This window comes from Canis lupus, chromosome 29, assembly GCF_011100685.1.
Source record: "Canis lupus familiaris isolate Mischka breed German Shepherd chromosome 29, alternate assembly UU_Cfam_GSD_1.0, whole genome shotgun sequence".
Taxonomy (NCBI): Eukaryota; Metazoa; Chordata; class Mammalia; order Carnivora; family Canidae; genus Canis; species Canis lupus.
The window spans coordinates 35,584,692-35,656,780 of NC_049250.1; the positions used below are offsets into that span (position 1 = coordinate 35,584,692).

At 35.3% G+C, this 72,089-nt stretch overlaps 2 long non-coding RNA genes and 1 pseudogene across 5 annotated transcripts; 2 read left to right on the forward strand and 1 right to left on the reverse strand.

Annotated features, from left to right (window-relative positions):
• Window positions 1–345: 345 nt before the first annotated feature.
• LOC102155741 lies at window positions 346–31,985 on the reverse strand. Of its 4 annotated transcripts, none has more exons than XR_005380913.1 (8): window positions 31,702–31,985; window positions 31,150–31,209; window positions 15,434–15,529; window positions 13,109–13,202; window positions 5,370–5,509; window positions 3,968–4,022; window positions 915–1,000; window positions 346–388 (listed from the first exon to the last, which is right to left on the reverse strand). It is a non-coding gene; the product is annotated as an uncharacterized LOC102155741 (long non-coding RNA). The 4 variants fall into 4 exon arrangements; XR_005380912.1 differs by lacking the exon at window positions 346–388 and adding an exon at window positions 2,517–2,550; XR_005380911.1 differs by lacking the exon at window positions 5,370–5,509.
• LOC100682786 lies at window positions 19,228–19,515 on the forward strand (annotated as a pseudogene).
• A 2,711-nt stretch (window positions 31,986–34,696) lies between the features above and the next one.
• On the forward strand, window positions 34,697–36,341 carry LOC119866740. Its single transcript, XR_005381206.1, has 2 exons — window positions 34,697–34,849; window positions 35,546–36,341. It is a non-coding gene; the product is annotated as an uncharacterized LOC119866740 (long non-coding RNA).
• The last annotated feature ends 35,748 nt before the right edge of the window (window positions 36,342–72,089 follow it).

The following is a 72,089-nucleotide window of genomic DNA, read 5'->3' on the forward strand; positions in this document are numbered from 1 at the left end:
AATAAATAATAAAATTCATAAATGTCTAGAGGTTTTAATGTATGGTTTTCGAATATGATGTGATTTCCATAGTTTCTCTATATCAACTATGTAGATCAATATTTACCAGAGGGCATACCCGTTTGTCCCCTTATTTGTTATATCTAAGGAGAAATAATTATATTATCTAATTACCTTCACCCATCTGTGATCTTCCCATGCCATTACCTAACGTAATTTTTGCTTATCCCCTTTGCCTTACTCTGTAATTCTTAAAATATATACAAGGTGTTGACTAGGTTTTATATAATTTTCACTTTACTCCTTACCTTTGCTGGTCATATTAATTTGCATTTTCTTCACTTAGTCCTGGAATATTTCTATTTCTTCTCTGTTCCTGAATTGAATACTATATGGATTAAGCAGAAAATAATATATTTGTCTACGGAACATCTACTGAAAAGTTTTCATGCTACTCATCCTTACAAAAGCCTGTCAAATTAATTATGAAAACATTTGGAAATTATGTTTCTATACTAGAGCTACATAACTCTAGCAAGGCAGGGCCTTGTTCAACAATGAGAACAGCCCAATTTCCAAGGAACTCAAGGAGAAACATGACTATATTCTAGTAACCAATCACATAAAGCAGATATTAGTCCCAAGCAAGCCAAAAGTGTACACCATTTTCTACTTATTAAAAAATTATATTTGGGGAAATGATTTGAGTACTCATACAATCTGTATCAATTTTTTTTAAACTTTGAAAAAATAAACTTTATATAAGGGGGAAAAGAAGTCATAGAGATGACTTTCTAGTATGACAGAGATAGCCATATATATATGCAAAAGCTAGAAATCTCCAATCCTGTCTTTATTTAAAGTTTAGAGATAATATTTTATGAATGATCCAGTGGTCAATGGAAGCTGCTCACCTAGAGTCCCCTCTCTTCATTCTAATATTAATTGAAGTCCCCAATCTCCTCTTATCTGCAATTCTGATATCCAAAGTCTCAGAAAACTGAAAAAAAATTATAATCTATTTTGAGGCAATCTGAACACGTATGCAGCCTGAATTCATTTAAGCTGGCTTACACTGAAATAAAGTTATGTATCATATTTATTTGTCTTACCTCGTATGAATATTCACAAATATCCCTGCTGAAATATTTTATAAATGTGTTTGATTATTCAATGCCAAAGTCTCTGCTGTTGGTATTACATAATAGACTACATTACTTTTCTAAAATTTAAGTATATTTGAATTCAAAATACATCTGGCTAGGAGGACATATATTGATATTAGTAGTTTATACAGCAATATATAGTTTTCAAATCATTTTTATACGTATGATTCTCTATCCCCTTCAAAACATTGAAAGTCATATACATTTTCAGTGAGAAATTAGACTCAGGATAGCTTGGTGACCTCTCTAGGATTTTGAAGCCAATAATAGCCAGGCCTTGAACCTATGACTGAATTAAAGTTCCATCATTTGATTTAACTTAATGAGTGCCTACTACTGAGTACTGACCGTGTACTAGGGATTTCTTCACTCTCCCAAATCTGGCTCATTATCTGAAGTTTAGTATTTTAGGAAAAAAGCTATTCACAGAGTTTAAGGAAAAGTTTCTAACTTTGGCAAACCTTGGTGATTATTAAACATGGGTTTGATTATCATAAATGAAGTTGGTGTCCTTCGCACGTTGTCATGCAAATGTTAATTCTCATACATTGTCCACCACCTAAGCTATCTGACTACCTATTGAGATCTCCCTTCTTTATGAGTATTTCTGACATTTTTAGTTACCAAACAAACCCAATCCTAAAAAGCAATAATTTTCCTATTCTGAAATGAATATGTGATTAATTTTAGGAAAGTTCTGTGTGATCTGTCGGTAATATATTTTAAATCTTTCTTGTGCTTCTACCTAAGATAGGCATTGCATTTCAAAGTATTAAAGTTCATTTTGTTGGCACCTATAAAGTCTTTCTTTTCTTTTAATGGAAAGTACACCGCTTAGGCTAGGCATTTTGGTGTAATGGCCTCTAAGGAAAGTGTTGCAATCTAAACAGTGAGTTGATCAATTCACTAAAGCTAGCAAGACATTCCTCCAGAACAAGTGTCCAATAACATCTATGCAGTGTTCCACACACACACACACACACACACACACACACATACACACCTTGTTCCACATGCATGTGAAGTCCAGCTGACTGCTCTCACATAGCTTCTGCATCACCATCACAGAATGCCCAAGTTAGAAGTACCCTTGGAAAAACTGACCTTAATGACCTTACGAACAAAGCCTAAAGACCAGGTGAGTCTTGCAATTGGTCACATAAACAAATTAGCTAGTAGATGCATTTGAATGAGACAAAACACCCAAGCCGAGCACTTTTTGAAATAAAAGCAATTGTCTTCTAAACTCAATCTACTAACTGCAGTGGAGTGGGGAGAGACACCAAGGATGGATATTTAATAGCGTAATTTGTGGAGTCCTAGGGCTAAAGACAAGAAAAATATTCCTACCTATCTTTTTCTTTCCTTTCTTTGTAAGAGAAGCCTGTTGAAATATAAAGCAGAATGGAAAAACAGAAAAATTTAAAAATGCTATTATTCTTAAAGAGCTAGCTATATCAACTAACATATGGGTGAGAAAAAATTGGATTAAAAATGGATTGGGTTTTTTTTTTTTTTTTGGATTGGGTTTAGAAGCAACCAAGCAAAGCTGGAAACCAGAGAATTCAAACCATGAACCTCTGTAGAATTTCACCAAAAACCTCTTTTTTTTCCAACTCTCTATATATTCTACAAAATGTAATTTGAGGGATGCCTGGGTGGCTCAGCGGTTGAGTGCCTGCCTTCAGCCCAGGCCATGATCCTGGAGTCTTGGGATTGAGTCCCACATCGGGCTCCCTGCATGGAGCCTGCTTCTCCCTCTGCCTGTGTCTCTGCCTCTCTCTCTGTGTGTCTCTCATGAATAAATAAACAAAATCTTAAAAAATATAAAATAATAAAATAAAATAAAATAAAATAAAATAAAATAAAATAAAATAAAATAAATAAAATTTGAATATCTGCAGAAGCGGCAAATTTCCTCTTTCTTTAATCTCCATTAGTGTTTTTTATATTTATTTACTTATTTATTTTATCTATTTATATATACCTAAACATACATATTTGACCCCAAGGCATTTGAGTCTTGTTTCCTAAGTGTAGTTGGCATTTATAAAGAACTTGAAGGTGATGGAGAGAGTGATGAAGATAGTATTTCAAGGAGTGTTGGGATCATGGAAGATTTGTGGGTAATAGGAAAGCCCTGAAGATATGCACTTGCATAACACAGGAAATAGAGGGCACTGGAGAAGAACAGAACAGAACACATGGAAATGGAAACAGAAACCAATAAGTGAACGAACCTCCGGAATAAGGAGCTGCCTCATTTTTTTTTTCATAAGAACCTTTTTTTAATTATTATTTAGAAATTCAGTTATATACATAGAACAATTAAAATTAAATTAAATTTTGTACAAATATTAAAATACTATCTTCACACCCACTGCAATGTACAGGATACCAAATATATATATATAAAATAAAATAAAGCAAGCCCAAACTGATTGAGTGACATCCTGCACAGAGTCAATGATGCATGTGTTGTTTGAAACCATTATATACGAGTACCATTCTGCAAAGGAGTCCATAGTGGTGTGATAAGAAGCCAGGGCAGGGTGTGGTGGGCTGCCTTGCAACCCTCATCCATTTCTCCTCCTGCTTGGCAATCTGAGTGCTTGGCCTCCAACTTGCCCTCCAGTTAGCTCTGCTGCCAGACACTGACCCGGATCTCTATAATGTAACACTCTTTCGCTTTTACTCACTGCCTTGTCAGCCTTTTCAGGAACTTTCCTGGTCTTTTTCCTCTAGCTTGTCAGATGTTGGTACTCTAGGCTACTGCTAATTCCCCTTTCCCTCTCACTCACCTTATCCTGAGCTCTCCTTTGAGAAGATTTTCACCTCTTCATGAGTAAAATCATGCTGAGAAATACAAAAATACCTCGAAATAAATGATTATGAAAATGCTCCGTGTCAAAACTTGTGATTTTCTGCTTAATTGGAACTTGGAAAATTATAGTGCTTAGATTAGAATATGAAAAAGATAAAACTTATATTGTGAAGAATCCAACTTGAGAACTTTGAAAGTGGATGACATTATACTAATAAAGGCCAAAAAAAAAAGGAAAGGAGATAGTAAATATTAATGAAATATTTTTACGAGGCACACTAAATTCTCAATTTTCTCATCATTCTGATGAATTAGAATTGTTAGCAATATATAACATTTATAACTTTAGAGATATATAACCTCTCGAGAGTTGAATCCACTTACATTTATTGTGATTGTAATACATGTGAATTCTATCAACCATTCCATTTTGTACTATTTCTCCCACTGTCTTTTCTTATTGCCTTCATTCGGAATTTACATTTTTTTTCCACTTTCTTCTCATTTTCCTTTGTACTATTTTATAAGTTATTCACTCTATTTCTATTCTTTTAAAGGTTTTCCCCCACAAATTTAATATGCATCTTTCACTTAACAAAGTCTAAATTTAATCCTGTGCATTGTCTTGCTGAACAAAAGAGATTTTTGAATGCTTTCATTTCTATTACTTTCTCCCAGAATCTGCAACTTCCATCCAGTGGTTGTGCCATTTCCATAACCCTACAAATTAGAGATTCTTCTTGTGTTTTTCATACAGCCAGCACACATTTAGATTTCACCAACTGGTGTATCATCCTTGAACCAGTCCCCTTGTGTACTGCCCCCCGCTTGGTCACATGGACGCCCTGAAGCCCAGAACTTCACCTCACACAAATCACCCACATCAAAATAGGGGCAGGGATGTGTTCACCAGATAGAAAAATCACCTAGCTGCTGATAGCCGAGAAAAGGGAGAATGGATTCTGGGCAGGCAAATAGAGCAGATGTCCACTACAGATGGCCTGGCAGAAGCCCCTCTCGCTGACATTCCCTCCACTGGGCCTAGATTTAACCAGAGCTGCTCTGTGACTTCTTATATTAAGCACCCAGGGTGTTTTAATTTCAGGGAGTTTTACAAGATGGGAAAATGAGACCATTCTGAAATGACTAAGTAGAGGTAACTAGCCCAAGTGGGACCATTATAACCACAGTTCCAACAATGCCATGAATATCAAAACAAATGGCAAAGCAAAGAAATGTTCTGGAGGAGATTTAGCAGGTCAGCAATTCTTACTGGTGTGGGCTGACTTAATCAGCTCCTGCCACCAGAGAGGAAATAACAACAGGCTGTTGTTGAACAAAATCACAGAGAATTACAATTGTCTAAAAAGCCATCCCACCTGGTAGCCCCGAAGTGTCTCCTTTACTGAATGTCTCAAGTAACAGCCCAGCAGGCCATGGGAGAGCGCTGTTTACCTCCCCAGGCTGAGCCTTGTTTCCCAGCGGGTCCGCCTGTGGGGGCTTTGCTTGTGAGGTTTGCCTGAAGAAATAGGGTAATGTGATTTTGAATGTGCTGAAACACAGAGTCATTAGAGAGAAATAAAATTGTCTGAATTTTTTTAATGGGTATTTTCAGAAACTTTAAGATGTTTAGTCATTGCCCAGCACTGGCTTCTCACTGCACTGCAGAGGAGCTATTAGGGAAATGATTTAAGCACTTTTGGGTAATGAAGGTTTTTGTGTCTTTTAGTGTGCTTCTAATTGCATATTTAAAGACTGAGGTTACTTGGAGTGATGGTGCTACATACCCAATGACCAAGAAAAGAGCAATAGAGACAGCACGGTCTGTTGGATTAAAAACCCACAAGACTCTACCATCCACCCCCTGCCACCAATAGAAAGTTGCTCAGCTGTGCTGTGCAAGAACCCGTCCATCTGTAGGAAGGCATAAATTACTGGTAACATAATGACAATAGTAATGTCATACGCGGGATGTAGACATATTATATAGATATATACATATTTATTATTTATAGCACCCTTATGTGACTACATCAAATATGAAAATTGAATAGGAAAAAAATATGTGCTGCTTGGTAACGTGGGCTAAGAATGAAAGTATGAAGCATGATTATTAAAGGAAATGAAACATTCTACTGCTACGAGAGAAAGGAATTGAGAAGATAAATTATGGCCATCTTATGAACAAGCCTAGAATTAAAATGTCCCAAAATTCAAAACACCGAACTCTAGAGGGAACTTGCTGTGCAGGTTGTCTGAGTCCATGAATTTGCCACTGTAGACACATTCACTGCATAAAGTGTGAGCCCTTTGAGAACGGGGAGCTGAAAATACAATGGTCGCTGCTTCTCTGGCTCAAGCAATGGCACTCTCTCCTGTGACTCCATCTACTACTCTGATTGGCCTATCTTAATGGTCTTCTCTTCCTCTGTCTGACCCTTTGATGCTCAGGATTTTCCTGGGATTCCATTTGCAGGTCACTTTTCATACTGCTCTAAACGCTTTCTTTGAGGCAGTGCCATTACCCAGGATTTCAAATCCAGCTCTGGGTTAACAGTGCCCCAGGTGAATCCTTCAGATCCATTTTGCCAGTTGCCCACTTGATCCACAACCTGGAAAGTCTCAAAGGTACTTCATTTTTCATCTGTATTCATTGCATCTCATTATTCTCTTCCCATTTTCCCCCTCCTAATTTATCCTTCCGATAATTACTAATTTATTAAATAACAGTTCACTCAAGCCAAATACCACTTCTCCACACAGACACTCTATTCACTCACGAGGTCTATAAGTGGTATATTCTGCTCAGATCAAAACACATGCTCCCCCATCTCTATTATAAATGCCTTAGATAAGGATCTAATTGCTTCTTACTTACCTCTCCACCTATGATCTTTTCTTTCCATCCCACATCTATTTTCCTAAACTGCAAATCTATGCCACTTCCTTTTGTATCTAATATCTTTTCAATAACTATGGAAAAAGATTCAAATGCTTTGAAAAAGCATACTGTGCATCTCCATCTGGCCCCAGCCTATCTCTGTCCTCAACACATCACTTAAGTCTTTGGACAAACTTTGCTCTACCCTGAGCAGAGCATGTCTGTCCACACAGCTGTGATGTTACTCCTGGTGTACTCTGACACCTTCCCACCAACCTTCTCCTTGAAGAAAGCTTATCTACTGTTAATATCTACATTAACTAACTTCTCTTTCCCCAATACTCCACAAATGATTTCTTGTTGCCCCCTGCTAGATTCCCTGTCGTAGTCACTGTTATTAGTTATCATGTAGCATTGAAGTGTCTGCTGACTTCTCCCATTTCCTCTTCTACTCTAAGCTTCTCAACGGTAAGGATAGATCTTATTCATCTGCTATGCACAGACCCTCTCACTCGCTACTGGATAATGGGATATTAGATAAGAAACAAGGAACTTGGCCAAATACATGACTAAAATAAGTTGAAGTAAATCAGATGACGTACGTTTACGTCCAAAATCATTAACTACCTTATTGATCCTGAAAAATGACCTTTATGCTTCTCTCAGCACCAATTTCCTCATCTGTCAAAAAAGGGAGTTGGACTAAGTGTCTAACATGTTTATTCCCAGCACTTTTACCCTACACATCCATAATTCAGTGAGTCAAGATGAAGATTTATGCCTGCATTTTTTTAAGTTTTATAGAAATTTACCATATTCACTCATGAGAAGACAAGATTGGAAAGTCAGTGGTCTGCCAAATATCAAAATATTTTATAAAGTTTTAACAGTTTAATCTTGTCATAGCATCAGACGAATAGATTTCTGGAAAAGAACAGAGAACTCAAAATTGATCTATGTGTACATGGTAATGAATAACAGAATAAGATTCACTATGCAGTGATTAAAGAATAAGGTAGTTAAAATATGTTATTAGGAAAATTGATCATCCATGTGGAAAAAATAAACTTATGTGACTATAATACAACATATCCAAAAATATATTCCAGATGAATTAATGGCCTAAGATATGGGAGATAAAATTTTTTAACGATTAGAAAATAGCAGACCTTTCTGACTCTTATATGGTGCCTGCTATACCTTAGACACTCGAATGCCATACAAACATTAATTCTATCAATAACCCTATTAAGGAGGGAAATCCAATTATTATTTTATTATTATTCAATTTACAGAAAAGGTAATTATGCATCAGAGAGGTTAATAAACTTCCTGAAAGGTCACAGATAATAAGGGACTGAATCAGGATTCAAATTTCTTGTCCCAGCAACTGATCTCTTAAGCCCTGGCAGCAATGAGAGAAAGGCAGCTTTCTTTAAAAAGAACTGAAAAGCATAATAACAGGGAAAAAGGGATACAAATGTAACTAAAAACTTTTAACAGTAATTCAATTTCATGTCTTAAAACAAATCAGACTGGGAGAAAATACTTGCTTTATAGATGACCCACAAATAATTGTTCCAACCCTACATATAAATAAGGAAAAAAAAAATCACTCAACAAAAAAAGTACAAAGAGTATACGAACCCACAACTTTAAAAATTTAATTTGGATTCTAATAATAAAAAGATACTGAATCTCTCTGATAACTAAGCAAATAAAATTCTCAAAAATAAAGAGATAATGTCTTTTCCCATGGGACTGAATAAAAGTCACTTTGTTATGTCAGACGTTGACAGATACTCCCTCTAAGCATGGAAATTGATCAACCAATTAGGTAACACATAAAAAAAGTTCAAGTAACTACTATTAAAAAAAAAAAAAAAGTGACCTAACAGTTCCTACTGTATCTACTCCTAAAGAGATCACTAGCACATAAAATAAAGAAATATGTACACGGATATTCACTGCCACAGTTTGTAATAGTAAAATATTGTGAACTCTCTAAGCATCTATCAGACGAGGACTGGGTACATAAAAGGTGGCATATATATATATATATATATATATATATAATAAATAAATAAATGAGTACAAGAAATGAGCCAGTTAACATAGATAAATCCAAAAACAATTTTTTAGTAAAAACAAGAGCTGTTCAATAGTGCAAAAACAGAATCCAATTTATGTAAATGTATAAATAACATGAAATAATATTATAAATTCCCGATGCGTACATATATGTGCATTTTTAAAGGAATTATTTTATTATTTATTAATAAATATTTATTATTAATAATTATTTTAGTATTATTTATAAACTATTATTTAGTTTATTTTTAAAGGAACAAAATAGTAGTGCCTGAGTGCCACCTTTGGTTAGTTGACCAACTCTTAGCTTCTGCTCAGGTCATGATCTCAGGGTTGTGATCTCAAGGTCATGATATTGAGCCCCTTCTCAGTCTCCGCATAGAGTCTGCTTAAGATTCTCTCTGTCACTGCCCCTCCCCTCTGTTCTCTTGCTCTCTCTCTCTCTCAAATAAATAAACAAATCTTTTTAAAGAAGGAATAAAATAATATACTACAAAAGTTATGATATGGTTAATTCAAAAGAAAAGAGAAGCGGGTAGATGGAAACTGGTCAGCTTTATCTACAATGTTATAATTTTCTTTAAGCTATTGTGTTTGTACATTACATAATTTAAAAAAAAAAACACTTAAATAATCTATTTTTAATTATGTCACAGATAGTACTATGGAAACCTATAGGAAATTCAAGGACTTCCAGAATCAAATCTTAATAACCAGGTTGATGTAAATTATTTGAAGTTTGAAAAAATTAAGTAGGAAGCAGAAGGGGATGAAAAACTTAAGCAAACATTTTCCCCCATCTATCATAAGGCAGTGTTATTAAATTATATTTTAAGCTACAGAAATGCTATTACAGATATAAAAGCAATCTGTGGTAACTGGAGGAGAAATACAGATCCACTAGCACTCTGATAAACTGCTGGGGTTTCTGCTTTTTTATTTCTTATTCTTTGGAATATGCATAAAGGAACTGATAAGATGGTTTAATTAAAAGAAGTAGAAAACCAGTGTTCTTGGAGATAATCTAATAATACTGCCACTACTTCCCTGCGTACTCAGCTCTAGGTCTTATTGTCTGACTATCTGAAAGAACAGAGCATGTTATAAAGCAAAACGCTTTCCTCCTCTGTGTTACTTTTATCCCTGAAATAGACTTAAGAGAAGAAAGGTACATTTCCTTCTCCAATTTTTAAAAACCCTATTTGTAAGATTCACATATCTGTTCTAATATAGACACCATGTGTAATTAACTCAACCACTGAACAAACTATTTACAATTTTAAAGCCAAAGCCTTATGCATAATTTTATTTCAAACAATTTGTGACTCATTCATTTGTGAAAAATAGAGGCATGACATTTATTTAACAGCTGTCGCTGCCCAAGTAACCCAGAAGCTAGTGTGTTGTGGGCCATTTTTCTCCCTTGGCCAACATCCATTTTCTTGGTTTGGATCTCTCTTTTCTCTGAGTAGATCCAGCATTTTCACCTACTCTTAACAGAATTCAGAGTTTGGTCACGTGGCCTAGAAATGTCATTCTAGTTCAAGCACCATATCTTCACCCTAAAATTCTGAGTGATCAGTGTTCATGCACAGCTCAGTTTCTCTTAAGAGAAACTTAAGGCACAGTAAACACTTTATAATTTAGAAATGTCACAGTGAGGGATGCCTGGCTGGATCAGTGGTTGAGTGTGTCTGCCTTTGGCTCAGGTCGTGATCCCGGGGTCCTGGGATCAAGTCCCACATTGGGGTCCCCACAGGAAGCCTGCTTCTCCCTTGGCCTATGTCTCTGCCTCTCTCTCTGTGTCTCTCATGAATAAATAAATCTTAAAAAAAAAAAAGAAATATCACAGTGACTTGATATGACCCATCGATGATTACATCCTACAAATTGATGTAGATTACCTGATTACATAATATATACACACACACAATGCATTATAGTACAATATATTTGAACATAAATATATTCACTTATATATTGTCATTTATTTGATTATTGAGTAATCATACTTACTCTATACTCCACACTACATACAAACATATACATATACAAACACTCTTACACATTTTTGTCGTCTCAAGTGAACCATGGGTGGAATAAAGCAAGTCCTGACACATAATGAACATAGTTGATATAATTAAGAGGAAAACAAGTTAATTAGATGCATATTTGAGGCTTAAAAAAATTAAGTGATTTTCCAAATGCATAGGCTCTACATCTACAATGACCGAATCATTCTTCCCTGAATTAAATTCATACAGCAAATGTCTGACCTTCATCTTATTCTTTATTCAGAATCCTTAACATGGGATTATATTAGAAAAATAGTGGTCCTCTCTAACATTCTTCTGGCTTTAAAAAAAAAAAAATAGGGGTCAGGGGAGAAGTCTCACATCCATCCAGTATATAAAATAATAAGAAGCCAGGTGCCTGAATGGCTCAGTTGGTTAAGCACCCAACTGGATTTCCCTTGAGTCAAAATCTCAGGGTCCTGAGGTAGAGCCCCAAGTCCAGCTCAATACACAAGTGTGGAGTCTCAAGATTCTTTCCATTCCTTCTCAATCGCCCTCTGCTCCTGCTTCCTCTGCTCACATTTCTGTGTGCTCGCACGCAGGCACTCTCCCTCTCTTTCTCTTTCATAAATAAATAAATAAATAAATAAATAAATAAATAAATAAATAAATAAAATCTTTTTAAAAAAAACTTAGAAGTGCTACAGATGCATGCCAGTTTGTGCATTATTTATGTGTGGCCATGTAATCTGTCTTAGGAAAGTTTGAATTCAAACGTATTACTGTCCTTAAAATTTTCACCTCATTAAATTTTTTCATCTTTATATGCTTCTCTTTCCCAGAAAGACAAAACAAAGACAAAATACAGGTAAGAATAATGGTAAAAGCCATTTTCTTTTGGTTTTCTTTTATATTGTCTTTTGGTTTTCTTTTATATTGTCTTTTAGACCCACATTTATTAAGCACGGTTTCAACTAAAATATTATCATTTGGTATTGGGGTTGAGATTTTGTTTCTATGTAATGATAAAGCTGCCTTTCCAGACTCCGGCGAAAATTTGTAGTATGACCTCACTGTGTGGCTGAGTTGGACACCGGGCCTTAAGCAGTAATTTGGACTGAATTTTGGAAACTCATCCTGTAAAAAAGACTGGAAAAAATTCAAGTTACTTATTAAGAAATAAACAACTAAATGTTAATTGTTAAAGCTTCATTCTCTTTTTCCTTTCTTTTTGAAAGTGAGATCAAGGTTGAGTTGCTAATAAAATCATAATGATTAGCCTGTCCTAATTTAATTTATGTATTTTCTTGTGGTCTTTGACTTGGAGAAGTGACTTAACACAAGGGTAGATTTTTTTTTTTTTTTATTGAGGTATAACATACCCTTAAAGACAGAGTGTGTGTGCGTCTGTGTGTGTGTGTATTCCAAATTATAATCCTTATTTTGATATGAATGCATATAAAAACTTGTTTTTGTTGATATTTTTAGAACTATCTTTGTAGTCTGCAGCAAAAGAAAAGAGAGAACTTTTTTTTTAATGTCTACTTTTTCTGATTTCCACTAAGGCTTTTACATACTTCCAGAGAATTTTATAGGTGATTTAATGCTGATGAGAATTTTATCTTATATTTAGTTCAATACATTATTATCCCCCAAATAAACCTTTACTTTTCCTTTAATTTGCAAACAGCAGTATAATATCTTATAAATTTGCAGTGATGCCTACTGGAAAATTCCAGTAAGAGTGACTTCCCTCCTAGTATATATAAAATCTGTTGTGACAGCCTCTAAACATGTGTGTTCCATAATCTGGTTATTTGATGACCTGAACTCTTCCTCTCCATAGAAAACATTTCCCAATGGCGCATTAAATTTCCTTGTATACTGAGCAAAACCAGGCCTCAGGATATCCAGAAGCATCTTTGCAAAGATCTGGAGTTTTCATCAGTGATTTTTGCTTATGAAATTCAACTCTGATGGAATGACCATGGACTAGTGTATTATTTACTAGAATGTCCTTTACTAGAATGTACCAGAATTTTCCAATCAACCCCTTTTCCATGCCGACTCCTTGTCAATGTATTTGGAAGTACAGGTTCCACCACCAATTTCTCAGGTGGCACTATATTACCTTAGGTAGTAAATCTAAGTTAGCAAGGATCTTCTAGATGAAGGAATAACATCAGGAATAACATCAGAGCATACAATATCCTTAATTTCTTTATCTGGAAAAGAAAATAATAGCAGTCACTATGAAGTTTTCATTAGGTCAACAGACAGAACTGAGCTTTCTGGATGGCAGTGACACGTAGTTCTGAACAACCTGATGGGCATCCGCCTACCAGCCCCAAAGCAGCTGCATCTCCCATTTGTTCTTCAACCAAATTTACATGACTTTATCTGCTTAAGAAAAATCACAATTCAGAATGTTAAATACGTGAGCTCAACGATTATATTCCATTTCTCTTTTCTGCAAAATTCCTTTAGTTCATAATGAATGATTTGTTAGACATCACCTCATATTGACTGGCATGGGAGGTCCTTCATGACTGTGACTTTATATTATCTCAATCAATATTCAATAACATGATTACCTTCCTCTCTCACAAACATTATACTTTAATAATCATGGAACCAAAAAAGGGCTTGATTCCTTCCCCTTCTGCCCCCAACACCAGGAGCAACAACAAAAATAAAACAAAAAACCTTTTCTTTTATACATTAGTGACTCGAATATATATAATCTTAGATTCTTTGTTTTTCCATCTCCTAATTCTATTCATCATTAGCCTTACAAATATGTTTTGAATCTTGCTGCTTTTCTCATTGCCATTAGGCACTAAGACGTAGAGGTTCAACACTCTCCCTCGGTTGGATCAATGCAGGACCCTCACGTGGTTTCCTTCCTTCCCTCAATGGTTCCAAGAATTGTTCATGTACACGAAGGGGCATCATTCCTCTAATATATATGGTATATTTGTTTATTAATTAGAACACTTAAGTTGGATGAGCTGTCGTATTCCAACAAAATCTGAATAATACAATAATGCAAATTCTCTGACAGGTAGAGAATACAGTGAATTATATTCACTGAAAATACAGTGAATACGTGTCTTAATAGATACCTTTTTCTAATCTACAAAAAAGCATTATATGAGTTATTGGCGTCTCTATTTCCTCCCACAATCTATTCTCCACACAGCAAGCCAGAATAATCTTTTTTTAAACAGGTGTAAGATTATGTTAATCCTCTTTTTAAAACCCTGCTATGATTCTCATTAAATTCTGAATAAATTTCTAATTCCCTACTGCTGCTCCTTAGACCTTAAAGAATTTGACCCTGGCCTATTTGCACAAGCTCATCTTAAACCTGTTCCCCAAATGTTCATTCCACCTCAGTCAGCCTGGTTTCCCATCATTTCCTAGAACTTGAAACACTTTTTTCCTCTCAAGTTTTAGGCACTTGCTGCTTCTTCTGCCTAGAAAATTATTTACTCTTATCTTCACATAGCTGACTCTATTTCATTCCTTTCATCTGAGTTCAAATATTACCTCTTTGGAGAGGCTAAAAGCGTTAACTTATCTAAAGGAGTATGCTTCTCCCTTCTTGGTTACTCTGTCGTTATCACCCCACTTGTTTATTTCATAGAATTGGCTTTAAGCCACAAACATGCTTTTATTTAGTTGCCGTCTTTTAATCTTCAGCCTTTCTCCAATAAAATATTAACCAATATAATTAAGGATGTTCCACAATTATCCCCAACACAAGAAATGGTGTTTGGCATTTAGCAGGTACTCACTACATTTAACAGAATTTATTTAATTCCATTTGGTCTTTGGGTGACCTCTATGAATTGATTTATATCTCCCCAAGCTCCTGTGTTGAAGCTCTGATCCCCCAAATGTGAATCCTTAGGAGATGATTAATGTTAAGCAAGGTCATAATGACAGGACTCTAATCTGACAGGACTGATGGCATTATAAGAAAAGCGCTCTCTCTCTCTCTCTCTCTCTCTCCATCTCTTCTTCTCTCTCTTTCCCTCTCCCCACCGCCCCCCCCCCACACACACAGAGGATAGATTAATGGTTGTCCATAAGCCTGCAAAAATGGCTACCCCTAAGCCTGCAAAGGAGCCGTCAATAAAAGAGGAACCTTTTCACAACCTTGATCTTGGGCTTTCCAGCCTTGAGGACTGTTTGAAAATAAGTTGTTGTTTAAGCCACTTACTCTGTGGTAATTTATTATGGCAAGGCCTTAATACCTAACATGACAAAACAGCACTTTACCAAAGAGTAAATTCAGCACACATGACGGTGTAACCTGTATTTGGTATTTAAACAGCAGCAACAATTTCTCTCCAGAAATTTCTCCTCCCTTTGTTGTTTCCAAAGTATTTGACTCCAACAGATCTGAAGAGAGAAGCAGACCTCTATCGCTACTGGTGTATAATCTCACCTTCGGCTATAGAGGAACACTCTCTGGCATGTACTATCCCTCCAAAAATGTTTGTGGAATGGCAGTTGAATAGAACAAACCTGGATTTCTTTTCATCTGTTCAAAAAAAAAGAAAGTCAGACAGACTAAACAGGGACCAGTACTAAGCACAAGTTTGTATGCCAATCGTGTATTAAAACATATTGTTATTGCTTAATTATTTTTCCATTGTACCAGAAGTGTCTCACTAAGCCATAATAAGACATGAAAAAACAAAAGGTGGCTTTAGATCATATATTATTTTATTTTGACTTTAAAAACATCAAATTCTTGAGCAGATATTCAGTAAAATGACAGAAAAGAAAGGATGTACTGCTGGATCAGGAATACCAAAATTTCCATAACTCTTTGTTCTTCATTCTCGATTTTTGAAATGCTTTACGTTTTGAGGATCCAATTCAAGTCTCTTCACTTTCTATATTTCCAAGCACAATTAATCATCCCTCTCACATTCCCTAGGTCCATTGTGTATGCTTTTATGTGGTACTGATTCAATTCTACCTTGTTGTTAAGGTTATTAGTTAACGCCTGATTTCTCCCACTGAGTTATAATCTACTTTGCAGTCAGGGCTTTGCTGTGTTCAGAATGGTACTTGTCAAGTTATTTAAAGTGAATGAAGAAATAAACAAAATGTATGAATAATTAATTAAATAAATAGAGAATAAGAGAGAAACCCTGATAACAAAAGGCAAGGCAATTCCTCCCAATTGTTGGAAGTTATATTTTTGAAAATATCTTATTAGCATACCTGAGATTGGCAAATTTGAGATCTCAGAAAATAAATAACTAAAAACCATATATATGCATATTTTTGCATATGTATACATATACTATATGTATATAAGCATAATATGTATATGTATATATATTATATAAAATTTAAGTTACAGTGATTTCCTCACCAGTGACCCTCCAGTCTTTTTTTTTTTTTAAAGATTTTATTTATTTAATCATGAGAGACACAGAGAGAGAAAGAGAGGCAGAGACACAGGCAGAAGGAGAAGCAGGCTCCATGCAGGGAGCCCGATGTGGGACTCGATCCCAGGTCTCCAGGAGCATACCCCAGGCTGAAGGCAGCACTAAACCGCTGAGCTACTTGGGCTGCTCTCCAGTCTCCTTTTTAAGATCACTCTTAACTACACTGGGCCTACTCAGGGAATTCAGAGTATATTCCCATCTCAAGATCCTTAATCACATCACTAAAGTTCCCTTTACCACTTTAGAAAACATATTCCCATTCTGAAGATTGGGATGTGGCCATCTTCCAAGAGTATCTACCATGTAGGCTATTATCTAACAGTAGCAGAGCTTACAACCATGATTCTTTGGAATTGACTATCAAAAAATAATGAGGAAATCAATTTCCCATGTTTTAGAAAGAGTGATGGCAAAAGTGTTTTTCATGTTCTCTATAAGAGACTGAAGCAAAAGAGTACATAAAAGATCAAAATTGAAGTAAGCATGCAAATATTAAATGCTTTAAGTTAAAATAAGCATTAATTTGAGATACTTAAAAAAAGACAAATCTTGGGACCTTTAAAATCGAATAATATAGACACAACTGCAATAATATAGACAACTGTTAACATGTATTCAGTATTGTCTGTGTAAAGAATATGTGTGTGTGTATATATGTATATATTTATACACAGAATATATATATATATATATATATATATATATATATATATATATATAAAGAGAGAGAGAGAGGGAAAAATTTATTATAGAAATCTGCTACCTGCAATCTGGACAAAAGTCATTGGTATAATTCAGTCCAAGTCTAAAGGCCTGAGTAAGAAGATTCCAAAGCCCCAGAATTAGAAAGCTGATGGCATAAACCACAGTCTGAGTCTAAAGTTCCCAGAACCAGGAGCACTGATGTCTGAGGAAAAAGGAAAATAGATGTCTCAGCTTAAGCAGAGTGCAAATTTGCCTTTCTTCTACCTTTTTGTTCTATTCAAGTCTTCAGCAGATTGAATGATTCCCCATTCACAGGAATTGTGATCAGAACAATTAAAATTGAGACTGTCAAAGTGAGTAAAAAGAAATCAAGATCCAAGAATACTGTACTGCCAAGAAAACTGATTTAAATTAATGACATATAGGTAAAGGATGGCAACAAATTTAGTGATTAAACAAACACAAATCAAAAGAAATCTAGAATAGGTATACTAATGTCAGAAGTGGTAGATTTCAGATCAAAGAAAATTACTGAGAAAGAGCCAATATATGATTACAAAAGGTCCATTCATCAAGATGAAACAAAAATTACACATGTATATGCACCCAGCAACAAAGCTTCCAAATTCAGGAAACAAAAATCTAATGAAACTGAAAAGAGAAATAGATGGACCCAAAGACTTCAATACTTCTCTCTCAATCACAGATAGAACAAATGGAAGGAAAATAAGCAAAGATACATAAAATCCTATTAATCCTATTAATCACTATCCAAGAATAGATATTCTTCTTGAGAACACACAGAACATTCACAAACAGAAAACATATTCTTAGGCACTAAACAAACCTTTAGATACTTAAAAGGACAGAAATTATACAAAGTAGTCTCAGGTCACACAGGATTAAATTGAAAATCAGCAATAGAAAGATAACCAGAAAATGCTCAAATATTTATCAATTACACTACATACATGGAAATAATTCATGGATCAAAGAGGAAGATTCAAAGGAATTAAAAATATTCTTAAATGAGTGGAAATAAAAATTAAAATGTCAAAATTTGTGAATTTAAAGCAGTGCTTAGGGAAATTTGCAGCATTAAATAAAATACTTTGGAAAAAAATCCCTGTGGTAGTTTAAAATATGTTGTCAAATTCTTTGATTCTCCTCTCTTTCAAGAAGTATTGCTCCTTCTTTGAGGACAGATTGAATGCTCTTGATGATTTTATGATGCATTACAAGGCCATAGTAAATAAGACAGAATGGTATCTGTGTCGTAATAGACAATCAGATCAAAGGTCCAAAACACAGAGTCTGGAATTAGACCTACAGATGTATACGAATAACAATTGTGGCAAAGACATAAAGGCAATTAGGTAGGAAAGGGATATCCTTTTTAACAAGTAGTGTTGGCACAACTGCACTTTCATCCATCACAAAAGAGAACAATAAAACTTGACCCATAGCTCACTCCTTAAACAAAACTGGCTAAAAATAAATCATACCTAAATGTAAAATGTAGAACTATAAAACTTCTTGAAGAAAGCACTAGAGAAAATCTTTGTGACCTTAAATTAGGCAAAACAATTGTTAGATATGGCAAAAAAATGCACAATGTAGAAAAGAAAAACTGATAATTAAATTTTACTGAAATTAGAAACTTTTGTTCTCTGAAAAGAATGCAAAGAGAAGCCACATGTCTGACAAAAGACTAGTGTCCAGAATATTTAAAGTACTTTCAAACCCAACACTATGATGACAAACAATACTGTTTTAAAAATAGGCAAAAGATTTGAATAGACACTTCCCTAAAAAAAGATATAGGAATAGCAAATAAGTCTTTGAAAAGATGTTCAACATCACTATTCAGAAAATACAAAGTAAAATCACAGTGAGATATCATTAAGGGCTCATTAAAATGGCTGAAACGTAAAGAAAATAAAATGAAACTAACAAGCACTAGTGAAGATATGTAGCAACTGGAACTCTCATACACTGCTGATGGGGATGCAAATAGAACAGCAATTCTAGACTGAATGCTGGCGTCCTGGAGCCACTGGATCGGTTGGAAATGGCAGAGGTGAAGAAGACACTGAAAGGACTTCAGAGCCAGAAGGGAGCACCGGGCATCATCGTGGTGAACACAGAAGACATTCCCATCAAGAGCCATGGACAATCCCATCACTACACAGTTTGCCAACCTCATGCACAACTTCACCTTGAAGGCCGGAGCACCATGCATGAAATTGACCCCTGGAATGACCTCACCTTCCTTCAAATTCGCTCCAAGAAAAATGAAATTCTGGTTGCACCAGATAAAGACTGTTTCCTGATTGTGATTCAGAATCCAACTGAATAAGCCACTCTCTTGGCTTCCTGCATCATTCCTTAATGTAATAGCCCCTAGGAGTGATAATATTAATCATTCAACCAACTGGCAGGTGGAAATCGCCTTAGAGCCTACTTAGACTGATCCAGTGCCCAAAGTCATCAAAGTCATCCCTCTGCTGGCCAGTCACTCTTGAATTCTTGGGAGGACCTTCTTTCCTCACCTCCAGATTTTGGAGCAAGAGCTTGAGCAGCCCACACACCCTGCTTCCTTCCATCTGACCTTCAGTTCATTTTGTCACCCTTGGAAAAGTCTGTTTTTCTTTAATTAAAAATAACTAAAGTGCTATAAAAAAAAAAAAAGAACAGCAATTCTACTCTTAGGTATTCACCCAAGGTAAATTAATTTTAGTTCATACAAAAACCTATATATGACTGTTTAAAGTAGCTTCATTCATAATTTCCCAAAACTTGAAATAAGTTATATATTCTCCAGCAAATACATGAATGAACAAACTGTAGTACATCCATAAGATGGAACACTCAGTAATAGCAAGGAAAAGTGAAGCACACACAATATGGCTGAAAATGCTAAGTAAAAGAAGCCAGACCCAGAGGTTACTTAAGATATGATTCCATTTTAGAAGAACTTCTTGTTTTGTTTTGTTTTTAACAATTGTGGGAGAGGGTTTTTTTTTTAAGATTTTATTTATTTATTTCAGAGAGAGAGAGGCAGAAAGCATAGAGTGGGGAGAGAGGGGCCAGAAGAAGAAGCAGATTCCCCGCTGAGCAAGGAGCCCAACTCAGGGCTCAATCCCAGGACCCGGGGATCATGTTCTGAGCTGAAGGCAGGTGTTACCCTACTGAGCCACCCAGGTGTCTCAATTTCAGAAGACTTTCTAGAAAGGCAAGACTATCAGTACAGAGAAAAGATCAGTAATTGCTAGGGGTTGTGGTAGGAAGAGAGAGGTTGTCTACGCAGGAATACCCTAGGGGAACTTTGGGTTGGTGGCACTGTGGTAGTGGGCGTTTGACACTATTTTTCAAAATCCATAGAAAAATATGAGTATAAAATCAGCTTTGTTAGCAAGATTTTGTTTTCACAGAACAGTTACCATGGAAGATCAAACAATTCTTTAAGCAGATGCATACACACACACACACACACACACAATTGTTCCTCATTATTCATGGATTCCATATTTGCGAATTTGCCTGCTAGCTAAAATTCATGTGTCACCTCAACATCAGTGCTTGGGCTCCTTCATAGTCATTTGTGGGCACATGCATATGTAGGGTTGTGAAAAATTTGAGTCACCTGACATGTATGTTCCCAGCTGAGATGAAACTTTGCCTTCTGATTTCAACTCTCATACTATAAAAGAGTGTCCTTTGGGGGGATGTATCTGGTGCCAAGTTTTTTCACATTTTTGTGCTTTTCATTGGTGATTTCAGCATTTACAATGGAACCCCCCAAAATAGCGCTTCCGTGCTAGCTCTGTTTCTAAGCTGTGACTGATGTGCCTTAGGAAGAAAATGTGTACATGAGATAAGCTTCATCGAGGCATGAGTTATAGTGTTGTTGGCCATGAGTTCAATAAAACAAGATTATATACTGATCATTTAATAAAAATGTGATCAGAGGCTCTGAGTACTTCCCCTAGAAGAAATGGTTCAATATTCACTACCTCGGTGTTCAACAGTGACAAAAACAGAACTACTGTGGCTAGTAAGAGCCAAGTGTGCTATATAGATTTATGTATACATTTATAACATATACATAATTATATACTTGAAAGGATGTTCTATTTAATTCTAAAATTTAAAAAAAGTTTATAAGCAACCATTTTTTAAATTCCTGGGCTTGATTTCATACTTGTATAATCTTGCACAACTTGTACAATGCTGTAATCATTTTTGCAATCATATCCCTTCTGGAGCTTATTCTCAGCTCAAAGACTTTATATAATAAAGTTTGGCATCAGAAGTCCCTTTTCTGTGGTCTTCCTCGATCTTCAAGTTGTTCAGTGATTCTCAGCAGAAAGGGTACAGCTTAATTCCCTGTTAAGGTGATTGCAGTGGACATTTTGTTCAATTTACATTTTATCAGAACCCTGAATCTAATCTTTCCTTCTCTCAGCCAACAGAGAAATTGAATGATATGAGGAAAAAGTTGCCTCTTTCCTTCTATCCAGCCTCTGCTTTTAGCTTTCAATTTCAATCAACAACCAAAACCATATAATGTTTCTACCTAGATGTAAAGATCATGGCTATCATCATTTATTCTATAATTATAAAATAATTATTTATCACTCTTTTTTAAAAAAATAGAGAACTTGTCCTCATAAAGGAAAGCTCTAGAATTTAATAGTGTTCTACAGAGGTTACTTGAAATACACTCCCCCCTTCTCTTAAAAGCTGATGTTGCAGTTAGCACCAGTAAACACTCTTTAAAGAGACAAACATATCTCTGGTGGAAATTACAACATCTAAAGCTACTGAGGTTTTTTTTAAAGGATATTTAAAGTGCTCTCATAAAATCAATTATAATTAAATTAAGATAACGTTTGAGGAGGTAGCAAAGAAGAGACATCAAAACCAAAGCCCACCCACTGAGATGAAACATTCAGATTTTTCATTAGTTGATTTTTCTTTCTTTCCTTCCTTCTTTTTTCTTGTCGTTCCTCTGTTTTCTTTCTTGCCTTTCTCCCCTTCTTTCTTATTTTACTTATTGGATGTCTATTGAGCACTTTGCAAGTTTATGTTCCATCCAGTCCAGTCTTTCTGATTTCGCCATTTATAAGAATATTTGTTAGGACTAGCACTCAGCCAAAATCGAAGTTTATCTTCTCTGTCTCTCCCTTTATGATCTCTATGACAGATATCTCCTGCACTAGACTCAAAGAATCTCTTCTTCCAGCAGCCAAATAGGGCACTTAAAGCTTGCCCAAGTTTGAGGGAGAAAAATTAAGCTATACAATGCTTTTATCTTTCCTCTGTGGTGGTGATAGCACCTTTACACACCTTAAATAATAGAATATTTATTATATTTTTAAATTCACCTGTAATTTCTCTAAAGGCCTAGTGATTGGGAACATTGAGCCTTTTGGAAATATTAAAAGAACTGAGAAAGAAATCTCAGGGAAAAGATAAGGAATTGCTTTGGAAAGATCACTGGAGTGTTGTATAGTTCTATCTTATAAATCAGATAAGATTTATGAAATTCCATGGAGATAGAATTGTTTCTGGCTAAGAGCTTTATATAAGGGATTTACACATTTTCTACTTTTTTTATTGCGAGTAATGGAATACATATCCCGTGAAGAATGAACATATGGGACTGAAACACTTTTACGTGCATGTCTGGGCGGCACTGGAACTCTTTCAGAATATGAATATGAACCAGTGAAAAATGTCAAATATTTAATCTATTGTAAAAATGGATCCTTAGGCTACTTAGCATGCATTGGAGAAAATAGCAAGATTTGGCTTGGATTTAGACTGTGGAAGGAAATGGCCCTTTGTCCAATTTCACATTTCCTGTTAGGAAACACTAGGGCATGCAATTTCAGAGGCCGCACTATTACATATAGATATTGAAAGCATGTACATGAGTGTTTTAGATGAGAAAAGAAAACCAAACAGCTCCCTTCGCTCTGAATAAAGGTTTATTAATGCAACTAATTCAACAGATTTTTTTACTAAAGGACTACTGAGGGAGGCAGAGCAATAAACACCAGGAGTAAACGATAAAGAATCAATGGCCCCTGTCCCCACCAAAGAGCTCATTGTCTACCTAGGGCAAGACATATCAAGATAAATAACTAAATGAATGAATGGCAAAATCTATGCTATATTATTAAACTGATTCAAATATATATATGCACACATATGTACATACACATACACACACATATTTGGGCTCCGACTAAACATCAGAACTCAGATAATTTGGCCTACCTCCACATTCACCAATACGCTTTGCTTTTATCATCAATACATTGCAGCCTTGTATGATAGTTCATGTGATCTGAACATGCCACTTCTGGAACTTGCTATAATAATGTCACTCTTCTTTGCCTCCCAAACAATGTCGCTACTACTATGCCAAATTACATTGGGAATTGGATTTAGTAGCAAGAGGCAACATTCTTCACAGGGTATTGAACCAAGAATCTGAAGATTTGGCTTCTAGGCTCAATCATTTATTCTTGATATGATGCTGATATAATCATCTACTTTGGCCTCCTTGTCCCATAGAAAAATGATACTTGCCCTGTTAACTAAAAATGAAATTGGACATGGTCAAAAAATGTTTATTAATCAATAATAAGGTAAATTAGCAAATATCCTTAATTTTCACACTAATGTAAAAATTTCTTTTATAGGGGGATCCCTGGGTGGCTCAGCGGTTTAGCGCCTGCCTTTGACCCAGGGCATGATCCTGGAGTCCCGGAATTGAGTCCCACGTTGGGCTCCTTGCATGGAGCCTGCTTCTCCCTCTGCCTGTGTCTCTGCTTCTCTCTTTCTTTCTGTGTGTCTCTCATGAATAAATAAATAAAATCTTTAAAAAAATTTATTTCATAAATTTTGTTAGCATGAAGGATCTGCTTCTATCAATATTTGGTTAAGGAAAAATTAGATAGGTAACTGAGTGTTTCAAAATTTCACATTAAATATGTCCAAGTAAACTTAAGATCACCTTTAAAATTGAGAAGCAAAGATAATATGCAGCAGAAGTGATTTTTAAACTATGGTGCTTGACTTGTGGTCTTTACTAGAGATATTTTAATTAGCACTATGAAGTCATTATCATTCTTCCTATGTCTTCCCTCATGTCAAATTCTTTCAAAAGAAAATAGAGATTCAACTCTATGTTTCAAAGAAATATGCCTTTATTTTTATGCCAAACTTTTCAGAGCTTATTAATAATCTACAAAGGAAATGCTGAGCCACAAAGCATTTTCACAGAAAGCATCAACTCAGATGCAAAGGAAATAAAAAGCCACCTGAAAAACCACAACTTTTAATGGCACTTCTTTAATAATGAAAAAGCATTCAATTCTCTGCTCAATAATCCTATTAGAGCCACCGCTTTGAAAATTTATACCAAAATAATCAGTTTAAAGTAAATGATTTTTCTCAGAAAGCACTGCTGCTCTAAAACCTTATTTCTCCAGTTTTTATCGAGTATGATTATAAGGGCCAGTCATAATGCTTGATAATAGAATACTGTCAATCCTTAATCAAATATCAGCTAGTCACTACTTCATCTGGGAGCAGTTCTAATAAAATGCGATTTTTTTATTCTCTTTGTCATCTTCTTTGCAGAGAAACATCATCACCACACAGAAACAGTAAATAATGGATCATTGTGCCAATTGTCCCTAAAGATTAGTGTGTGAATGGGGGGGGGGGGATTTCTCAATCCCCCTTTTTAAAGTATTTTTCTAAAATTGAATTTGACTGCATGACTTTCTAGTTATATAAAACAATGATTAATTCTTAACTCTTATTTGCTTCCATCAACTACGGAATTGGGTAGAATTTTACTTGGGAATTCTTGGAGGGCCTGACCAAGGAATATGATAGGGCAATGATAAGCTAAGGACAAACTGGATTTGCTGCAACAACTAAATAAGCAGCCAGGGAAGAAAGTCATGTGCTAGCTGGGTTGGTCCCCGTCAGGATGCTTAGAAGAGAACAGGAACAGCCAAAGGAAACCAGTGCACAGGCCATGTGCAGAGAGTGAAACTGGTTGTGTTTTTTATTGGTTTCTTTGAACACCATGCAACAGGGGCAGAGAGTAAATCTGCATGGGTGTGGGCAGGACACGATTCCTTTGGAATCTGTTTTCCTGACATGCATTTAGGAGAACAGAGAGCAACAAGCAAAATTAGGAGAGCTATCAAATATTCAATTTAGTCTGCTGACTCTTCCACTGATCTTCACGGCTGCCCTTTCTCTCTCCTACCTGGCACTTTCCTGTCCAAGACCGTGAAGCTGCCTGGTTAATTCAGTCCAAGGTTATGACTTTCTGACTCTCCCCAAGTTCACTTCCACCTACGGATCCTGTCTTAGCTCTCATTACCTCATGTTTCCTAAAGGAGAGATAGTCTTACCTGACAAACTAGACCTAAAGCTTTAGACAAACTGGACTTGTGGTCTTTACTAGAGATATTTTAATTAACTTCTCCAAACTCATGTGTTTTCCTGTCTCTACACCTTTATTCACACTCTATTCTTCTGCCTGGAAAATCTCCCTCACCAACTTCCATCTGTGCCTATAAAGGCTCTGTCAAATACCACCCCAGCTTCCACGAAGCCTCCTGAAGTTCCTTATCTCAGCCCTAATTCACTTCTTGCATCCATGGCACTACATATTCCTTTTATTCTAAAATATATACCATTCTGCACTTCCTCACACTCACTTGTATGCCTTACAACCAGAGAAGTACAAACTACTCGAGAGCAGAAATCAAATGTACACACTTAGGTTCCCCACAGTGATTAAGCAAGTGCTGTCTTCTCTTAGTAAGTTCTCATGTCTGCTGCATTAATTGAATCTTATTCATAGTTATCTCCTCTGAAAAATATAGCCAATCAACAATGAAAGGAAATATGAGGAACATAGAGGTATGATACATTTTTGGCTGGGTAGAAAAAAATATCCCTACAATTTCCAGGAAATTATTAGCTCTTTCCTCCTTGGTTTCTTAGAGGAATGAGCCAGACAACTTTTCTATGTGATACATTTGCAAAACTGTGTATCTGACATTAACTGCTTGAAACTTTACATTTAAAAGAGGAAGAAATAACAAAATGCATTATTCCTGACTTTTAAAATGTTGCTTGACATCAGTTGTATGAGGATATTTTTTATAGTAACTACCAGATAAAGGTGCGTGCACCTAAAGTGAATGGGTGAAAAGAGAAATAAAGGGAAAGAGACAGAACATAGGAGAGAGCTAGAGATTATATATAGTCATTGTTGACAGAATGACTTGCACTTGCTTCAAGCACACGTAATAACCTTTCATTTTTCATTGACTAGAAAATATGTCAACTAAAATTTTCCTTTACTCATCCTCTTTATAATATATATGTGTGTATATATATATATATATATATATACATATATATATAATCTCAAAACTTTATAGCAACATGGAAATACCCTATATTTCATTTTAAGGGCCAATCCTTAAGCTATGCTGCTCAACTTGAGGTCTTTATTAGAGATATTTTAATTAGCACCATGAAATCATTATAATTCTTCCTGTATCTTCCTTCATGTCAAAGTTCTTTTAAAAGAAAATAGAGGTTCACTTCTATCTTTCAAGGAAATATGGTTTTATTTTTATGCCAACTTTGTGATCAATGTATAGGACAAAATCCATAGAACTTGATTAAGACTCCTCTTAAAAGTTCTAGAAAATTCTAATTAATTGGAAATGAAAGTGGCAAAGCACATTACATTTTCATTTTTATTTGTACCAGGAGCATTCATTTCTAAATTTTCAAGTATTTTTTTAAATGGCCAAATTTTAATATCCATGTCATTAAACATTCTAAATCAATAGAAGTGGTAACAATTAACAGCTCCATCTTCCTCCACCTTAATCATGTTCCTCAAAGCCATCGTCATTTAATATTTCTGTATTAAGTTGCTCTGTAGGTTACTTTCATACTGCTAAGTAATATGCTTACATAGCTATTTCTTAACTTATCACCCTTAGATCATTTCCATTGATTTTCAGTCATGATAGATGAGGATTTATTTCACATGATTCTCACTACTCTCCCTCAATTTTTCTAGTTAGATTGTTATTTTTAGTACCTATGCCTTCATACCATATATTATACTTAAATTTTAATTTTTTGTTCCATTAACCATGGACTGTATCCTTGGACTGCTCACTTTGTAAGATGATGTTTCATAAGGTAACATCGTCAAGTTTTCAAATCACAAGGGCAAGAAGATCAAGCCTCCTTTGTTTAATAAAAAGAAAGAAGAGGACAGTGTCCCAAACCTCTCCTCTTTAGGGTGTCACCTTGAAAACCTAACAAGCCTGATAAGAAGTCAGATCTTTTAGTCCTATGGTGCAAGGCTGTGGGCTACATGATCCTTGAACCTGGGAATATACATGTCCAAGATTAAGTGAGAAGTATCCGACTGTTCAGGAGACAGTCACAAGGCAATTGCTCTCACCTCTCAAGGAGATAAGAGAAGGTTTCATTATTCTCTCTTTGACTTTTCTGTATCATTCTGAGTGAAAGTCTGTCCAGACTTTGCAGACATTGCCGTACTACCCTTACGCACATGGCAATTTCTAAGGTTTACTCACTGACAAACACATTCCCTCTTTCTCCTATATTGGTATGAGGGCCTGGAAGAGAGGGGTGTCTCTTGTTGGCATACTTACTTTATCTTTACAACAGTTACTCAGACTGTACCCTCCTTCTCCCTCTCCCGGTACACTGCCAGTGTAACTTCAGTTTTTCACATTGTCAAGGCTAATAGAATTCACATTCTGTTCTTTAATTAGAATCTCTCCCATACATTGTCTGTACATTGATTAAAATGGCAAGTCAGTAGAAGAATTTGCATTGTTATGAACATGCAGATATTATCCATTACCAAGTACATCATGATAATACATAGTTTTCTTACTGTGCTATTCAAAGGAAAATGTTCCTGGCATCAAGATCAAAAGGTCTATCCTTCAAACCCAAATGATTTCTCATGTTAATCTACCTCATATTTGAAATATTCATTTTCTTATACAGTTTTGAGGCTTCTCCTTTTTTTTCTTCTCGAGAGAATAGACATACTGTCTCTTCATAATATTCCTGGTGTCTGTGGCTTCCTCCTTGTTCTGTCTAGATCTCAAAATGCTTATCATTTTTGAAGACATAATTCTTGGAGCCCACTGAACCATTCTAATTTGTACCAAAATTTTTAAAAAGAGACTACTATACAGCTGCTATATTGTGATTTTTTTCATTTGATGACTGAATCATTTCCCCTATTTTGTTTTTTTGTTTTTTCGTTTTTTTGTTTTTTGTTTTTTTCATTTCCCCTACTTTGTGTATTATCCACCTTCGTTCTTTTTTTCAATGTCATTTTACTGTAATACACCCCCAAATAACTTTGTTATAACAAATGCATAGTTAATTAACTTTCCCAATTACAGCATATAGAAAAATGACTTCATTTAAATTGATTGAAAATTTGACTAAGACTAGAATTCTAATCTCAAAATCATTTTCACTCGCAACTCTGAAAACCTTCTTCTCCTCTACTCCCCAACAAGCAGGTTTTGACTAATAAGAAGTCTAACATTTAATAATCACTCTTTGGAAGGTGATTTTTTTGCTTGGCATTGGATTTTGATGATTTTTTATTCACTCTCCCTTCCTTGCAGGCATTCAAGCCTGTGACTTCTCTGTCTCTACTTCATCAGTTAGCACTCTTTCACCACTTTTTATCTTCTGAGGATTTATTAAGATCTGTAGTGAAGAAAAGGCCAAGAATTTGGCCTTGGGGAATCTTTAAGGGCTGAGCCAAAATAGAGAAGGTGCCAAAAGAGATATGATAGAAAAGTCAAAGAGGTAAGATGAGAACCAGAAAGGAATGGTTTGTCACAAGCCAGAAGGGATGCTGCAGCAGTGTCGAAAGTGGATGAAACTGTATAGCTCCCTAACTTTGATTTTATCTCTAGGATAGGGAAAGCCTAATCTCATAATCCCTCAAGTTTTTTGGAGTTTTTTTTTTTTTTTTTTTTTTTTGATTCTGTTTCTACTGCTATCCTGGAACTCACTTTTATAGCTGCTCCTAGATCACACCTTCACATAGAATCATGCCACTTCTGAACTTCTATATGCCAATATCACAGTTTCTGACGACAGCCCCTTTGTTTCCAGTTTCTGATGCCCTTTTATCACTCTACAGCCACTATTCAATTCCATGATAACTCCAATCTTCCCAGAGTTAGATTCATTTCTTGCCTACTCATCACTTTAACTGCCCTATATCCCATGCTATAAACTTATTGCCTATTCTGGTTTTTCACTCCAGCTTCCCTCAACAACTCATATTTTCTACAGAATCACTGAGCAGCGTTGGACAAAACTGTAATACTTTGGCTACTGTTTGTACTACAAATTAATGGTCTCCAACCTGTGGGAGCCTCTCAATGCCATTCCATAATTCATCAAGTATCCCTAGGCACATTCTTTACTCTGTGATGGTGGCATTTGCATGATTGCCCTCACTCATCATGTTTCCCATCATTCTTACCAGTTTAGGGCTTAATTGCTTCCCACCTCACAGGGAGAATAAAAGCTATAGAATAAAAAAAAATAAAAAAAAAAAAAAAAAAAAAAAAAAAAAAAAAGCTATAGAATATATAAGCTCTCAACTATCTTTTAACCTATCGTAATCTGCTTCCTTTCATCTTTGACAAAGATGCGTGGCTTTGACCTATAGAGTTAACTATCATAATCATTTGGATTATAGATGTGTACTATATGTAGTCATAATCTATAAATAAAAAGGGAGAAGTTATATAAGCCACATTTTCTTACAAAATAAATATCAAGTAAAATTAAGCTAATTTGTGTTCAGCATTTGTTAGTTTGAGGTACACACACACACACACATACACATATATGTATATACATATACATATAGTTTAAATCCTAACACCAATCTTTTGGGGTAGGAGAAGAAATATGAAGCATAGCAAGTACAAGTAATTAAGTTCACATACTTCACAAACTGTAGACTCGGGTATACACCTGGGCAGTATGGCTCGTTTCCAGCAATTTACCATCATATGTAGATTTTTACATCAGGAAACCTCACATACTAAGATTTTTTTTTCATCTCCTATATATCTATTGTGTTTTTACATAGGAAATATGCAAAAATTAGTTTAACAAGAAGTGAACATCATATATACAAATATGTAACCAATGCTGTTTTTAGAAGTAAATTCATAGATTTAAATAGTCCAAATACTATTTTCAGCTTAACAAATACTATTTTCAAAGAAAGAACTAATGCCCTTAGTCTTCAGGACAATTCGGAATCTAGACCATGAATCATCTAGAGTTATTTTTGCTCTACATGATCATAGAAAAATGTTTCAAAGTATCTACAGATCCTCTAGATTCCTCTTTTTAAATTTAGAACTCTGCTACAAGCAAAGGCCTCTTTACCACCCTACTATTTGACTTAGAGAACTGCCCAGTATTTTTCATCAGCAAATATATCTGTATTTAATAAGGATTTTCTGTCACTTGGAAAACCTAAACAACTGAGGAATTTTCAGGATGAGAAGAACATCTTCTTTTTAATAAATGTAACCATTAGAAACAACAGTTGGAATTCTAAGTATGCATTCTAAGCAGGTTACTTGATTTAGCTAATAAAATCACAGGATGCCCAGTTAAATTCAAATTTCCAATAAACAACAAATAATTTTTAGTATGTTTCACACAATGTTTAGGACATTGTTAGGACAAAAAAGCATTTGTTGTTTATCTAAAATTCAAATTTAAATGAATTTTTAAAAATCTGTTGACGCTAGTTCTAATGTTATTAAGATATATTTAGTCAAAATATCAATTTTACAAGAATATTTTAATTATACTTTACCCATCAAGGTATGACAGACAAGACTTCAACCTTTGGGGACGGAATCATCAGCATGGCATCCTGGAATAATGAAAAACCACAAGGACCAGTGACCTAGATGGTTTCATGGATATAGATACATATGCGCACACACACGCACATACACCCCTCAGAATTTCTGGAGATTACTGCAAGCGATTGGGATTTCTAACTGGGCAAGTAGACTTTAAATTAGAGATATTTGAATATTAGTATTTACATTATTTCTATTTATACCCTTGGACTGGTGGAGCCTATAACCTTCAAGGTACATATATAATGTTTCAATGTCTACAAAGTACAACCAATATATACCTTATTTTAGTAAATGGCACCCCCACCGATCCAGTTATTCAAACCAGAAATTGTAGATGCATCCTTGATTTATCTCTATTTCTCAACCCTCACATCATGCTAAGTCCTATCAGCTCTACTTAAGGATCTCAGAATCTGTTCTTTGTACCTTCCCCACTGTCCCTACTCAGTGAGGTCGCCATCCCCCGTAGCACTGACTACTGGTGAAAGCCAGCTTACCTGCCTCTCTGCATTTCCTCTTGCTCTGAATCAATCCGTTTCCCACAGTGCTGTTGTAGTAATTAAAAAAAAAATGCAATTCTGTTGGTGACCCTTTGTTTGAAGCCCTTTTAGGTTTTCACATTCTTCTTATGACAGAGGCCAAAATCTTTAACCTAGCACTATATGATTTAGGCTCTTCCTTCCTTGCTGATTTTGGGAAAACCTTGTTAGCTTTACTAGTCACACAGTAAAGGACAAATTCTGTTATTTGGCACTCTCTCAGTACCATTTTTCTCCCTTAGGGTCATGTCAAACCAATAATCATTTATGTCATAATGTATGTGATTATTTGTGTCATTATTTGCTTGATATCTTTCTTCCCTACTAAACTGTAAGCTGCCCATAAACCTAGTTGCTATCCATATTTCTCTCTCACTACATTCCCAGTGCCTAGGCAATGCTTACATTTATGAGATGGAAGAAAAATAATAGCTACATAAATAAAAAAATGTATGAATATTTGTAGGTCCCCTAGAAGTAGCTCTTACAATGGGGATTGATTCCCACCTAATGCATTTGTACTTTCCAGCAGGGAAGAAGTTGTATTAAAGAAATTTAAATTTTTTTTAAGTAGATTTTTATATCCTTTCTAGGAAAATTCATTTGAATATTCACACCTTCTTCTCCTGCCAACATGTCTCAAAATCACACACTGAGAAAAAAAAAATTTCAGAAAATTCTGAGAACAGCTGGTTAGCATATTTCTTGATTTTTCTAAACTTATATAGAAAATAAGTAAAGAGAAAGTCATGAAGATCAGGCCTGTGCATTGTCTTCTCAAAGAAGAGAACCTGAATATAACCCTTTCAGTTGGGTTTGCTTTAAAGAAACCAGTACATAACAAATTCTAGAAAAATCTCCTTAGGTAAAGGTTACAGGCTGTCAGAGGACCTCAGTTCCTTTCTCACTGTTCATTAAGCAAGCCCAAGTAAGGCTGTCGAAAGCCATTCAAGCTTGGTGGACCCTGACAATGTTTCCAAAAAATGGAGTTTGTGTACAGGGGAGGAGGAGGGTAAAGAGTCATATGCTATTTTCAAGTGTTGATATTATACTCGCAATTTCTTTGGTTTATTGTTCATCAGAGCAATTTAAAAGACAAGAATGAGTAAGCAACAAGGCACTGTTTAAGTAGATCATTCAAGCTTACAAAAAAATCTAACCACTACATCTAATTACAAAGAAAAGGAAATCACTAAAAGAATTATTTCAAGTATATTAAGAATAATACAATAAAGATATTAAAAGTTAAACGAGTAGCTACCATTTTACTGGCACTATTTGAACAGATATGGATAAATAAAACCAACCTGAAAAAGAGGAGGGCAGTGACTTCTGACACCTTTGGCTGTCTAGCATTTTTATGCTACTTTATATAAACAAATCTAAAAAAATTTACCTTAAATTACTGAAATTAAGATAGCAAGTGTGTTCATTTTCCAGGGCTACCATGACAAAGTAACACAGACTGGGACTTAATGAAAATTCATTTCCTCACAGCTCTGGAGGCTAAAAGTCTGAGACTGAGATATAGGCAAGGTTGGTTTCCTCTGACACCTTTCTCCTTGGCTTGCAGGTGGCCATCTTCTTCCACTGTCTCAGTCTTCTGCACTTGTCTGTGTCATAATCTCTTTTTTTCTAATCTCTTCTTATAACAACAGTCATATCGGAGTAGGGCCCACCAATATGACTTCATTTTACTTTAATGAATCCCTGTCTCCACATACAGTCACATACGAGCTAATATGGGTTAGGACTTCAATGTATGAATTTTGAAGGGATACAACAGCATATGTTTTAAATATCTCATATTTTTGTTCTATCTCCTATTTTTTTAATTGAGGCATAATCCACATACTATAAAATTCACCCTTTTAAGTGTACATTTTAAAAAAAGAAAAAAATAAAGTGTATATTTATGTTTCATATGACTCTTTGGGATGGATGTCTGCATATATTTGCTTCCAGAAGAAATATGAGTTTTCTTAAGTATGATTTTATGGAAACCCAGTAGCCTTCATAAAATGATAAAAAAGAATTTGAGACACTGGTGAAAGTAGGAGGGTGTCATGTACTTTTAGCAGTTGAATAGAATTTTTGTACATGTATCAAATTTCAAAATGGTGACTTCTTCTATTTTCTGCCTTTAATTTGTTACTTCTTTAACCCAATGGTTTACTTAAAACCTAGAATTCAAATATATGGGAGTTTATTTCTCAACTCAACCACCAGTTATTTCAGTGATGTTGGGAGCATGGCCAAGAACTTGCCCATTCCCCTACCAACTTTCCATAACAGAAAGATGACACCCAAACAGCTCTCTTCCAGAAGTACACTGAGATGTGTTGATATCGATTGAAAGAGCTGAACACAAATCTCCCTAAGCATTTGTCTCATAACGATAGGTCATTACTATCTTTCCAACTAAAATATCTCTTTGTTAACACGTAGTCTCTCCTTACCTTCCCCCACTCTCCTAAATGATAAATGTTGCTTTTTTTTTTTTTTTTGTAATAAAGTATGTAACGTACACTTTTTCTAACAGGAAATCAGATAGACTGTGCACCCCAGACACACATACACAGAGAAAGTAAGAGACATATACACTTAGGGAGGAGAGATATTCAGCTTATATAATGATTATAATCTTTTAAAGAAAAAATGAGGATATTACATCTATCTGTGTTAATATAAAATTTGTCTTTTAAAATGAAATACTTTATTTACGTTTGCTGTTTGGTTTTACTAACTGTACCATTTCCATATCTGATAACACTTTGCAGAAAAAAGTTCCACCAGGTAAGTTGCTCTTACTAGAAAATTAGTAAGTCACATCATAATTTTATTGATAGTAAAATATATTATTGTAATTACATAAAATTGCCTTTTTCTTGGCCTAGAAACAACCTATTACATAGCAGCATACCAATTAATACTTCTTTGTGTTTTTCCACAGGCTGTTGGTATTCTTGTGAGAGTAAAAAGGGAAACTTAAATCAGTGCTATTTTTCTTGATGGCTCCATGGATCCAAAAGCCCACTGAAGTCAATAAGATTTTGTCTTTAGCAGAAATGTTGCATTGTTACCCTTATATTATCTCTGTGGGAAGGTACAGGAAAAAAAAATTAACTGGCCTAGTTACTTTCAAACACCCAGCCTGGCTTATTTTAAAATATATTAGAGGCTTCACTAATCTTCAAAGGGAAAATAGCAAATTTAGCATATTGTGAGTAATGCTTATAATAGTGGTATAATGCAACCAAAAAAAAGTCGATTTGTTTGGTTGATGTCTAATGAGTTTCTTCCCTTTTTTGAAATATTTTCTTTGGTTTCATGTCCACTAGTTTCCTTTAACATACTGATAACAATCGTTCCCCAGGACCCCTGGCTAGGAAATCACAGTCAGCCAGTCCTGAAGCCTTTCTTCACGGATTGTCAAGGCAGATCTGATTACTCTAGAGACCTTCCTTCAGTTTCAGGACAGAAGCAAATGTGTCTCTATGTGGAACACCAGTCACAATGGCAGACATTTCCTCTGATCTGACTAATCATTACTGCAGAGTGAGATTATCAGAGAAAATAGAACATATTCAGAGATGTTTTCTTCCTAATGGCAGAGGTCTTAGTCTTTAAATATTCTCAAGACCTATCACCTCACAAAGAAATCAGGTTAAGAATTTCACCATTAACATGTCTCTCACTTGGGCACCTGGGCTGTAGAATTAGATATTTCCTTTTTTTTTTTTTTTTTTTTTCTTCTGTGGGAAAGTTCTTATTTTCTTTCTGTCTGTGTGTCACCTTTTAGGACTGCTGTGAGGATTAACTGCAATGAGGATTAACGACAACGAGACTGGAAATATTTCATATATAGTAGCTCAAAAAAATCATTTCTAGAATAACATTGTCATTTTGTCCTTGCATAGAATATTTGCAGATAAATCTTTTTTTTTTTTTTTAATGTACAACAGCCCAAACCATAACTATTGTCATAGCAACATTTTCCAGAAAGCTCTTAGTTTAGGGTAATTAGATATTTATTAAATATGACAGTCATCTCTTAACATACACAGGCAAGAGAGAATATCTGAATTTAGAGGATTAGACTCAAGAAGAGGAAACTACACCTCAAAAAAGAATAGAAGGTAGAAGAAAAGACATTTAACCTGGGTTTAAACCAACATTCTCAATGTAATCAACCATGTCAAAAGAGAAGTAAATTCTCATTTTTTAAATCTAGAAACATGTCAACGTTACTGCTCATATGTTAAATCATATATTTGATCTTTTTCTGCTTTTGAAAAAAGTGTTTTGCTTTACCACTATACAATTTTTCTTCCCCTTTTCCATTTTCTTTTATTTATTCACCAAGTACCAAATAAGGCACTGCAGAGTCAGAACTGAATTCTGAAGGTTTTTAGAAGGGGCCTCAGTCCAATAAGAAGGCCAATATATATAAACCTACTTCCTGAGTGAGGACATACACATTGTGACCTACTTTTTGCCATAGTTTTTACTTCTGGTTATTTTACTTTGTTTCTAATGCCCTATTTAAAAAAAAAAAAAACAAATCTAATTCAATTTTGTTTATATTAGAAAATAAACCCAGGGTCACTTACTCGGTCAGCCAAAGATTACTATCCTAGTGCTTAATCAAAGGTTAAAATTGATTGAGGCTGTCAGGACAACTATTACTGCTCCAAAATATAAACTTCTGAGAATTCCTTTTCAGATATTGAGGAACAATTAAGTTGTTGATGACACCATTTCCATCCTCAACCACCATCCCACACCTCAATAGGACCCCTCTGCAGCCAATGTATCAGGATCCTCATTCCATTCGTACTATTACTTCTTGAATTAGAGCAAGTTTCTATGCCTACATACCTGACAGTAGACATTGAGGAGACTTTAAAAAATTGAACATTTTTACAGCTTGGCTACACTCTGGCTTACATGATCAGTAGTGTCGAAAACAGATTTTATATCTTTAAATGTCAATTCCTTTTTATAAGAGAAAGGAGAAGGAAGATAGCATTCATGAAATGCCTGTCCAGATATAATATATCTTGTAAGAAAAAAGTGAAGATCTAAGGCAAAGGTCAGCAAACTTGTTCTGTAAATTTAGAGCCAGATAGTAAATATTTTAGGTTTTGTGGGCTGTATTGTCTCTGTAATAACTATTCAATTTTTCCATTGTGCCATAAAAACTGTCATAGATAATATATAAACAAATGATTATGCTGTTGTCCAATAAAACTTTATTGATGGACCCTGAAACCAGAATTTCATATGTTTTTATGTGTCTTGCAATATTATTCTTCTTTTGATCTTTTTTCAACCGACTTAAGATGTACGAACTATTCCAAGCTCAAAGGTGGAATAAAAATAAGAGGCAGGCAGATTTGGTCACAGGTTGTAGTTTGTCAACCCCTGACCTGAGATATAAGAATTTGCCCAATCTGAATCAGAATGAGATCCCTATCTTTTCAATTCCAGTTTGATATTCTCTTCACTACACCTACACCATTTGATAGCCCTTTAAACAAGAGAGATGCTGACAGTGATGTGAGCAAAATAATGAGAAAATAGGAAAAATTGCAAGAAAGACCATAAGAACAAAGGGCACATTTCCAAGTGTTAATACCTCTTTGATTAGATAGATATGTAGCCACAAGAGCTAAGAGAAATCGGACAGGTTTTCATCTTACCTTTGAGCTCAATTTAGTTTAGAATCAGATGAAGAATAGACAGGAGACATATACAGATCCAATAGTATGGATTCTAGCAGGAATAGTCCACACAATATAAGTCAGTTAAACTAGAAATTCAGGAACCAGGGCCATCACCTGCACCTCATCTTTGTGCCACCAACATTTTACTCATGCTGCTACCCACCCCTGGAAAATTCTCTATATTTCTATCCTCTCAAATTCAGATTCCATCCAGTTTTTTAAGAGCCATATTAAATGCTACCTTTCTATGAACTTTCTATTTCCCCCACATAGAAAAATATTTCTCCTCTGTTCTCCAAAATTATCTTATATGTTAGGGGAGACATGTTAATACTTGAGATATCAAAAGTCAGGTAGCAATTCATCCCTTGAGATAGAAAGTTCAAGTGGAGACCAGAGAGAATTAGTTTACCAAAGCAAGAACTGTGGGCTCAGATCATGAGCTCTAGGTGAGTACTAACAAAGCTGTAGAAACTGAACAGAGGCCAAAATATCCCAAGAGAGTATAGGTTCAGGACTGTTTCAGTAAATCTGGGTGTTTGGTCTGCAGATATGACAATGCAGTAATAAATCTAAGCCAAAGCGACAACTCCAGAGTCAATCAGACTACAGCCATAGCTCCAGAAATTTGGCTCTTACTGGATAGTGAATAGAGACTATGCAGAGACGATAGTCCTAGGAGGATCCAAGTCATGATAACTAAGGTTCAGAACAAGGTTCCCAAAAAATAAGGTAGCAGTAATTATAATAAAAGCGCTACTACTATTAATACTAGCAAATTTTGTAGAATTACATCAAGCCTGACACTAAATTAGGTGTTTTGTATGCATTAGTTCATTTAATCCTCAAAATAATCTTATAAGGTAGGTACTTTTATTAGCCCAAATTTATATTTAAGAAACTAACCCCAGAGATTGAATGTTTCTCCCAAAGTTAAGCAGTGTTGATATGCTGGAGAAAAGATCCTAACCCAAGATTTCCTATAAGCCAGTAGAATTAACCAGATATATCAGCACAGGAGGAGTTAATGAAAATTGAATATATAGTTCATCCCTAATTCACCAGGTTTCAGATGCAACTAAAATGAAGCTTTTCAAAACAGTGGAAATACCTCAATTATGTGATTTGCTCCAGTTCTTGGCTATGAGTCTTGATTCTAACTCCTATTGGTGAGAAAGCCTGGAGATTGTGATAGCCAATTAAGATTGGCTTAGAAATTATACCGAATAGAGCCCACTGCTAAAGATAGACACACAAATGAGAGGAAATAATTAAGTAACTGGAATTAAAATAAAAACTTTTAAAAAAAGAAAGGGAACAGGACAAGAGTTTATAGGTGAGATAGATTAGGGAAAGCAAGTTTTACAGCATGGTTTGTAGATTTCTGGTTTAGATGATTAGATGAGTAGCAGAAACTTTTATTTAATTTTTACTTAAAGATTATTTATTTTAGAGAGAGAATGAGGGAGAGAGCATGGGAAGGAGGGGCAGAAGGAGGGGGAGAGAGAATCTCAAGTAGACAACACTCTAAGCACAGAGCTGGATGTGGGGCTTAATCTCGCAACCTTGAAATCAGGACCTGAGATGAAACCAAGAGTCAGATGCTTAACCAACTGTACCACCCAGATGCACTTTGTAGAGACTTTTAAATGGGAATAAATAGGGAATGGTTTTAAATTTCTGAAAGGTGCTAAATAATACAAGAATTAAAAAATTAACATTGATAGCAATTCTACTTGTGTATCCTTACCCATGAATACACAAGTGAAACACTACCTCAAAAAGATATGTGCATCCTCATGTTTATTGAAGCATTATGAACAATTGCCAAGATATGGAAGTAATTAAGTATTCACTGATGAATGAAAGTATAAAAATAATAATAAATATACAAATACACACAATGGCATATTATTCAGTCACAAAAATGAAGGAAATGATGCTATTTGTGACAACATGGGTAGAGCGTAAGTCTGAAATAAGTCAGAGAATGACAACTACTGCATTATCTCATTTACATGTGGAATCACAAACAAAAACTCCGTAGTAATTCTCAAAAGTGGAGGATGGGGGCAGGTAAACTGAGTCAAAGGGATCAAAAAAATTAGCATTCACATTGAATTTTTCCAATTATAAAGCCATTGATGACCTTTATTGATGCTCTTTTAGCAGGATAATAGGGCCAGAAAGCAGAAGTCAGGGGATTGAATGTAAAATGGGAGTGGAAATAATGAACATACTCTCAGAAAGAAATCTTAAGAATCATACCCTATGCTACATTTCCTCTAAGTGGACAAGCAACATTTCCTCAAGGTAACCACTCCTCAAAGCAGAAATTCCTGGAATGTCTTTTTTAAAAAAAAATAAACGCTTACAGAGCACATACACTAACTTTTCTACAACTTTGATGTCTCAATTTAGATATTGACTTGCTTAGGAAGGTTGTGCCAAGACCCACCCTTGCGACATTATTGGGAGCCCCCAATACACCCTGTGACTTATAGCAGTTTAATATATACTATGTTTCATTGAAATATCTTTTTTTTTTTTGTCTGCTTCATGAGGATAATAATAGTAATTGCTTCATAGGATTGCTTAAGGAACAGTGTTGATCCACAGGAAGCACCACATAAGGTCAGAGGCTGTTATTATCTTCTTTATCATCATGATTACTGACTGAATCTAAAGTACTTGAATAAGGGGGTAGTTTTATCCACATTATGTAGAATAAGTATGAGTTTTCAATAAATATTTGTTGAGCTGTTGAATAGTGGATAAACAAATTTACTGATTATCAATTAGTTAATAAATACTATACAAATAAATTTTAAAGTTGACTTTTGAGATTATTTTCCATTTTCCCAAAAGGAAAACCAATAGTGACATACAGGATTGCAAAGGACATTATTTCTCACTAGAACTATAAAAATCTCTACCGTTTCAAGTGTGTATGTAGAAATTAGGCAAAAGTAGAAGTAGCCATAAAGACATTTAAACTTACGCCACTAGAGCTTATCTTATTATGAAAAAGCTTCTTTCACAGAGTGGAATTTCCAAAACACTTCAAATAAAAAAGTAGGTGATTTTATGAATATCTTAAGACATAAACCCTCTGAAGAACAATTTGGCAATATTTATCAGAAGCCTTAAAAAGATGCAGCAATTCTTTTTCTAGAAATATCCTCAAAGAATCATAAGAACATGAATAAATATTTGTTTTTAGAGATAATTGTAACAACATGGTTTGTAACATTTAAAGACAATAAAGAACCTAATGTCAATAATATTAAATGTTTTATTCTACATTTGTACAATGAAACACTGAGCAATTATGTAAATTGATATTTTCACACCATGTTTATTATAATGAAAGATGATCATGATATGATAGGCTACAAAACAATATGTAAAGCATAATAGTATTTTTGTTTACTGAGAGAGTAGAAATAACAGTAGGGAAAGAGAGAGGGAATTAGCAAAATGATGGTATACACGCCCAGAAGCTGATAATCTTTCCTGAGTACTTCTCTCATTTGTATTCTATCCATCATCTGATCCTGTCCTTTTTACTGTTTAAATGTTCTCTCCACTTACCATTCTCTTCATCATTTATTGTCATAATCTTCCTTTACAAAAGCCATTATTTTTCATGTTTTTGTAGAAAAGCTAATAACTGATGTTCCTTGTCCTAGTGTTGCCCTTCCCGAGCCTGCATTCTACAGGGAAGTGAAGAGAATGGTCTTTCTTCAGTGCCAATTTCCATCGTCTTTTCAGGGCAAAGTCTAAATGGTGTGGTGTCACGTATTCAATAAATTAAAGCTATGACCCCTACCTACTTACCTCTGCAACTCATTTCACGTGATTGCTCTGTCCCTTGACCAAACTGAACTATTTGCATGCTTCCTAAGTTTACTATGGTCACTTCTATGCACATTTATGCGTGATGCTTTATCCACCAAAAGCACCTTGTCTGCTTATCTAGCTGCTATTCATCTTTTGTAGATAAAATCACTGCTATTTTAGAAATCAAACTGACTATAAGCTCTTTGGTTAATGCAGGCATTTCATTTCAGTGATAAACTGGAACTTCACATCCAGAAATGAATAAGGGACATGAAGACTAAAACTTCTGCACATTTCTGAGGTTTGGGGTAAGCAAAGAAAGTCTTTAATTAGAAGGATATTGAGAGTCAACTGTTTTGTATACTATCAAATGTTGATTTATATTTAGAAGCAATAGGAGTGGCCAGCACTTGGAGAAGCAAGGGAGTCTTGAGTGAGAAATGGAGATGAGCATTATTGCAGGAGGCCAGTACCAACAGAAGAGACTATGCAGTAAGAACTGCCAGAGCAGAATGGCCATAATGGAAATTGCTGGTGTCCCACCCATATCCCCTCTGACAAGCAAATGCAGGTGCACTCCTCCCCAGCTTCTGTAAGCATTAGCTGCTAACAGCTCACAGCAACACCCTTCTTCTGAAAATTGCCTATTAATCATAGTAGCATCGATACAGAGATGCCTGAGAAGTTATACCCTCCTTCCAGAAATAGCCTGCCGCTGACTAACACAGAGGTTCAAAAAGCCTGGTCCCATGTGCATGTAGCAAGGACAGTAACGTAAGGCCATTTTCATTCTAGAGCTCACTATGGGATCAATGGAATCCATGTTTTTGTCTAACTTTTCCCCTTGTCCTATCCTGCTTTCTTCATTACCTTATAGATTACACTTGGAGCCATTCCCTAATAAATCATTGCCCAAGAAAATTAGTCTCAGGTTGTACTCCTAAGGAACCCAGCCCAGCATAGTAACCTATGACTTTTTCAAAGCTAAGACTGTGAAATACTAAATTTTAAGATATCTTTTTTGCAGAGATGGAAACTCTCCCGTTGACCTCATCTTCTGAAGATTGTGCTACACACACATACCCATCCAAACACATCCTGCAAAAATGCTTTCTATAAGTTTTCAGAGGAACTTGAAGATAAATGGCTGAGTTCCACATAGGGTTGGCACAAAACAGGAGGAAGAAAATAGCTACAATGAAATAGTTCACTGGAGTTAGGAACTTAGAACCAATGAAAAGCAGAATACAAACCTCTGAAAATTCATGGAAATTATAGGGAGGGGAAGACTTCACACAGAAAAATGAGACTGGCACTGAGGGGGGCACTTGACGGGATGAGTACTGGGTGTTATTCTGTATGTTGGCAAATTGAACATCAATCAAAAATAAATTTATTATTAAAAAATACATAAAATATAAAACATACTTAAGGAAATAAAAGACAATAACGAGAATCAAAAATAAAAGAAAAGAAAAAGAAAAATGAGAATGGTAGCACATGCAGATTGACACCATACCCCATATCTCTTAGGCTCACCTCAGTTTACCTGCTACTGATTCACAGCATACTGGCAGCCCACTCCTCTTTGAGGGCTCTCTCTAGTACCACAGGAATGTGTCTCACCACACACAGGTGAAACCAAGAAGTGCAGATGAGATAAAGTCCCGAGAGGCAATACTCAAGCGGGAAGGGGACATGTGTCATGGATAAATGCCCTCACCCCCTTGACCAGATGGATGCTCAAAGCATCACCAATAGAGCTGAGTCTCTGGGACCCACACTAATTAACTCATTAATGCATGCTTTATTGGCTTTTTCCCTCCCATCCCTACCTCATTTCCATCACTCCTTCCCTTGTGCTTGAAATTATCTTCCCAATAAGTTGCTGTACCCCAAATCCTTATGTCAGAGTCTGTTTGGGGAGAAAATAAAATTTAGGTAGAAATCAGACTAACTTTATTTAGATGTGTATTTTCTGGAGTACCTGGGTGGCTCTGTCAGTTAAGCTTCCAATTCTTCAGCTCTGGTCATGATCTCAGGGTTGTGAGATAGAGCCCCCAAGTGGGGCTCTGCACTCAACAGGGAGTCTGCTTAAGATTTTCTCTTTCCCTTTCCCTCAGCACTCCCCTCCATGCTCTCACACTCTCTCTCTCTCTCAAAAAAAATCTTAATAAAAAATAAAAAGTAATTAATTAAATGCATATTTCCTTGAAGAATGACTTTATATATCACTTCTCTAGGAAGCCTTCCCTGGCGTGCTCTCTTCCCAACCTGTATTTCCTCATTGCTACATGGATATCTCTAGATGTTGGAATACTATGTCTGTGTATATGTGTTCCCTCAAGGACTGTGAGTTCCTTGAAATCAGAAAGTGTTTTATACCCACCTATATCCCTAGAGCCCAGAGTAGTGCCATTAATTTTGATGAATGTACCAGTTAGAATTATTTCTGCTGTTAATAACAACTTAAGCCATAAAAGCAGTGGGGGAAGGATTTATTGTATTAAATAATTAAGGAGTCCAGGGATAGATATTCAGGCTTATTTTCATTCAAGTCTCAAGTGATTCTCATGATGGCATCAAAAGTCATTTTCCTCATCTGTATTTCCTTGAAGATGCTACCTTGAAGTTGACCATTTTCCATATGATTCCAAATGACTGCAGCAGCAGTAGTTACTAATCTCCTAAGGTACATATGCAAGAAGAAAAATGAACTCTTTATCCCAGCACCGAGCAAAAGCATCATTGCATCTTCTTGACATTCAGGATCATGTGACCAACCCTGGCCAATCACTGCAACCATAGGAAGGCAGTATGCTAGTTGGCTGAGATCTGAGTCACTTGCTTCATTCTTGAACTAAAGGTAGAGCTCCACATAAAGCAAAGGGTTGAAAAAGTAGTGGGAGCATTTCCTGGAGGAAAATCAGAAAGTGGTTAGCGGGAAAGAGGAAAATGTATGCTAAAAAAACAAATAATAGATGTTTTAACTATAATGAATAAACAATGATGAATGGTTATAGATTTCAATACCACACAATTTCACTATGATTTTTGCAAGTATAAACCATGTTTGTGTGTGTGTGTGGTGTGTATACATCACTTTACATGAAAATGTGTACAACTAGGTGGTCTAAAAGAATCATTTTAATCTGGAAATCTCTGTCTTGATTGATTAGAGCTTTCTTCGTTTCCTTACTCGATCTCAGTGCTATTGTCTGCTTGAGTGGATAGGAACATTTGTTTTAATAAAAACTTGCTTAATACTTAGAACTATAGCAACATATTTAAATTTACTTCTAGGACAAGACTAGGTGTAACCTCCAGGGAATAGATTTGCCCCATTAACTAGAGCTCTCATTGACTTCAAATATGGAGAGAGTTGATGTTCTGAGAATGAGTATTAATAGGTGCTGAAAGAATGTGCACAGTTTAATGTTTATAACAAATACAAGAGACTATAATGTGAAGATGTGTGCAGGGAAATCAAAGACTTCCTCTGTGTTGTGTATTTCACCAGTTAGAGCATTAAAGAAATTAGTATTATATTTAGAGTGGAAAACAAAATCTCACCTTGGTTATAGTTCTCATTTTTTAGTTTTCATTTTGAAAACTAAAAAATGAAAAATTCTTATTGAATAAAACTGTACTGAACTACACTCTAATCTCATGAGATTCTTGTGGATATGGAAAGAAAATGGCAATAAAAAAAACATTGGGGATAATATACATTGGATTTTTTAAAGAAAGACTTACAAAACAATCCTGAATAATAAAGAAATCCCTTTAAATAGCAAGATGCCTAGTACATTTTAAGCAATACATTATTCTTATTTTTTCATATATATATTCCTTTCAGAAATATATCCTAAAATACCCAAAAGTGAGAGTAATGAAAGAAAACTTAGACTGTTTTATGAGTTTCACTCATGTCTCCTTTTTCTTCACCCCATAAGTGCTGGTAAGCCTTCCCACACATTCCTGGAGTGCAAAGCTGGGTCTGGCACTTTCTGATTCCATATGCTTCTATGCACTAAAAATCAGCAAGGATGAGGCTTTATCATCTTCTGCATAAATTAGGGGTGTGATTTGCCAATATGACTGGGCACTAGTCCAGCTGTCTTGAAAAATCAAGAAAAGGAAAAGAAAGTTGGTTGTTTTGGGTTTTTTCCCCCCTATCTCTCAACCTGGGAAGGAAGGACACAAGTTCAAACCAAATGGGATCACTTAGTATCTCAAACCCAAAGTAGTGCAGTATCTGTGGTTTTGTGGGAGGATAAAAGGAGAGCTCATTGGCTTAAGTTATGAACAGTGATGGAGATCATTCGATGTTCTATGCCTTGTCATGGATATTACCAAATTTTAAACCTAGGTTTCTTGGTCATTGAGCAAAGTGGGGTGTAGAAAGTGAAGTAGAAATGCTCAAGATATAGCGTCATTCTTTCTTTGGTTTTCATATCTCTTAAACATCATGCCCAAGTGGATGCATATAAAACTTTAGTAACCAAAAAAAAAAGCAGCCTGTCACATAAAAAAGTCAAATATAACTGGCATTAAGGAGGAAGTACTGGATATGGAGCAGAGAAGAGCCCTAAGCAAGAGAAACCAAAGTTTCAGGGGCAGAAGCAAAAAAATATCAGGTGGTGGATGGCGAAATATAACACTGAGAAAAGCTATTCCCATTTCCAGTATATCATTCATGGACCTGGGATTCCTAACTTTGGAAGATACAACACTATATTGTATCAGTGAATCAATCACAGATTCAGAGCATGTACTGTAGCTTACAGAACATAATTCTAATCTACAAAGTGCTGCCACCCAGCTGGTGCTATAACGGAGTATTCAAAAAAGGCATTTTTTTGAATGGCTTTTTTTTTTATGACTATATCAGGTCATCTGTGTCTCAGTGATGGAGGACAGGATAATATCAGTAAATTATACAAGCATGAGCCAATCTGATATTTTACTTCTTGTAAAATTAGTTCCCATGTCAGAAGCAATGCTGTGTAAGTTGCCATGACAGTGAATAAAGGCATCTGAAAGTTCATGGGTGGTAGATTTTGTAGAAGCATTTTGAGCAGGGGAAACAAATGTATATTGAAAATCTCTTGATAAAAAGGAAAAAAAAATACTGCCTTCCTACAATGGATGGGTGATCCAATGTAATCAATTTTCCCTAGGTAACTGACTGATCCTCCTGAGGAATAATGCCACTTTGGAGCTAAATGCTGGCCCTGCTACTGGGGATTTCAAGATACGTGCCACTAAAGAGTGGCACTCAGCAATGGCTCTAGCCAGATTGGTTTTAATTAGTAAAAATCCAGTTTGCTGAACCCATTACTATTTTATTCATGAATCTATTGGGCAAGAACAAGGTAACAGGTGAAAGAGGCTGATTGGCATTCACAGAACAAGTGATCTCAACCACCTGGTTATTAAGATTCTCCTTTGTTAAGAGTGCTGTTGACTGAGAATTCACATGAGACACAAGCATCTCCATACTCTGTGCCCACGTGGAGACACTCAACCATATACCACTTACGTAGACCACCTCATCACTAATTTTCCAATCATGCTCCCTCTAAACCAAGACGTTAGTTATTTCAGGTAGTGTCAGCATGTCATATAGAACTATATGTAATCCAGTCCCAGAAATGCTCTTCCTCAGTGTATTGGTCAGCAGCAAATGGCCATTGAGCCATAAGTGTAGGATGAAATAATTTTTTTTTAATGTAGGAGATTATACCATGAGAATCTGTGTCACTTGTAGATGCAATTCACTTATGCCTTTAGAACTTGCTCTAGCCTGATCTCATATAAACCACTTCCACTTAACAGTGGGATGAAGCTGTGTACACTCAAGTTTATGGCTTAATAGGTCAGACGACACCTTACTTCTGGTGGGCAGATCAGGTTACATGGTAACTTGGTAACCCACGACAGTAGTTCAGGCTCTTCAAGGACCCAATAAGAAGCCAGAAGTTGCTCAAAAAGGAAATTGTTATCTGAAAAGGATGACACGGCATACTCCAAAATCCCAAATGTTTGCCCTGTGATTACCTATAGAGTTCTGAAAAAAATTCCATAAAACTTTTCTGTCTGTCACAGACATTTTTAAAGACCATTAGTTCTGCTAGGTCACATGGTCCAAGACTGAATCTCCCTCAGGACTTCACTAAAAATTGCAGCCTTACAAGTTACTCAGTAAATTAGATAGTTGTTATCTATACAATCTAAAGAGACCATTAGGGTAGCCAGGGGGCGCTCAGCCGTTTAGCACCACCTTCAGCCCAGGGCATGATCCTGGGGACCCGGGATTGAGTACCGCATCAGGCTCCCTGCAGGGAGCCTGCTTCTCCCTCTGCTTGTGTCTCTGCCTCTCTCTCTCTCCATGTGTGTCTCTCATAAATGAAAAAATAAAATCTTAAAAAAATAAAAATAAAATAAAATAATAAAGGAGACCATTAAATAGAGACATTGAGCTTCTTTTTCCATAGGACAGGGTGCCCTAGATATAACAACATGTCCTTTACCTTTGAAAAACATGTCTTAATATACCCACATCGTTTTCCTGAGGTACAGGCCTTTAAAATTTTGTGGAAATACAATTACCCTCTGATACACATGTATCCTACCAAAGCATCCATAGTAGTTACTACTTTCTCTTCATCAGGTACAAACATATGTATCGTTGATGTAGTGGAGGAATGGGATGCTTGATGAAATGCAGACACTCAGGGTCCTCCGCACTGGCTATGGCAGACAGCTGAAGAATTGCTATAGCTCTGGAAGTAGGATGGAGAGAGCATATTGCTTGATACGCCAAATGAAAATTCACTGTTTTGGGGGGGATCTTTAGTAACTGGTAGAAAGGCACAAGCATTCATCAAGTCAATAACTGTAAAATAGAGGATGTTTTGATCTTCTCCAGTGAAGAAACCATACTTTAAATTTATTTAGCCACTGATTAAGTAATTCTCCAACATCTGTCTTCTTCTGCCCAGGCCAAATAGAGTTGATTTGGGAATTTTTTAGAAATTATCATTTCCACAATCTTAAACTTCTGATAGTGGCACGAATCTTGAAATCCTTCTGAGAATGAAGTATTGCTATTAGTTTACTATGTTTGTAGATAAAGATAATTCTAGGAGCTTTCTCCTTGGCTCTTCACTGTAAAAGGCCCTTAAGTCAAGAAACAAATATAAGTATTCTGGCAATTTTTTAGTATGTCTATCCCAGTTAAGGATTCTATAACTGGAAAACAACCACACAATGGATTTGGGGACAACTCCTTATGAGACAAAACCAATCTAAACATCATTAATATTCTGACTTTCAAAACTCTCCCATCTGATTGAGGGGTAACAGTGGCATTTTGTGTCTCTAAGAATACGTAGCAACAGTTCAGAGCCAGTTTCAAATAATGCCTGAATTGTTTGATAACTTTCCCTTTTTTAATGTACTGTCACCCTTAAAAATAGCCAGAGATCCTTTTGAAGAAAGCTAGAGAAAGATATACTGGATGAGTTTTTGGCAGTGTAGCGTCCTTCCCTAAAAGAACCTAGCACCCCTTATCCAAAGTGCTCTGTGTATTAATTATACATTTATATATTTAATTTTTTGCATATTATGATAAAAAATATACAAAAACTCCTCTGGCTGGGGAGTTATTGCCCCTCCCAGGGGTAACCAAGTCTTACAAGTAGCAAAGGGTTCACCAGGAGCAAGGCTTTGTTTTGTTTTTTTTCCTTAAAGATTTATTTACTTGAGAGAGAGGGAGTGAGGAAGGGCAGAGGGAGAGGGAGAGAGAATCTCAAGCATGACCCTGAGAGGATGGCCTGAGCCAAAACCAAGAATTGGATGCTTAACTGACTGTGCTACCCAGGCACTCCAGGAGCAAGCTTTGATATACAAACCAACCAGCTAGAGACATACCTGCTCTATCTGACCTATACATCTCAGGAGGCAATATTCCTCAGCCTTAATCATCCCAGAGCCAGAAACCAGGCACCTACAGATCACTCTTATAGTTTCGAGTCCATTGAAATCATTCCAACTAGCCAGTCCTCAACTGGTTGCCCTGCCCTGCCTTGTCTTTCCCACAGAAACCCCAATAAAGGCTCTGGCCTAAACTTACCATGAGCTTCTGCTTCCATATCAAAACCTCATGTTTCTCCTGCGGCTCCGTGTGGCAAGCTGCGACTCTTGCTTCTAAGGGAACTACAAGTAACATTTAAGCTTTGAATGGCATTGACCTCCTTGTAGCTTCACTCAGTCTCCTTCATAAATTTAGAGCTGGACACAAAATACACTGGAAGTATGAACTGGAATGGGAAAAGTAATTTTTTCTCCATTGTGATGATTCAAGTCAAGCTTTTATTCAACAGACACAGAGCTTTTCCATTTCTTACAAATCAAGTAAAACTTCAGTAAATGGCCCTTTATATTGCTGCCTTTGGGATGCCCTGATCAACTCAGGTAAAGACAATAGTTCCTGTGCTTGGAATCATGCTTATTACTGCTTCAAATGTGCTACTCATAGTAATTCTACCTACATTGCGCAGTTAGTTAAGTTCTTCCACTTGGCCACTGCAACCTTGAGACCCCGTGATCCTTACTGAATTCAGAGATTCCTGTTTTGATGGCAGCACTTCTTACTGTCATCCTTGACCTGCAGCGAACAGCTACTACAGAGATTTTTAAAGATAATAGTTCTCCTTTCATCAATGTGTTTCTCAAAGCCTTTATAAAAGAAATGTACTCCAGACATATATAGGTAGGTGAACAAGTTTTACAAGATAAATCTAACCTCTCTATCAAATATCCATAAGCCTTTCAATGTGTCCTCTGTAGTTTATCAAAGGAACTCTGATGACTCAACTTCATTTTAGTCAACCAACCAAGCCCAAATTTAGAACCCCTTGCCAGCCGCTCAAAGTAAACTACATGAGAATCTTTGCTTAGTGAACAAATGTTAATACCTTCAGATGGACCCAGTGTTACATTCTCCCACCCTGATCCAACATCTTTTTCATTTTCATACATATTGCCAGATTTCTATTAATATGAGTGTAAATTATGTAAATATTTGTGTGTATAGTAGTTCCTTTGTAGGTCATAATTTCCCTCTGATCCCCAGAAGCATCCCAGAATCTGAGTCTTGTCATGGATCTAGAAAGAAGGAAACAGAGGGGTTGAGGTATGTCTAAGGGGGACAAATCAAGTTCCTCAGGCTAGGACAGTTAAGTTCTTCAGGCAAGGAGTGACTAATTTTTTTCAGACTTGGGGAGAAAGGTGCTTCTTCTGGCAGATGAAGCCCAATAAAATGTAGAGATTCAAGTTCTTCTGCATCATCAAAATCAGCCCATGTGTCCATCCAATTTTCATGGCCCCACTACTTCCCAATCAATCCTTAATTCTATATAAGAGACCGTGGGTGCCCTGGGTGGCTCAATCCACTGAGCTTCTGACTCTTAATTTTAGCTCAGATTGTGATCTCGGGGTTGTAAGATCAAGCTCAGCTTTGTCTTCAGCACTCAGCACACAGTCTACTTGTCTCTCTCCCTCTGTTGCTCCCCCCACTTGCACTCTCTCTCTCTAAAGTAAATGAATAAATCTTAAAAGAAAGAGAGAGAGAAGAGGGCACCTGGGTAGCTCAGGTGGTTTCACATCTGCCTTTGGCTTGAGTCATGATCCCAGGGTCCTGGGTTGGAGTTCCAAGTTCAACTCCCTGCTCAGCCAGAAGCCTGCTTCTCCCTCTGCCTACTACTCCCCCTGCTTGTGCTCTTCTTCTCTATCTCTGCCAAATAAATAAAAAAAAAAAGAAAAGAAAAGAAAAGAAAAGAAAAGAAAAGAAAAGAAAAGAGAGAAAAGAAAAGAGAGAAAAGCAAAGCAAAGCAAAGAAAAGAAAAGAAAAGAAAAGAAAAGAAAGAAAAGAAAAGAAAAAAGAAACTCTGAACAATTAGATTTAATCGTAATTCAACTACTCTGCAGGTTAGACTTTTGGTTTGGTCTTAAGAAAATTTGTAGAAAATATGGGTTTTTCTCAGAGGTCATAGAAGCTCTCTAATCCATTACCCTACCTTGATTTGGGAATTTAAAACCCTGAGCTCATTTTTATTCTCCACAGTTTCTAATGCACCCAGAAGCAACCAACCAACCATTATATTTATTTTTATTAAAGTGTTCTATAGCAGCAACTACTTGGTGACCCAAAGCCTTGCCTTCTATGGTCATTTGATTATAAGTGAAACCACAGATGATAATTTAAGAAGCCATTTTGCCACTACATGCCATGGACTGCAGTTGTCCCCTTTGCTACTGGCAGCAAAAACATCAATGTCTTTAAATCTAATAAGACCAGAGAATCAATTATAAATTACCAGTCTTTAAAGTTTTGTTCTCCTGGAACCAATTCTGATGCCAATAACTATAGCAATTGGTGTTCAATCAAGAAAGTAGAACATATATGACTATAATGGAATAGAGATTTATTCTAGGAATAAGATCCTATGCAATTGTCTAAGTTAAGAAATAAAAAGACCAAAAAGAATTTGGAAGATTAGAGAAGAGACCTTCAGAAGCACTGGAGAGGACAAATTGGAGTTCTTCAAGAAATCCAGAAAATTGGGTATATCCAGTTGCTAAAATGAGACCACAAGGATAGATAGATAGATAGATAGATAGATAGATAGATAGATAGATGATAGATAGATGATAGATAGATAGTAGAATATAGATAGTAGAATAGAGGATGGAAGGCTCTTGACTTTGCACTTGTGAGTTTGGAATCTCTATTGTTCAGGAATGGTATTTGCAATGATGTTGTGAATAGGTACAAGGGACTGAGGTAACATTTGCAACACTCTGTCACCATTAGTGACCATGAAGACTTCTAGCTCATAATGACTCCTGTTTCACTTCCACCTTCCAAATATCACAAAAACTTCTCTTTTTGCCAACTTTAACTTAGAACCATATGGGAAAAGGAATTCTGGGAAATATAGTTTCAGCCTAGCCAAGTTGACACAGTATAAAAATACCACAGCATATTTTCCATATTTAAATCCTATTAAACTTAAATCATGTGCCATTGGTATTAAATCATGGGCCTGTTGGTTTTTAAATTATGTGCCAACTCTGACTAAATAAAAATGGTATGGATTCTGATTTTTTTGGTTGCAAGCCACAGATATTGACTCTGGCTAACTTGTACAAAAGAAAAAAAAACTTTATTGGAATAATATTATTGGGAAACTCACTATTCTAATGGGAAAGCTAGTAAGGATGGTTTAGAATAAAAAAGAATCCAGAAAAGCAGCAGGTAACTCTCTACTGCCTCATGAGGGTTTCTTTTCCGGGAGGTTTTAGTTTTGCTTTTTGTTTTGGGGGCATTTCTGCTGCTTTTGTTTTTTAAATCCTGAATAGCTGTGCTCAAGATCCTAACTCCTTGGAAAGTATGTTTTTATCTAACTAGGTTTAGATCACATGCTCACTTCTTGATACTATTAAGACAGTAAGATCTAGTAAAAGTATCCTGCCACAGCCTTCAGGAAGCTTCATAATAGAAAGATGGTTTACCTTGTTTTATAGTTTTTGGTTTCACCCACCTTGCTCAAAATGATGGCAAGGTAATTCCCAATGAGGAAATGGGACTGATGCTAGGAAGGAGGAATGGTTATGGATCAATCAAAAGCTTCTAATGAATACTCCCTGAGGCAATATCCAGAACTAGTAAAAAAAAAAAAAAACTGCATATGATCTATCAGCATTGGCTTTCATGGTTTCAAGAATATTAATAGCAAGTTGGCTGAATACTTTTGCCAGAAACCCTTGATTTTGAGACAGCCTCTCTAGTTCACCAAATAGCTGAAAGAATGTTTCAGTTACTTAATAGAGAATGTTCAAACACTTCCTCTGCCTTACTAAAGGCTTGTCATAATCTAAATCCAGGCTTATTCATTATTCCAGTTTCACATATTCATTCCACCTGTGGGACATCAGCCCATTGGGGAGAAAGTAATCCTTCAGAGTTGGCAAAACTGGGTTTGAACACTGTCTTCACCCTGTGACAGCTGTGTGGACTTCAATATTTTCTTAAAATTTTTGACAATTAGTGTCCTTAGCTATCCACCTATTAGAGTCAGTGACAGAAGTAAGTGAAAAACAAACTAACAAACACAATGTCAGAGTCGACTTGGCACTTAGCACACAGGGAACATTCCATATACACTAGCTTCTGACTGCTCCCATAGTACTCCTTTTCTTAAAAATCTTTTATTACTTTCACCTAATTGAATCATGTACTCAAAATACAGTTCAAGTATTATCCTTTACTTGAAATTTGCCAAACAACATAAAGTTTCCAATGTCTACATAAACTTCTTACATAAATTATACAGTATTTATCTATAACTTAGTTATATATAATAACCATATAACTTCATATATAAGTCAACATTAGGGATTTCATTATATCTTTATTTTTTAATTATTATTAATTATTTTATACATTATATCATCTCCATGCTCGATAATTATCATTATGAATATCCAAAACCTTCATAACATTTAATATTTGAGTGTTTGTTTTTCTATTTGCTCTCTGCTAATTTCCAGATATTGGCTCAAATTGGTAGCACAAGATAAAAAAGAGACACTTTTGGTGCCTACAAGACACTCACAGCCTAATGGGGAAGATGACTAGGGAAATAGGCAAAGTCAAAAAATCTTAAAGAATGTACAAAAGGAGAAAAAGAAAAAATATTATTGGAAAAACTGTAAATAATTCACTATGACTGGAAGATAGAGTGAGAAAGGGAAACAGAAAGATATGAGATTGGAAAGTCCAATCAAGACACCATCATAAAAGGCCCATTATATCACCCAAAGGGTTAAGACTTTTTCTTAAATTCAGTAAAGAAACATTGAAGAAGTTCAGCCAGAAAGAGTTATAATACATATCAACAAAACCAAGAATAGCCATAATAATAGCAGCAACCAAATATTGAGCACTATTTTTTGCAATCACTGTACTAAATAAATTATTTATTTAATTCTCAAGACAATGATCTGATAGAGATATTATAATCCCAATTTACCAGTGAGGAAATTGAGGCTTAGAGAGGTTAAATAACTTGCCCAAAGTTATAGTTAGTAAGTATTGGAACTGGTTATAAATCCAGATCTGTCTCATTCAAGAACCCACAATCTAAACCACAATGTTAAGATTTATGTTTTAGAAAGATCACTTTGGCAGCAGTGTGGAGAACTGATTGAAGGAGGCCAAGCCTAGAGGCAAAGACTCCATTTAGAAGACTATTGCACAAATACAGCTTTAAAAGGTTAAAAATCCATTCCCAGAAAGTAGTAGCACAGATAGAGAGAAAGAGATGAATTTAATAAATGTGAAGGAGATTTAATAGGTAAGAGTAACTGGCTGGATATGGGGATAATCAAGAAAAATCAAAGGTAATAACCAAGTAACTGGGTTGATGTGGTGTCATCAATAAAAACTGTTTGGATGGAGAAACTGGGGGGTGATGAAATCAATCCAGGGTGGCCTAGGTGGGAGATAGAAAAAAAAATCAGTGTTGGGATTGTGGGGCTTACAGAGAATTTATATGGAAGTAGGTACCTAGAAACAGACCTGAGAGGCCTCAGAATATAGGTTGTAGATACAGCTACAGAGCTAGAAAAAAAAATGAACTCAGGAAGAATCTATAGAGTAAATAAAATAGTGAAATGAGGATATAAAATGCTTGAAACATTAATATTTGAATGTATTGGGGGTACAAGATGAAGGTTTAGCAAAGACTGAGAAGGAACTTCCTCAGGATCATGAATCTAACCAGAATAGCTTTAAAAAGTAGAGTTGTAAACAATTTGTCAAGTTGTAAATAATGGCAAAAGCCACAGAAAATAACTTTTTAGTTCTGTATGAAAGAATTACAGGCTATTTTATATTATTCTTTATAACTTACTTAGGTATATTTTCAAAAATACCACTGTTTTTAAATCACAGATAGAATGAAACATTTCTCATAAGAGTTAGCAACATAATCATTAGTGTTCATGCAAGAGCCGATTCATTGGAGTACATGGAAGAGACAAAGACACAGCAATTCATAAAGTGAGAAGAGCAAAAGCACAGTTCTTCTTTAAACTGAATAGGAAAGAAAGAGAAAGATAGGGTAAGAGGTGGTCAAGGGCATCAAAAGTGTGGGAAGAATGAGTTTTGTGTTTAAGATGGGAAATACTTGAACATGTTGATATTGTTAAAGAATAAAGGGTGGCCAGATACCAAAAAAAAAAAAAAAAAAAAAAAAAAGCTGGATCTCTGTGCTTGCCAGTCAAGAGAGAGCAACTTCTCTCAAGAAATGAATTTCAATGAGGCTTCTCTAACTGAAAGCAGACAACCTACTGGAGTAGAAGGGGGAGTTTAGCCCATGTTAGGAAGAATTCTAAGAAAGAGGAGAACATTATAGAGCCTCCCTTGGGTTTGGTCATGTTCTGTTATATGTTAGAGAAGTATGGGCATGGTAGATATGCTCTATCAAGGTCAGAATCAAGTAGGGACACTTCTTTGTGAGCCTCCTTGGACTTGGCAACTTTTCCATCACCCTATGCTAGAGAGAGATTTGCTAGGTATGAAAAGGTAGAAGACATAACAGAAGGAGATGACTAATGGAACCAGGTTCCTGGCCAAAAGCTTTTTAGTGGATCGAACAAGAAGTTGAGAAATTTTCTACCTCATAGCCTCTATTTTCTCTGTGAAGTAAGAAAGTAGACCCTTCATTGGATGTAAGGAAAATGCAAAGATAATGTCTGATAAGGTTAGGGTAACAAACTCATCCCAGTTTGTCTGGAAATTGTCTAGCATTATGCTGAAAATCAAAGTCTTAGAACCCCCCAGTTTTGGGTAGGGCCAGGATATTGGTCCAGATGAAACTGTCATCAGTTATAGTTGTTGACAAGAATGAAGAAATAATTAGAAGACAAAATAATAATAAATAATGACAAAAGAAATCATTAGAATCCAACTAAGGCTGGAGACCAGGGGATCTGTAATAATTCCAGAGTATTTAGTCCTGTGATTTAGCAATGTTCTGCGCTCAGGTCTATTTCAATATGTTCAAAATGGTGGGATAAAAAGGCAAATTCTTTTAAGATAAGAGCTTCAAGCACCAAATATCCGTATAGTTATAATTTCTGTACTTCCTTCAGAGGAGGTGAGTTAAAAGGAAAGAAAGTAGAGACAGAAATTCTGGTATTCTATCTTTCCTAAAGGGAAAAGTTCACATGGGACTATCTAATGCCATGCTGGCCCCAGAATTTCAATTTAAGTTTTCCAAAATGATAAGTTACTTATTTCTTCCTTCCAGAGGAAGCAAAACTAGGTGAGACCAGTTTTGAAGACTCAAATACTATTGTGTTATTGCCAACAGAGTAGATAAAGAAAGAAAAATAAATCTTTCTTTGTTTTTAATTCAAGAGTTGAGAACAGAAGGACATTTTAGCAGAGAGACATAACATGTCAAGATATATGACTGCGTCTCTGAGTCAAAACTGCTTGAGGTCATGAGGCATGGTTTTAAAACCTAGCTAGGTGTCTGAACCACCTATGGAACTTCTTAAAAAAAAATTTTCAAGTGCCCATGTGTACCCCAGACTTCCTACAGAATCTCTAGGGGCTAGGCTCTGAAATCAATATTGCAGAAGGCTTCCTTGCTATAGTTCGGATGTACCACCAGCTTCAACATCGAGATCTAGGGTAAGATCCAGAACACATGCAATACTTGGAAGTGGCAATGGGAGCTGTGAGAAAGCTTCTGTCCCTAGAGATGGCCCACTCATAACAGAAAAATAAATTAGAGCCATCCTTGAACCTAACTGGAAATAGATTTCTTTCTTCCTCATTCTTTTTTTACAATGGGTTTTCATTTTCTCATACATAACTGATCAACACTATTTTTAGGTTTGTTCCTTCGGTGGCAAGGAATGGAGACTAATTTAATCTGCTTCAAGAAGATGAGAGTTTATTTTAGGAATACATGTAGACTAGGCCTGGAACTAGACAACACCGAGGAACTAAATCTAAAGCAGCTCTAGGGACCAACTACACAAGGTTGCTCTCTCGAGGCCTCCCTGCTTCTCTCCATGGAGAGAAAACACAGAGACAAAGAACTATGTGGTATAAAATGTATCCCCCTAGAAACAGAAATGGGTTGTCTTCATTAGAAGGGGATGTGGGTAGTGGGTTGCAGTGGGCATTTCTAGTGCAGGTATCTATGTTGGTTTTGTAAAATATTTTTTTTTCACAGTAGACAACTGAATCACGTTTCTCATCTAGAACTCTATAAATACTGAGACTGAATCTCTTTATTTATTTTTTTCCTAAATCTGCCTCAGATTCACTTCACTCCACATGCATCACTCCTGCTGGGACAATGAGAGTTCTTCTTACAAAGCTTTAAAATTTTCCCATTCAGGAAACTATGCTTAAGCAAATCAAACTTATTGGAGTGTCTGAAGCATATGCCCAGGTAGACTATAAAATATTTGAAGTCAGATTCCTCCCCTATTTCCCCTAAAAATGTAACTACGTGACTAGGAGAGCCACACCAGACAACCTCTGAGGATTTTAGAAATGATAAAAGAAACCCATAGAGACTAACTCACCCACTATAATGATGAAGGATGAATACAAACCAAGCCTTCTGCCTCTATAATGTCATCCTACTTCAAATTACCCATAGCATGAAAATTGATTTGAGTAAGACTCCAAACTTAATAGGGCTTCAGTTAAATCATACAATAATTTTAGATTCAAGGATAAACAGATTTTAATAAAATATCATTTGATTCTAACACTCCGAAATACATCTAAAAATTAGTTGTTTTGTTTGGCATGTTAAATGGTTGAAAAATTAGAAGACTGAGTAATTTGATACTATTTACAGATTAATATACAGATTAATTTATCGGCTTGCTCTTTGAATAGTTCCCTGTAAACTGTTATTGCTTGAATCTGTTTACTCCCCTAGTCCTTTATCCTAATATCTTCTCAGAAGACCAAACAAAATTGCCAAATTCCATCTAAACTCATTTGTTCAACAAATGGGTCTGTGAATAAGGTGATAATGATGAATATGGTCTGTCTTCGAGGTACTATCTATCTGTTGGAAAAACAAACACATAAACAGGTAACTACATTATAATGTGAAATGTATAATGCTGGATATTATAAGAGCACTGTAGAGGGGACACACGCCAGCCTGCAAAGGTCAGAGAAAGCTTCTGGAAGTATGTGATACAGATCTGAATCACAAGACTTTCTCATGCTCAGTCCCTAACCTGCCTTAACAGCCTTATGTCTTAATTGCCTTCAGCAAATCCTGGTAAATACGTCTTGATTCTATAAACCAGTATTATTTCTTACCACTATTGTTTCTTCCTAGTTTCCCCAATTGTAGTTTTTTGTTTTTTTTTTTAATTTCTGTATGTTTAGTTTCCACGTGGCATCCAGAGGAATCCATAAAACCGCATTACATTTTTTTAATTCTTTCATGACTTCCCATCACATTTCAGATAGCAACCAAATGTCTTTCTGTCGCTGACAAGCTCATAGACTGATTTGGACTGGCATGTGCCTTTCCAATCTCATATTCATTCCACGTTTCTCTCTCACTACCCTCCAGTCCCACGGACTTTCTTTCAGTCTCTCAGTCATAAGCTCCACATCCCTTCTGGGGTTCTGCACCTGCCACTTTCCCTGTTTGAAACACATTTTCTCCTCTCAGCTTCTTTCCTTCTCAGGCTAATTTTCAGCTTTCAGGTTTGAAGTTAAATATCTCCCCCTCAGAGATTTCGGGTTATGTGAAGTAGACTTCCCTTCTTTTATTTTCCACTTCCATCCTTTGTTTATACCTTCATAGAACCTATTACAAGTTGAAACAATATGTCAATGACTTGTTTACTATCTGTCTCCTCACCAGATTGTAATTTGCTCCATAAAGGCACAGACTTAATCTATTCTGTTGAGCATCGTACACCTGAAATACAGCATTAGAACTAGGCATTCATTAAGTTTTTGTTGCATGAATGAGTAAATGCATACAACTCTGATTCAGCAAATCATTGTCCACTCACCATTTTTTAGTTGACTTCACTCATGCTCTCACATCTCTCGTGAATACCCTCTACCCAGCCACTGTTTCTGCTGATAGTTGGGGGCCACTCCCTTCATGAATTCTTCCCTAGTTTTACTAAGACCATTCATCATTCTTTCCTATGAGTGTAACTAGAATTTTTGCTTCTTTTATGCCTGTTTGTATCATAAGTTTTTGTGTACTTGTCTATTTCACTTACTGGATCGTAAGTCCCTTAAAGCCAGGAACAACTTCCCCCTCACCTTGAATCTGCCATAGCACCAGGTTATGTTCACCAAAGGTAATCACTCTGTAATGGTGGTGAGAAGGTCAACTAATAAAATACGTTTTGAATAAGCTATTAAAAAAAGGGACTTCTTGGAAGTAGAATTTAAAGATGGAACCTCGTCCAGGAGGCTATATTATATGTATTAAATGAGCTTTTGTCACTTCTTATTTTTTGTATTCACTCTTAATATTAGTATCTTGATCACACTGTGTCCTTTCTCAGTAAAGCTGTCAAAACCCATCTGGCTGGTCAGCAAGATATTGGTGTTGCTCTGACACCTTGTCAACAATGACACTCTCCATACCTGCCATGAGAAAAAAAAAAAAAATCTCTGTGTTTTACAAAAAAAAAAAAAAAAGGAGAATTATGACAAGAATAATTGGAAGGAGTAATTACTAAGAGGACTTTCTGCAGATTTTAGGAACCACCCAAGACAGATAAGACTAATAAATTTCTATGACCATTTCCACATAATTTGTTTTCTATAAACAGTGAACTCAAACTCAGATTTCAATAAGGAGAGATGTTAAAATATACTAACTTTAGCTTTAAAAGAAACCTCCCAAAAGGACTTCAATTAAAGAGACCTGTAGCTATATGGTATGTACACATGTTTTCAATATAATTCATCTACCACGTACCTTATATCTTAAAATCCAATTTATGTAACTTAGATCTCATGAAATAAAAATGCTATTGAAAGTTATTTATAGCACAATGAATGTTGTTAAAAATCTAAAACATGACAGTGACCTTTACATTATTCTCTATTACTATCCAGAAAAGGTAATTTATTTCATAGCCTATTGAATATAGGAGCCATTTTCAGATACATCTAGTTTAAGTGGTAAAATTGCAGAAAATTACACATACAGCATGATAGCTTTTTCCTACTCTAAGAAAACCACCTGAATGCCTTCAAATTCTACAAAATCATTGCTCTTTTAGAATCAACCACAATTATCATAAGCTATCAAATTTCACAACTGTATGTGATTATGTTATGGTTAATACATCTTTATTGATGACCATTGATTTAACATAGATTATAAGGAATATCACACTGGACCTAAGCAAACCTCATACAAGAGCATCTAGCATCATTCTGTTGAAAAGAGAGGAGAAGGAAAAGAGCAGTAGGAAATGAAAGAAAATAGCCCTCATGAAATCATCAGTAAAAAAAAACAAAACCTGAAGTAAGACATGTCCTACCCACTGTCAGTTCCTAACCCCTCATGGGTCTTTCATCTCCAAATTTATCTAAATTCTCTAATTTTATTAACCATACTATGTTACATATGTTCGCTGATAGGTCTTTAGAATTATGATTTATAAGTTTAATAGATGTCCCATAATTCTAATACTGGGAGTTTGAACTAAATCTCCTGCTAATCCTTTTCACTTTTTGTGATTAGATGAATTTTGATCTTCTTTTTCATTCATCAGCATTTGACTTTTCAGTCTATATTTCTATTCCATCATTTAGTAGAGTTTAAGAATCTCCTTGGTCATTTAAATTGCCCTCCCTGGGAACTTTCTAGCTGTTTTAGGGTGTTAACTATTCTTCTTAACTCTGTCACAACCAGGTCATGCATGCTATTTGAGATCTAAGATTGTTAATATCCCAATATTTAAAGATTTATGCATTTTCTAATAGATATGGAAATCTCATCAGATCTTGGAAATTGTAAATTAAAAGTAACCCAAGACTTATACTCCAGCTATGTAGACTGCTAACATCTACCCAGTAGTTTAGTATTATCTGTGTCAGCACACCTGTCTACCTAAAAAGTCTTTTCCAACTTGTGTACTCTGATGAAAATTCCCTATGCTAAAACCACTCCTTAATATGCTAAATTTACCTATCTAGGGAAGGAAGTGTGTTAGTATATTGTGATCTGACTTAAGAATAATCTATCCTTTAGCCCCTATCTATTAGTGTGCCAACCAGGGAGAATTTGAGGAGCAAGTGTTCAAGAAGTATCTGAGTTTAAAGAAATATATGCAAAGTTAGGCCTAGGCAGGATTTCTGAGGAGATAAGTATAACTAGGTGTATGAATCCAACAAACAGATCCTTAGAGATAGAAACCTAAATAAAGGGGGTAAAAGTAATAGTAGTAGACACAAGTAGGTTTCAAATTAGTCCCTGGCCTCAAATTTTGCAGTATGTTAACTCAAATGGCACAGTTGTATTAGAGACAAATTGCAATCTATATGTTATCACACTAAATACAAGTAGCTGCATAAATATAAATGATAACTTGATCTTGATAGTTAACCCTTACAAACTGATAACACATTAAAAATACTAGTAAAGTATATCTTTAGTTAAAAAGACATACAAATGCATTCTTAACAATTGTGAAAATAATCAGACTTATTATTAAACAAAGATATACATACTGCAATAGGAATAGATGATATTTTTACCTAACAAAACGGCAAAATTAGAAAATGTTATCCTAGAGTCAGCAGCAATACAGCTGGTAGGAGTATAAATTGGCACAAACTTTCTGGGAAATACTTCAGTAGTTTGTATCAAGATGCTCATAATTCCATACCTTCAGAGGAGAGTGTTTTCAGAAACCTCTCCTTTGGAAATAATCAAAGATGCAATAAGGGATAATAATTGGGTTGCCAATTAAGAATAAATAACATACAGTTGTCAAGCAATAGAGACAACATTGGAACTTGGGAAGCTAGACATCAGAGCATATGCTTTTAAACCGTTAGACTATTCCATATCTCTGACAGCAATGCACCACTTAAAGTTTCTAATTAATCCTTAATTTTGACTGAATCCATTAGTTGTAATGGGCAGTGATTTATTGCTGACCTACTTACTTCTCTGTGACTATATTCATCAGAGCTACAAATTATCTGGTTCTGGGTCCCTGAGATAATCATTTTAGCCTATATCATTAGCATCAGAAGTTTACAAGTGAAGGGGTGGGATGGGGGTAGGGTTAGAATAGGACCAAAAAAAGGACACTCAATTTCCTGAAATAGTTTGGGTTATCATGCCAATCAGTTGTTTCCTTGAGTTCACAGGCATAGAGGGGTGATTGGTTTCTCCAAAGATCCATATAATACAGCTAACACAGAAGATTGCTTTCCCCTTATCACCTGGTCTACATGCAAGAATCTAGAATTCAGGGTGGAGCTAAAATGTTAATGAAACACCTATTCCCTGTGTAGCTTCAAGGTTATGGTTGGCTTGAAATTATTGAAATGGGCAGCCCGGGTGGCTCAGCAGTTTAGTGCCACCTGCAGCCCAGGGCCTGATTCTAGAGATTTGGATTGAATCCCACGTCGGGCTCCCTGCATGGAGCCTGCTTCTCCCTCTTCCTGTGTCTCTGCCTCTCTCTCTCTCTCTGTCTCTCATGAATAAATAAGTAAAGTCTTTAAAAAATTATTGAATTCTGAATCTGTCTGCTTTACTTTGTCTTCCAACTGGACAAAAAGATCTTCCTACAACTGAGATTCTATGATTTTATGGCTTTATAAAAATTCAGTTGTCAACAAATTCTCCATCGAAAGCTTTCCTCAACCATCCTATTGCGCTTTTAAATAAGTCAGAAAAGAATTCTACTTCACATGAAAAACAGACCGAATATGCAATAAGTTCCTTCTTTTATGACAATTTTCCCTGGAGCTATGTTTATCAATACCACTGAGATACTGCAAACTTTTTTGCAAGATCAAAAAAAAAAAAAAATAGAAGACTTGACAGTGACCATATAAAGTTGCATTCTCCTTTTTCTTGAACTCAAAAGAGAGAATGTTGTTATATTTAGAAATTAAAATAAAAGAAATAGGACAACTGCCCTGTCAATTATTTAAGAGAAATAATAAGCCAAGTCCTTTCCTCAGGACTTCCAGAAGAAGATGAAGAAGAAGGGGAAGAAGAAGAAAACAATCAAATAAAATTCTAGCTGGATTAAAGATATAAATTCAAAAAATAAAACCATTAAGAAGAGAGAAAACATGATCACATTATTTTATAAGATGGACATATGGAAGGCTCTCCCTAAGTATGATATAAACCCAAAAGCTATAAAGGAAAAGACTGATATGTTTTATTACAAACAAGTAAACATTTTATATCATAACAAAGTCAAAAGGCAAAGAACGAATTAAGGGAAGTATTTTTCAGACCTATGAAATACATGGAATTATGTCAATTTTTAAAGACCACTTGCCATTAGAATGGGGAAGAAGGAGAAAACAGACTTTCACATTTTACTAAATATCCTTCTAAAACAAATAGAATGTTTTCTACAAGCATGTATTTTTCTTGTAATTCAGAAGGAAGGAGAGAGAGTACTGGAAGAGGTTAAAAAAAAGAGTATAGGAAAATAAATTTTAAATATACCATATTTTCCATATATATCAAAATTATCATAGTCTAATATCCTCCATCATCGAATAACTAAAAGAGGCCATAATGATTTCCAGATGCAACCACATCTGAATTCAATACGTTGGCATGTTGATTTGGTACTCTTGATGTTTAGAAGTCATATGAATGTTACCTTTTAGAATTTTAAACTGAGTACCAGCCATTTTGACTCCACCTGCTGGTCAAAATTGATGTCTTACAAAATACATTAGCATAAAATATTGTAATTAGGATTTACATTGAATAAATGAGCCTCTTTCAGTTTGTAAACTATACTTTCCCCATGACAATGCATTGTTTTGTTTATCACTTTGCTAGAGATTAATCTCACATCATACTTAGAAAAACAACTGGATTCTAAACTTTGTAAGTAACATTGAAGAGGGCAACATGTCTGCCAAGATCAAATTTCACAATGACCCACAAAATTCTTAATCTCAGATGAAAATCCAAGTTTTGTAAATACAGTATAACAACTCTAGCCCATGTCATGAGGAAATACAAAAAGATCAGCTATGGTAATAAAAAAAAATTAATTTTTCTTCTCCTTGTGCACCCACTCTTCTTACTTGATTTACAAATATACAGTATTGTTTAAAAACAACAAAAGAGGGAACACATGGCTTTACAAATTTTTCTAGTTTGTGAACTTATATTGACTCTCATAAAAAGTATAAAAAGCCATTTGTATTTTGAAGCATAAGTAATGCACTATATTAATTTTAAAAGTATAATTACATGAAACCAATACCATCTGAAATAATCCAAGATCAAATATGGAACAACATTTCTTTCAGGGTTAAGAATGTACTCTAATTTTCAACTCTACCAAGAGACAGTTCTTTAGATAAGGTAAATACAAGACGGACTATGAAAAAAGTCAGAAGATTGGTTTAGCTGTGTACATAAAACAATATTAAATGGATAACTTTATAACACTGCTGCTGCATCATCAGATTTTGGTTATATTGAAACAAAATTCCAAACTAAAGTGATTTTAATATTTTAAAATGTATTCCAATGATAAGAATCCTGAATCTATAATTCTTTTTTGAAAGAATGATAAAGATTGTCTTTTGGAAAAGCCCCTTATCACATTTATTTAGAAACTCCTGAAATAATTTATATCTCAAGACTAGACATCCCATTCAGGAGAAGATCATATTATCAAAATAAATATTCATCCATTGAGAAATATAGATATATTATTCCCACTAATATCCAAATGGAAGGCAAAACTCTTTCTTTCAAATAAGAACACTTAGATTAAAAGCTGATATAGCTTATCCACTGATATGGCAGCTGATCAAATGTATGATTTTTATTGGAAAGTTTTTTTTTTTTTTTTTTCCAATCTGTTGGAAAGAGTCTAACATTGTAGCAGATACTTCCTTTGAACTCTTGCCCAGAACTGGATTGGAGGGGAAAAAAAGATGTTGAATCATCACTGACTTTGAATATTTTTTTCTTGAAGACCATACGACATGTTGAGAAATTCTTTCTAAGGGAACTTCTTTACTTAGACCAGGATGTGTTGTTCATCTTACTTATAACAGTGTTGACACTATACCAAAGATATCGATGATACAAATTCTCAGATATGGGAAAACAATCAGTCTAATCACACATTTGAATTGACTGGTTAAACATGTCAAGGCTCTTTTGTCTGCTTATGCTTAGAGTCACAAATTTAGAATAAGAAACTACTCGATTTTCATCATTCAACAATAATTTATTCATCATTAAAAATTATACCAGGAGCCTTAGTACAGACCTAATTCCTCTCCTTGAGGAGCTCTTATTGTATAACTCACCCTATTCTCACTTTCCCTAGCTGTCCTGATGCAGATTCATGAGAGGAAAGGGGAAAAGCTATTTGGGGGGATGCCCTTGTTCATAGATAATTATCCCCAAATTTGATGTTTCTCTAGATTAATTCAACTCAGTTTTCCAAATTAATCCCTTTCAGCCTAACAATAGACATTCACCCTCCTTTCAAGTTGTCCGTAGTAATCTCCTTACCTGAGTAAAGGCTACCGGTACTTTCAGGATACACTCTCTAAAATATAAAACAATTTATTTTTAGACTGAGGTAAGTTTGCTGCAGGCACATTCAAATCTGTTCAAAGAAGTCACTGGTAGTGGTCTTTCAAAATATAATCTTACCAGTGTGATGAGAAAACAAATATCTCTTCACTTGAGGGTTCAGGGAAGCTCTCAAACTACAAGTTCCCATACTTTAGGGGAGAAGAGAACCACAATTTATTGATTATCAGATATTTGTTATGGATTATTTCATATAATCCTTGAAACAGTCATATATGTTGGTATATTTCATCTAATTTTACAGAAAATGGAAAATTAAAGAGGCAAATAACTTGCCTGAGGAAATCTAGGATTCGAGCATAGGTCTATATTGTTGATAAGTCTGTTTTATTGCTATTATACCACATAGCCTGAAAATTAAACAGCACGTATAAATGCATGTATCTTGAAACCACTTCCCATAATGTGATAAACCACAGGTAATGAAGACCATTGTGATCAAGAAAAGAAATTCTGAGCTCTTATTTACTTGCTAGACAGGGAACAGGGTGAACACAGGAGTAAAGAAATTCTTTAAGTTGGTTATTTAAGGAGAAAATATCATGTTGGGTGTATATGCTAGAAATAGGTGAGGGATTCACGGACTCAGTGTTCAATTAAGGAACCAGAGCCTGCACCCAGGATAAGATGGACTAAGTCCATAAATCTGTGCACTGTTGGTTAAAAAAAAAAATTCCATTGTATGTGGGTCAGGAAAAAGTTTTCAATATGAGTGAAAGTTTCTGCAAATGGAGAATTCAATGTTTATAGCCATTTACATGTTCAGGTGATCAGAACCAGTTATGGTGACAGGCAGTGTTTAGTTTTTGCTGTTGTTATTTGGTTTTTAGGTATGATAAAGATTTAACATATCCATTAAAGAATCAGCAAGGTGGCAAACCTGGTTCAAGGAAGAGACATCTGTATTTATAGCTACTAAAAGAAAAGAAGGCTAGGATAAAATTGCTAAATTATATACAAAGCTGGTTAATGTCTTCTAGGGCATTACTGTAAACCTTACCTTGTAAACTCTTTTACATAAAAAGAAAATTCATTTGCATTTCTACTGGACAAAATTCATTTGCATTATTATTTATTGGACCATTTGCATCATTATGTTTTCTGTAAGTTAACATCTAAATATACAGAAGTGTAAAACACTCTAATCAACAGTAAATAGTAAATCAAGCAAACCTACATTATTCTGAAGAATTAGAAAATTCTTAAGTGGACCTATTAGATAATGCTTCAGTAGAACATTGAAAAGATATGCATTTATCTTTTTGTCTATTTCCAAATTTGATTTTTCCCCTCAATATTCCTCCTTTGTAATAAAAAATGATCACCAATGAATAATGTTTATCACAAAATGCTGAACTCATAGTTTATTGGCCTGCTATCTAGACAGAGGCTTTACAAAATTTGTTGATTCGTATAAATCTTGTATATAGTCAACAAATGCAGAATTATATGCTAATAACCAACTACTAGATGCAGGAAATTATCTTCAAACTAGGATGGTTTTTACAATAGTCTCCATCATCCAGAGGTTTATTTTTTAGCAACTCAGACTTTGTAAAAGCTAACAAATGAAACAAAACAGAACAAAAACAAAATTAAAGCAGTAGATGATTACCTTACACAAATGGCAAAATATAAACAACAAAGGGGGATGGTATCAGATTAAGATTTAAATATATAAATTTTAAAGAGACACAGTATTTAGACCATAGCATACCTCCTGTTGAGTCATAAAAACAAGTATCAATACATTTGAAAGGATTAAGATCAAATGAAAGAATTCTCTGAAAACAGAATTGACTTAGAAATGAGAAATAAGATAAATTATTTACAAATCATATCACAAACCTATAAATAACTCATCAATTAAAAAAAACAAAGGAAATTAGAAAATATTTTAAACTGAGTGATAGAGAAAACAGCATGTCAAAATTTGTGATATATAAATAAATGAATGTTTAGAGGCATGATTAGGTTTAATATCTTTTAAAAAGAGTTAAGGTCTAAAGTCAATGATATAAGCTTCTACCCTAAGGAACTAGAAAAAGTAAAGTGAACCTGAGGTAATAAAAAAAAAAAAAAAAGGTAAACACAAGAGCAGCTATCGATGAAGTAAAAAAGCAAGGAGAAAAAGATAACTGATAAAGAAAACTTTGTCACTTTAAAGGATTAATATAATTGGTAAATCCCTGATTAAACTGATTCAAAAAAAAGGAGTAATAAATTATCAGTCCCAGAAATGAAAAAGGAGCTGTCACTACAGATTTGACAGGCATTAGAATAATATTAAGACAATACAGTGAAGAATTTTATGCCAATAAACTCAACACAATGGAAAGATGGAAAAAATCCTTTTCCCAAGAAACAACTGATCAGAATACTGACAAGATAGGAAGTAGAAAATATGAATATTTTTGAATCTATTAATGAAATTGAATACTTATCTTAAAATGTTGCCACAAACACACAAACAACTTAGTGAATTCTATTAAATATTTAGAGTGGAAAAAAAAAAAAAAAAAAGCCTCAACAGAAAACTCTTCCAGAAATAGAGGAGAGCACTAAGTTTACAAACTTGGTTTGTAAAACCAACATTTGTAAACACTAACTTTACAAACCAACATTACCCTGTTATTGTTCTTTTTTTTAATCAAACAAGGCCTTCACAAGGAAAGGAAACTATAGACCAATTTCCCTCATGAATACAGATGCAAAAAATTCTTAACAACATGCGGCATACCTCAGAGATACTGCAGGCTTCATTCCAAACCAAAATAATAGAGCAAATATTGTGATAAAGCAAATCAAATGAACTTTTTTGGTTTCCCAGTGGATATAAAAGTTATATTTACAGTATACTATAGTCTGTTAGGCATTCAATAGCATTATGTCTAAAAAAACAGTGCATATACCTTAATTAAAAAATACTTTTTTGCTAAAAATGTGATCATTTTCTTACTTTCAGCAAGTTATAATCTTTTTTGCTGATGGACAGCCTTGCCTCCATGTTGATGGCTGCTGACTTACCAGGGTGGTAGTTGCTGAAGGCTGTAATGGGTGTGACAATTTATTTTTTATTTTATTTTATTTTTTTTATTTATTTTATTTTATTTTATTTTATTTTATTTTATTTTATTTTATTTTATTTTTTGGCAATTTTTAAAATAAGAGTGTAAAGTTTGCTACATAGATTGACTCTTCCTTTCATGACTGATTTCTCTGCAGCATCTGATGCTATTTGATAGCATTTTACCCACAGTAGAACTTCTTTCAAAATTAAAGTCGGTCCTCTCAAACCCTACCACTGCTTTATCAACTAAGGTTATGTAATAGTCTAAATACTTTGTTGTCATTTAAGCAATCTTTACAGTATCCTCACCAGGAGTAGTTTCCATCTTAAGAAACCACTTTCTTTGCTCATTCATAAGAAGCAACTTCTCATCTGTTCAAGTTTTATTATGCTGTTGCAGCAATTCAGTCACATCTTCAAGCTCCACTTCTAATTCTAGTGCCTCTGCTATTTCCACCACATCTGCAGTTATTTCCTCCACTGAAGCCTTGAATCCCTCAAAATCATCCATGAGCAGTAGAATCAACTTTTCCCAAATGCCATGTTCATATTTGGAACTCCTCCCACAAATCACAAATGTTCTTAATGGCATGTAGAATGGTGAATCCTTTCCAGAAGGCTTTCGATTTATTTTTATTAAATCCATCAGAGGAATCACTATCTATGGCAAATGTTTATTTGTTATTTATTTATCTTATGAAATGTTTATTTCTAGAATAATAAGACTTGAAGACTGAAATTACTACTTGAACCATAGGCTAGAGAATGAATGCTGTGTAAACAGGCATGAAAAAAACATTTATCTCATTGTACATCTCCATCAGAGCTCTTGGCTGACCACATATATGGTCAATGAGCACTAATGTTTGGAAATACTTTTTTTTTTCTCTGAGCAGTAGGTCTCAATAGTGGGACCAAAATATTCAGTAAACCATATCATAACTAGATGTGCTGTCATCCAGGATTTGTTGTCCCATTTTTAGAGCATAGGTGAAGTTGATTTAACATCACTGTTAAAGGCCCTAGGATTTTGTGAATGGTAAATGAGCACTGGCTTTAATCTAAGGTCACAGGCTGCATTAGCTCCTAACAAGAGAATCAGCCTGTCCTTTGAATCCAGGCATTGACTTCTCTTGAGTTATGAAAATCCTCGGTGGCATCTTCCAATGTAAGGCTGCCTCATCTATAGTAAGAATCTGTTGTTTAGTGCAATCACATTCATTTATTATGTTAACTAGATGTTCTCAATCACTTGCTACAGCTTCTGCATCAGCATTTGGTGTTTCTCCTTGTACTTTCCTTAAACTTCATGAACCAACCTCTGCTAGCCTCAAACTTTTCTTCTGAAGCTTCCTCACCTTTCACAGCGTTCAGAGAATCGAAGAGAGTTAGTCTTGTTCTAGATTAGGCTTTACCAAAGTAATGTAGCTAGTTTGATCTTTTATCCAGACTACTAATACTTTGTCCATACAAGCAATAAGGCTATTTTGCCCTCTTACCATTTATTTGTTCACTGGAGTAGCACTTTTAATTTCCTTCAAGAACTTTTCTTTTGTGAGTATCTTGATGGCTCAGTTGAGTGTCCAACTCTTGATTTCTGGCTCAGATCATGATCTCAGGTTTCTGGGATTATGACCCATATTAGGCTCCATGTTTAGTGAGGAGTCTGCTTGAGAATTCTCTCTCACCCTCTCCCTCTGCCCTCCACCCTTTTATGCTTTCTCTCTCTAAAAATAAGAAAATAAATCTTTAAAAAAAATAATTTTCCTTTGTAGTCACAACTTTTGCTATTTATCATGAGACCTAGTTTTGGCCTACCATGGCTTTCAACATGCCTTCCTCATGAACCAGTTTACTTTTTTCTAGCTTTTGACTTAAATTGAGAGATGTGTCACTCTGCCTTTCACTTGAACACTAAGAGGGCATTGTAGGATTATCAATTGGCCTAATTTCAATATTGTTGGGTCTTGGGGAGGCTGAAGGAGAGGGAGAGAGATGAAGGAATGGCTGGTCAGTGGAGCACTCAGAAAACCCACAACATTTATGAATTAAGTTCTCTGTCCTGTATGAGTACAGTTCATGGCTCCCCAAAGCAATTAACAATATAATATCTAAGATCTCCGATTACAAATCACCATAACAAAAATAATATGAAAAATTTTGAAATATTGCAAGAATTACCAAAATGTGACACACAGACACAAAATGAGCAAATCTGTTGGGAAAATGACAGTGGTAGACTTACTGAATGCAGAGTTGTCACAAACCTTCAATTTATAATAATGCAGTATCTGCAAAGCAAAATAAAATGCAATAAAACAAGGTATCCCTGTTTATGCATATCAAATCCAGCAATATATAAAAAAGATAAAGCATCATGAGCAATCAGGGTTTATCCAAGAAATGCAAGTTTTTTTTTAACATATTACAATCAAGGGAAATAATTTAGAATATTAAAAAATAAAGTGAAAAAACTAGATGGTCATTACATTGTGTGCATAAAACATTTTATAAGAGTCAATAGTCATCCATAGTAGAAAGTCTCAGGAAACTATGAATAGAAGGAAATATTTAAACTAATAGAAAAGCCTATATGGAAAATGTAGCTAGCATAATACTTAATGGTTATGATGGAAAGCTATTTCCTAAGATCAGTAACAAGACAACATTGTTTACTTCCTTCTATTCTACTTTGTACTGAAGGTCCTAGCCAGTTCAAGAAAGACATAAGGAAGGGTGGGGGTGGTGGAGAAA